The sequence below is a fragment of the Haliotis cracherodii genome, unplaced genomic scaffold (genome assembly GCF_022045235.1).
Source record: "Haliotis cracherodii isolate W230 unplaced genomic scaffold, xgHalCrac1.p SCAF_1, whole genome shotgun sequence".
Classification (NCBI taxonomy): domain Eukaryota; kingdom Metazoa; phylum Mollusca; class Gastropoda; order Lepetellida; family Haliotidae; genus Haliotis; species Haliotis cracherodii.
In genome coordinates, this window is record NW_027266264.1 from 53,733,876 (window position 1) to 53,796,978 (window position 63,103).

General features: G+C 40.6%; 2 protein-coding genes across 2 annotated transcripts; one reads left to right on the forward strand and one right to left on the reverse strand.

Moving 5' to 3' along the window:
* Nucleotides 1–3,160: 3,160 nt before the first annotated feature.
* On the reverse strand, nt 3,161–5,227 carry LOC139456260 (uncharacterized). Its single transcript, XM_071237881.1, has one exon. It carries the CDS (start codon nt 5,225–5,227, stop codon nt 3,161–3,163), a length of 2,067 nt encoding a protein of 688 aa, XP_071093982.1.
* Nucleotides 5,228–7,088: 1,861 nt separating this feature from the next.
* On the forward strand, nt 7,089–54,702 carry LOC139465639 (NT-3 growth factor receptor-like). The gene is made up of 13 exons (XM_071247350.1): nt 7,089–7,587; nt 32,444–32,518; nt 33,621–33,692; nt 34,657–34,725; nt 36,299–36,456; nt 41,982–42,266; nt 43,282–43,584; nt 46,645–46,748; nt 48,634–48,877; nt 49,825–50,131; nt 51,451–51,688; nt 52,447–52,605; nt 54,103–54,702. Exons 1-13 carry the CDS (start codon nt 7,379–7,381, stop codon nt 54,286–54,288), a joined length of 2,409 nt encoding a protein of 802 aa, XP_071103451.1. The 5' UTR covers nt 7,089–7,378; the 3' UTR covers nt 54,289–54,702.
* Nucleotides 54,703–63,103: the final 8,401 nt, after the last annotated feature.

Sequence of the window (63,103 nt, forward strand, 5' to 3'; positions counted from 1 at the left end):
ACGGTTGGTTGAAGATAATTCCTAAATTAAAATAAATTTCCCAGGAAACATTGTAACACTATCCCCTGAATGGTTATTCGTGTGTAATTACATTTGTTAGCAATGTGGATTTGCATCACTCATTCACATCGATTAGGATCCTTGGCATATCAGCAAAATACTCATGCTCGTGATTAATGTTTTCAACCTGCGTCACTTCTTTATCTAGCTGTTATATAACTGAAATACTGTTCCAGGCAGTGTTCAACTCATTTCACTCACTTGTCTACAAGTGTTCAACTGCTACACTGAAATGATATGCAATATGAAGCACATGACACACACCTCGTGAAAATGTCCTTGTAAATAGTGAGTGAGTGAGTATGGTTTTACACCGCTTTTAGCAATATTCCATCAATATCACTGTGGGGGACACAAGAAATGGGCTTCATATGTCTTATGCGGAATCGACCTTGTAAATAGAACTCAGTGTTATTCTAGTTGCTTCTAGTGCCCTTGGTAAATTGAAAAATACCACAAATCATGCTGACATTTGCTGACCTACGAAACAGCAATGTCTAAAGTATATGTGTATTTTTTTTAATTCATTTGTGGGATAGGTTCATTGGTTATAATTATGAGTGAGTGAGTTTGGTTTAACGCCGCTATTAACAGTATTCCAGTTATATCGCGCTGTCAGCTTAATGTGGGAGGAAAACCCCAAGTGATGCAGGTCTCAGACGTTTACCACTTCGGTGAAACCCACGAGCATGGGTATGGTGCTGACAAACCTAGAAACATAATCGGGGCGAACCGGTATAATTATGACAATCTACAAGGAAGCTTATTTATATTGGAACATTCATACAACAAAATGCTATTGTAGCTTACCATAGAAAGTCGATTTTAGAATATAGCTTTTGATGCAAAATTAAAAAAAGCTTTGGCCAAAGGCTAAATGCTGGATAAAGGGAATTATAGTTTAATATAATAACTTATAAAATAACAGTAAATGACGTTCATCTCATTGTGATGCGTCAACGTCGCTCAGGGAACCCTGGATATATAATGTTAATTGCATTCCATGGTTTATGTACCTTTAGGGACCGACAATTAACTCTAAATATGATAGATATGTATGTAATAACGCTTCAGACGGTTGAAAAACAGTCTGACTGTCTGCCACAAAAGGCACATAATATCAAGGTGGTTTTAAACCAATACTGATGCTCATAGTTTATATTTTACAAAAATATGGTGTTGCTGCTGTAGTTAAAAAATATCCAGTCTACATACAAAACAAACATTCGTGACACAGTCCTGTGGCACTGTAATTAAGCGTCAATGCATTGCGAAATTCCAACAAGGGGCTAGAAAATGCCCACAAGGGGCTATATACTAGCGGTAAAAATATTCGGTGCACCTAAAAAATCACATAAAAATACAATTGCAAAGGAGTTTTCAGAATCAAGATTTTAGTATGATTATGACATGTACAGACGTTTTGTCATGATTACCTATGATGACACTGAAATTGCATGTGGATCCAAGTCATTGCAAACATATAATCCCAAGAGTATGGACCCCGTCCAAGTGGAACCGAGTCAATGTAAACTGTCAAACTGTGGAAAGAAGTTTTGTCGTCGACAACTCCTAGAAAATCTCATGCCACGCACGCCGGAATTCCACAAAACGTTGTTGCTAGACATTTTTGTGTTCATCATAACACCATACTTTCACCCTTGGGTCAGTACCAACAGACTGGCAACGCCAGGAACCGACTACGTTCCGAACGTCCACGAATAACGTCACGTCGCCAAGACAATCATATCCCTCGGGTTCACCTGCGAAATCAGTTTCAGACTGCAACTTTGACAGCCCACATCATGTCTGGCATACGTCCGGTTACTGCAAGGACTGTGAATCAATTACGAAAACATGACATCCGACCACAACGTCGAACTGTACGTCCAATTTTCCCTACCATGATCAAGGCAACACCTGAGTTTCCGGTTACAGAACTAGAGGTTAGTCGTTTTCCTAAATGAGTCCAGGTTTCATCTTGGCAGAAGTGATAGCAGTCAACGTGTTTATCGACGTCGGATGGAACCTCGTTCAACGTATTCCATTCTACACCTTGCTTAACGTTCTCCGTTCTCCACCTTGTTCCTCGTCCTCCATTCTCCACCTTGTTCCTCGTCCTCCATTCTCCACCTTGTTCCTCGTCCTCCATTCTCCACCTTGTTCCTCGTCCTCCAGTCTCCGCCTTGTTCCTCGTCCTCCATTCTCCACCTTGTTCCATGTCCTCCATTCTCCATCTTGTTCCTCGTCCTCCATTCTCCACCTTGTTCCTCGTCCTCCATTCTCCACCTTGTTCCATGTCCTCCATTCTCCATCTTGTTCCTCGTCCTCCATTCTCCACCTTGTTCCTCGTCCTCCATTCTCCACCTTGTTCCTCGTCCTCCATTCTCCACCTTGTTCCTCGTCCTCCATTCTCCACCTTGTTCCATGTCCTCCATTCTCCACCTTGTTCCTCGTCCTCCATTCTCCACCTTGTTCCTCGTCCTCCAGTCTCCGCCTTGTTCCTCGTCCTCCATTCTCCACCTTGTTCCACGTCCTCCATTCTCCACCTTGTTCCACGTTCTGCATTCTCCACTTTGTTCAACGACCTCCATTATCCACGTTGATCAACGTCCTCAATTCTCCACGCTGTTCCACGTCCTCCATTCTCCACCTTGTTCCTCGTCCTCCATTCCCCACCTTGTTCCTCGTCCTCCATTCTCCACCTTGTTCCTCGTCCTCCATTCTCCACCTTGTTCCTCGTCCTCCATTCTCCATCTTGTTCCTCGTCCTCCATTCTCCACCTTGTTCCTCGTCCTCCATTCTCCACCTTGTTCCTCGTCCTCCATTCTCCATCTTGTTCCTCGTCCTCCAGTCTCCGCCTTGTTCCACGTCCTCCATTCTCCATCTTGTTCCTCGTCCTCCATTCTCCACCTTGTTCCTCGTCCTCCATTCTCCACCTTGTTCTTCGTCCTCCATTCTCCACCTTGTTCTTCGTCCTCCATTCTCCACCTTGTTCCTGGTCCTCCATTCTCCACCTTGTTCCTCGTCCTCCATTCTCCACCTTGTTCCACGTCCTCCATTCTCCACCTTGTTCCACGTTCTGCATTCTCCACTTTGTTCAACGACCTCCATTATCCACGTTGATCAACGTCCTCAATTCTCCACGCTGTTCCACGTCCACCATTCTCCGCCTTGTTCCTCGTCCTCCATTCTCCACCTTGTTCCTCGTCCTCCATTCTCCATCTTGTTCCTCGTCCTCCATTCTCCACCTTGTTCCACGTCCTCCATTCTCCACCTTGTTTCTCGTCCTCCATTCTCCACCTTGTTCCTCGTCCTCCATTCTCCATCTTGTTCCTCGTCCTCCATTCTCCATCTTGTTCCTCGTCCTCCATTCTCCACCTTGTTCCTCGTCCTCCATTCTCCACCTTGTTCCTCGTCCTCCATTCTCCACCTTGTTCCACGTTCTGCATTCTCCGCCTTGTTCCTCGTCCTCCATTCTCCATCTTGTTCCACGTCCTCCATTCTCCACCTTGTTCCACGTCCTCCATTCTCCACCTTGTTCCACGTCCTCCATTCCCCACCTTGTTCCACGTCCTCCAGTCTCCACCTTGTTCCTCGTCCTCCATTCTCCACCTTGTTCCTCGTCCTCCATTCTCCACCTTGTTCCACGTTCTGCATTCTCCACCTTGTTCCACGTCCTCCATTCTCCACCTTGTTCCACGTCCTCCATTCTCCACCTTGTTCCACGTCCTCCATTCTCCACCTTGTTCCACGTCCTCCATTCTCCACCTTGTTCCACGTTCTGCATTCTCCACCTTGTTCCTCGTCCTCCATTCTCCATCTTGTTCCACGTCCTCCATTCTCCACCTTGTTCCACGTCCTCCATTCTCCACCTTGTTCCACGTCCTCCATTCTCCACCTTGTTCCTCGTCCTCCATTCTCCACCTTGTTCCACGTCCTCCATTCTCCACCTTGTTCCACGTCCTCCATTCTCCATCTTGTTCCTCGTCCTCCATTCTCCATCTTGTTCCACGTCCTCCATTCTCCACCTTGTTCCTCGTCCTCCATTCTCCACCTTGTTCCACGTCCTCCATTCTCCATCTTGTTCCTCGTCCTCCATTCTCCACCTTGTTCCACGTCCTCCATTCTCCACCTTGTTCCTCGTCCTCCATTCTCCATCTTGTTCCTCGTCCTCCATTCTCCACCTTGTTCCACGTCCTCCATTCTCCACCTTGTTCCTCGTCCTCCATTCTCCACCTTGTTCCACGTCCTCCATTCTCCACCTTGTTCCTCGTCCTCCATTCTCCACCTTGTTCCACGTCCTCCATTCTCCACCTTGTTCCTCGTCCTCCATTCTCCACCTTGTTCCACGTCCTCCATTCTCCGCCTTGTTCCTCGTCCTCCATTCTCCACCTTGTTCCTCGTCCTCCATTCTCCACCTTGTTCCACGTCCTCCATTCTCCACCTTGTTCCACGTCCTCCATTCTCCACCTTGTTCCTCGTCCTCCATTCTCCACCTTGTTCCACGTCCTCCATTCTCCACCTTGTTCCTCGTCCTCCATTCTCCACCTTGTTCCACGTCCTCCATTCTCCACCTTGTTCCTCGTCCTCCATTCTCCACCTTGTTCCACGTCCTCCATTCTCCGCCTTGTTCCTCGTCCTCCATTCTCCACCTTGTTCCACGTCCTCCATTCTCCACCTTGTTCCTCGTCCTCCATTCTCCACCTTGTTCCTCGTCCTCCAGTCTCCGCCTTGTTCCTCGTCCTCCATTCTCCATCTTGTTCCTCGTCCTCCATTCTCCACCTTGTTCCTCGTCCTCCATTCTCCACCTTGTTCCACGTCCTCCATTCTCCACCTTGTTCCACGTCCTCCAGTCTCCGCCTTGTTCCTCGTCCTCCATTCTCCACCTTGTTCCTCGTCCTCCAGTCTCCGCCTTGTTCCTCGTCCTCCATTCTCCATCTTGTTCCTCGTCCTCCATTCTCCACCTTGTTCCTCGTCCTCCATTCTCCATCTTGTTCCTCGTCCTCCATTCTCCACCTTGTTCCTCGTCCTCCATTCCCCACCTTGTTCCTCGTCCTCCAGTCTCCGCCTTGTTCCACGTCCTCCATTCTCCACCTTGTTCCTCGTCCTCCATTCTCCACCTTGTTCCACGTTCTGCATTCTCCACTTTTTCAACGACCTCCATTATCCACGTTGATCCACGTCCTCAATTCTCCACGCTGTTCCACGTCCTCCATTCTCCACGTTGTTCAACGTTTTGCATTCTCCGCGTTATTCGACGGTCTTGATTCGGTGGAGGGAGCGTAATGTTGTTGGGAGGCACCACTGTATATCACAGAACCCCTCTTGTGGTTATCGATGGCAATTTGTCCCTTTCCATCGAAACCAAGGACGATACATCACTTTACAGCATGACAATTCCACGCCTTCACGGGTCACGTATGGTCATAGACTTAATTGGACAACCGAACACCCCCCTACCCCCTTGGCCTCATGTTTAACCACATATGTCGCCCATCGAACATGTATTGGATGAAATAGAACGTCGTTTACGCCGACTTCCAAACCAACCGGTGACGTTGGTCCAGTTGCTAAAGGCCATGGTCCAGATCTGGAATGACATCCCCCACAAGCATTACTTGAAAAATTGGTGTCGTTAATGAGGCGACGTTGTCAAGGTTGTATCACCGCTAATGGTTGTCATAGTGGCTTGTGAACTGAGAATTGACCCTACGCCACTTTCAGCCTGCGATTACGTTAACAGAAGACATGTGTTGACACTGCCATGATGAATTCATGTTTCACGAACATCAGTATTTTGTTCCGTTCCCCGTTTCCTTTGTTTATTATTTCCCATTACAGTGATGCTTAGGAACTTTTCTCCGCTTGTATAATTGTATGAGACGTACGCTCACAATATAGTGGTGATTGCATTCCTGACGAAGCTTTGTCTCACACTGAGTGGAGGAACGCCCGAAGTGATGTAAATATCAAACTCGCGAAACCAACGAGCGCGGGTATGGAGCTGACAAGCGAGAATAATAGTAAGAGCGAATCTGGGATTCGAACCCAGATATTATTGAGAATCTGATCAATTAATCAAATGTCCAGACATATTCAAAGAATTGTATGAACGTCGAAATTTGTTATTCCGACAGTATGTATTCCATCATTGATACATTATTTAATTAATCACGTACCAACATTTAAATATATAACAGACAACCTTTGTTGTTATTGGGCTGTCCGTGAAACCATTTCTCTTTACACATCACACCTATTACCTGGTATCACCTACTGTGTTTGTCGCAGGGCAGCAATGCGAGAAGCCAGTCCTTGATGATTGCTAAGGAGCAACCATTCTATTTTCGAGGGGTCAGATCTTTTCTAAAAACAATTTATTCTGTTTTACTGACAAGAAATACATACGAGTCGCAATGAAGGAAAACTATATGTGCATTTTTCTAGCAGGCAGGTCTCCAAAGAATATAGTTCGTTATTTTCTATTTATTTAAAAAAATACAATTGAGCACCTGAAAATTTGGAAAAAAATAATAAACCTCCTGAGCATTAAAATGTAATGCTTATCTCAAACCAAACTCCCGCACACACTAATCTTGTCTGTAAAGTATATACTTAACATATAATTTTCCTTGACTACACATATTTCCGTATGTAAACCGTGAAATGCTACATACATATTTGTATCTTAAACTTATTGAAAAGATTGTAATCAAAGAACAGTGTGTTGTGGAATTATTTCACTTTTTTTCTGCAGTAGGACAGATAATTGTTTATGTAGAATTATGTTGTGACATCAGCGTAAGGACAGTGCCCTCGTGTAACCTTGTTTATCACAACCAGAAGTATTTATAAGCAGTTGTACATTGTACTTCTCCACAGCATATGAGAGCACGCGGACCGATTCTTAGCGGTATTTCGATTGGTCATCAGCTACCGTTTGATTGATCGGAGAAAGACTATAACAAGAGAATTTGCTCCCGATTCAGCGGCTCCGCACCAGATGTGACGAACGAAACTTGGGAACATAAAAGACCCTGGGATATCGAGCTCGTGTCCTTTCATACAAGCAACAGATCGCTGACAGAGTGACGACTTACCCCATCAGCGCTACCACTCGTTACAATTTGCCATGAGCACGTCCACCGCACCGTGAAAGGAGACAACTATCTTCAAAGGTTAAAGATTCTCTTGCGTTGAAGCTGCAATCCCACATATGTGGCGCGCATCTTGGATAGTGTTAATTTTCATAGTATGACTAATGTCATGAGACAATAAGTGGAATAGTGTTGGGTTTTTTTCAAACTACTGTGATATGCTTAACGCTGTGACACAGTGGAGGAGGTTATGGTGCTTTGTGCTGCACGTGCTTGTGAGTTGCTTGCACGTGCATGTGTGTTTGGGGTGCACGACAACCCACTTGAACAATGGAGCGTATAAGCTGACGTGCGTGACGCCCAACTTGAATGTGAATGTCATTCCTTCTGTTCCGGACGTTCAAGTGAGGGGAAATATTACCAAAATGTAAGTAGTATAAGACTATGTTATAGACTGATGCCACCTTTGTCAATTCGTAAATGATACGCAAATTGTTTTCTATTTTCTATGTTATTCGTTGGAAAGGGGAAGTTTCCTTAAATCTAAAGTTTATTTGACAAGAGAATGTTATACGCATTTTAACGTCTTCCCGTATATTGCATAATGTTGTGCTTCCGTTCACCTGATATTTTAGGAACGCATCACATATAGGCCTCTTACTAAGGGTGGGACAATGAATGGGAACTGCACAGTCTTTTCACCTAAAACTGTCCAAACCAGATTTGATTACTTTTTTACGACAATGAATGTTTTGTGGCAGACAATTGATATTTTTTCAACAGTCTAAAGTGTAGGGAACAGAATTTATGGATGTCAACTTCTACATTATGAAGAACACAACGTTTCGGAGAATATACTTACTCCTGAGAGTACCCGATGAAGGAGTAAGCATATACTCCGAAACGTTGTGTTCCTCATAATAAAGAAGTTGACATCCCTAAATTCTGTACCTTATGTGTATCACTTCCACATGCCGTTCAAAGACTTGAGTCTAAAGCGTATCTTATTTTCAAGCAATTTCTGAGACAATTTACTTTTTTAAATAAAAAAATAGGATCTGGAGTCCATGGTTCGCGCAGCGAAGAGTCAGGATGACACAAGGAGATGCACGTTGTTTGTAGGGGCGATGATTGTCCATATGTCCTTATGTTATTGTGCTTACTTCATCCATCCGTCTGGTGTTTGAAACTGCGATCAGCGGATCCTAATGTAAGACAAGGGACGCAACTCTGCGCGGCGAATAGCAGCGAATCGTGTTGCCAAGACCTTAGTGTAATCATGTAGAGTCACAAACACAGATACTTTAAGGTTGTATAGTATAACTGCTTGCACATCTTTTAGGCAGACAGCTCTGCGTGTGAAATCACAGTGCAAATACAGGGTTGAAAACTAGGTTGTATAAATGAGGAATAATGTGTAACGTGTCCTTTTACATTCATGGATTGAATGTAAGAGAATGAAACCTTTCGTTCGGTATACTCTAATAGGACACTGTAGATGCAAACTGAAGGACCTGGCGAGCACAAGAAAGTATACACCTAGTTTGAATGCGACTGAAAATGAAACAAACAAGAAATGGTGATTCGATGGTTATGTATTTGATAAGGGTGTCATGGTTGTGTTTTGGATGTTTAGTTTGTGGTGTTTCGGCGTCTGTTTTCAGCATAGTAACGTTTTGATAACGTTTGTAAGGTGTATACTATTTTTTGCCCGGTAGTTTACTTTTGAAATCAGTAGATGATGATGATGATGATGATGATGATGATGATGATGATTTCATGTGAAACATCATACCCTAAACACATGTTCATACTGTCATTTCCACAAGATTACTGTCCATTTCACTTAATTAAGTCTCGACCTGTTGGCTTAAGTAATTAACTATCCAGGCGAGAGGTGTTTAAGCCTATTTTGAGCAGTTAATATCAGATATTGAAGTACCAGAAGTGCAAGTTCCTCAGGGGGTTGCCAAAAGATAACAGGCTAGGTGAGGTTAAATGGAGTTTAATGCCTTCCGGGCCATCGGTGACCCATGCAAGTCCCGTTAATTCGACATGATTGTTGTGGTATATAGCGCTAAACTCGCTGTGCTGAATTGCCTCCCTCAGATGCCAGGATCCGTTATTTCCTCCGCTGATGATCCTTGGTTTGCCAGCACCTCTCCCGACCTAGTTGGCTCCAAAAAAGAGACGAAAGTCTACTATCTGCATCATTTTGGGGCGCGTTATAACTATAAGAGTGACCAAAGTTTGTAAACCCGTGAAGATTCCGGGGTAGAATAGGTCTTCAGCAACCCATGCTTGCCGGAAAAGGCGACTATGATTGTAGTAAGAGGCGACTAACGGGATCGGGTGGTCCGGCTCGCTGACTGTACATGTCATCTGTCATCGTATCCCAATTGCGTGGATCGATGATCATGATGTCAATCACCGGATTGTCTGGTCCAGACTCAATAATTTACAGACCGCTGTCATATAGCTGGAATATTGCGGCGTTAAACAACAAACAAACAAACAAATCGTAAACACTACTTGTAAACTGAACCGCAAAAGTAACGTCACCCCAAGTAACATTGCATGAAATGTTGTCATTCAAATATCTGGGTAATTTTTGTCAGAGTTTCCAAAATTTAACGTCACCTTGTCCGGAAAAATGAAATTTGATGATAAAAAACAAAACAGATGACAATAACACCGATCGCCCAAACGCATCACGGCAACGGCCATGGTAACCCGATGCACGTGAGTTCCGTGTAAATTGATATGCACATGCGTTCCCCCATTTCTTACCCTATACAAATTCACCTAAATCGGATAACATTCATTCGTTATTGAATTGCTACCACATGCCAAGCTTGACAAGAAATCATTTCAACTAATGTTCGTGTATACGTGCGTCAAAAAAAGGTGATCTTTATCAATAGTTGAGTCACACCCCACTTCATCTATAACAAGTCCGCCTCCGCGATACAGTGAATAGAGCGTCATATTAAAATACGTTTTAAGATGGTACTTGAGTGTACAGGCGTCATGAAAACCCAAAACCCAGAACCCTGAATTATTTTATGTGCACCAGAAGACCCACAGTACCCGAGTACGGGTGGCCCAGTCGTCTAATGCGTCGCGACTCGCTGTGCAGAGTTGCGTCCCTTGGGCACGCCAGAAACCTATGATTGTGGGTTCGAATCTCAGTTCGCGCCCCGATTATGTTTCTAGGTTTGTCAGCACCATACCCGTGCTCGTTCGGTTTCACCGAAGTGGTAAACGTCTGAGACCTGCATCACTTCGGGCTTTCCTCCCCACATTAAGCTGACACGCCGTGATATGACTGGAATAATGTTCAAAGCGGTGTTAAACCTAACTCACTCACTCACTCACTCACTCACTCACTCACTCACTCACTCACTCACAGTACCCGATCATTAAAACCAGCAGACTGTCGTATTTACCCAACACTATGTCTACAAATAGTAAAAAAGTCTTTCTCAACCTGATCGACCACAATGATGTCAAAGCGGCTGCTAAAGTGAATTAAGTGGACACAGTATTTGTTCTGAGTCCCGTTATAACGAGCAGGGAAAGAAGAGGTTGCCGGGGAGACCCAGTGTTTCTGAAATGAATTATGTTCAAACACTTCATTCTTCTGAGCCCCGTTTCACAAAGCAATAGTAGTTTACCATTGACGTACCACGGTCGTAGAGCTAAGATTGCTTCTTGAAAATAAACGCGACAAAGCCATTTCCGTACTCACAAGAAATCACCACTAAAATCTGTGTCCAGTGTACGCTTCCGACTATATCATAAGCATGTGTTTATGAATCACTTTCAAGTACTGATAATACCAGCTGTTCGCAAAAAAGATGAGCGCGTGCTGCCCTACCGGTGGTATCTGACACAAACACATGCAAAGGCAAGTCAATTGTTCACATGAAACAACACGAGAAGTCAAAATATGGAATTGTGTCTGACACCATTTTGAGCACTGGTGTGTCAGATTTTGAAATGTATTCCACATGCCTACCATAAAACATTTTGAAAGCCCTACTCAGCCATCGCGTGTTGTAACCCTAATGTAACAACTTCGAGCAAGAGTCATATGACCCTCTATAAAATCTTCTTTCTTGGAGGCCAAATGTCTTAACCTTACTGCCCTGGGATCAGGGAATCTGCCCTGATTAGACTGAAAAAGAATAGTTTTATTTTGTCACATTGGCTTTTCAAATAAGCAGTCTCGATAGTATTGCACATTCGTCACCACTCGCCCTTTTCCGTAACCTGCAAGAAGACTCGTCCCCCTATCGATGAATGTTGTGTGCGAAAATACGACAAACCAATCAGAATGCGCGTATGATTTCAAGTTCTTCGTCAAAGAATCCCTCAGAAACAATTTTTAATTTAACATACGCCTTACATCTAAAAATATACCCAAGACACAGTTAAATGTGGTCAATCATACTGTAAAATTCCGCATGTCCCGATGTGCTTTAAATTGCATCTAAAATGTATATAATATATGGGGAAATATATGTGAACCATTACGTAACGAGTTGACAATTGTTTTAGGTATGCCTGTTTGCGCTAAGACGGAACCCGGTCGCAAAAATGGCCATGAGAGGGGCACGAGTCGCTATTCGGCTTGTCCCGGAATAACACGAGTTGGTCACGAATGTAGTATCGCAGTAATGACATCAATATCTACAGCATCAATATTTTAGAAAGTTTGTTTATAACGCGTAATCCTACCAATAGAGACACTGTGCATTTCCCATATATTCCGCAAACCTCTTTACACGCGATGATGTGAGTAGGGCGTCATGCCACGTTTAGGTATAGTTCACACATTGTACCTCATGGACAATCCATCCTTACTCTTGGCAACGTTTAACCAATGGCGAGTAAGCAGTTACACAAGCAGCTAGACGATCATTCATATATACGAGGATTTGAACTGCTCTTGACTTATACAGAGAGGAAGAGAGAGGTAACGGGGGATATAGGTACGGAGGTGTGGGGGAGAGAGAGAGAGAGAGAGAGAGAGAGAGAGAGAGAGAAAGAGAGAGAGAGAGATAGAGAGAGAGAGAGAGAGAGAGAGAGAGAGAGAGAGAATGATATCTAGAGCAGACATTAAAAGAAAGGGGGACATTTTATATTTCCTGCCGACGTTAAAGCTTTCAAACATTTAAGTTAATGTCTTCACGAGATATTTTAATATATGAACGTCATAAGCCGTCCATCGGTCTCGAAAGGGACACTGGTTGATGTTCCCTCCACAACTGACATAGAAGATATCAACCCGTGACACCCGAAGGACCGGTGGTCAACGAATTTATCTTGCCGCACACCTATGGCAGGTATGTCTTAAGCATGCATGGTTTGGCCTGAATACGTAAGGATACCACAGTTCGGCATTTATCCATTTAGTTCGTGTTTTCACATCCAAGAGCAGCATGCGTCAGAAGACAGACTTAGGGTTATTCCCCCTGGATCATTCGGGAAATATCGTATATATCCGGAGAATGGCGTCTTATATCATATACAATAAACTACGTTTATAACGAACACGCTTATAACGAACTTACCGATATAACGAACTTATTTTCTAACACCTGCCATTTGTTGTGTATATGCTGTATATATGCTTATAACGAACTACGGTTATTACGAACTAAAATTAGTGGTCCATTTGAGTTCGTTATAACCGTAGTTTACTGTACTTTATGTTCAGTGTATGGAATGTGCTAAATGACAAACACCATGATTCCAAAGCTTTGTATAATTTATGTAATAATGTACCGAGAAAAACATACATTCAACAAAAGCACCTTAAGTATCAGCTCTTTGTACATTCACCTATTACATTAACAATTTATGTCAATGAATGCTTTTGTGGAAAATTACAATTTTTAATTGAAATGGGGGAGGTAAAAAAAGGGTCTAACGTCCCGTATTATTTCACTCATATAGCGAAGTTCCACGCGGTGTGACAGTCTGGTTAATTTGTCCAGTCTCTGTTTAATTCTTTAGGGTTTCATGTCTCCCTCTTGCCAGATCAAAGGCATGTACTCCAACATGATCTTAGTGTCTGCTGGAATATTTCTCCTGTGTTTTCATTAAATCTGACTTTGTCTAGAAAATAAAAAGGTTGCGCCTACAAATAGATAACGTGCATCAAGGAGAGATGAAATGGGGTTTTAAGGTCGCGTTCAAGACTATTTTATTTCGAAATGGCAGTTTCTGTTTCAGAAGAAATATCATCTCTAGTCTGTGTACAGCGTAGTAAGTGTGGTGATTGCGAGATACCGTAGGATTTTAAGTGTTATCATATTGTCATAAAGAGCTGCGTTCTACGAAATCCTTCGAAGCCAAAGCTGTTTTCAAATTCACTTACTGGTTCATTTACAATTAACCTCAATGACTGCTCTTTTGGAAATTTACAGTTTTGAATTGTATAAGCTAAAACGTAAATTGCATAAACGGCCAAAACTGATGGAGTGCATCAGTCAGCATAGGGGATCATTATGCAAAACTCAGATTTTGCAATTGTGGGTTCTGGTGGGGATCTGTTATTAAATTCATGAACAGTGTGCGGAGAGGAGCGTTGTGTCTGTTCCGTGCGATCAATGATTCTCACCAGAACAGGGAGTGGTTGACCATCAAATATATAACATTAACGCCAGAGAATAACCAGTCTAGATTATCCGACGTAACAGATTCTAGTGGGTGTAAATGGAAAAATAGCGGAGAAAACTATATGGATGGATATCTGAAAATCAATGATGACACCGAGTGAAAAGACGAAAAGATTTCATTCTTAGCATACGGGCGACACTGGAGGTTGGACGCAGATTACAACATTTTAAGCCAAGTAATTTCGAGAGTTAATAATTTACATATAAACCTGAAAGAAAAGTCGCACTACTCATACACGGCGTAAAATGAGAAATGATTCTGAAGGCATTCCACTGCAAGGATGTCTGATGAGATTGTTCAATCCCGTTTAATCCTTTCAGACTTCTTATCTCCCTTTTGGCAGATCAAAAACCGCTAATGTATGTCGGTGCTTGTACTAGTCTGGACTAATGACGGTTTTATAGTACTAGCCCACTGAGATGCCATTCGAGCCGACAGTCCTTGTTTTAGGCCCTTAATGTCAAGCGGCAGGCAGGGTAACAACAAACACCATCTTTAAACGTCTTTTGGTATGACGTGGCCGGGAATCGAACCACCGACCTCCCACTCTCCGGACAGACGCTGTGTACCCTAGACTAATAGGGTGGTCTCAAAACCTCGTTAACTCGAAATCCATGAATTCGATAAACCATTTTGATTTCTTGTCCCTGAAAATCCTCTTCAGCACTGTCGTGTAAAACCGGTACGTCACTTACCTGGAATTAATAATAACTCGATATAGTTTTACTGTGATTAAGACTGTAATTAATAAAGACAGGAAGCTACTGATCGGTCAAAATTGGACACAGACTCATTTCTATTTATTCTATCTTTGTTTACTCGCAGAATTATTTCAACACAAATGCAAAATGTTATGAAAGATTTCTTGACAGCATGTAACTTGAAAAATTGAAAAACACTCAAAAAATCTCATTTTCATCTCAACATGAGCTCAGTTTAAATTGTTTAAGAAACACACGGATAGCTGAGTCGCATGCCTCTATAGCGTGAGAACGTATTCAGGACAATTATATTTCCCGCTTGCATATACACACGCGTTTCTTGGTGGAAACTAGTTGTGACTGTGGCTCTATCGATAATTCATAGAAGTTGCTTTGTACAGAACATCGTTAGCTTGAAAAGTTATGTGTGCACTGAAATTGATAGTGTGCGCAGCTCACTAAATAGGACACAAAAAGCAATGGGAATGTTGATTTCGTCGAGTGAGCTTAAAAAAATCGATGACAGCAAGAAAATACTAAACTCTGTGTTTGGGCACCTTGTTATTGATTGGTCTGTTACAGCTTTAACGATGATCCATATAGAAGATCTACAACACAATAAACACGCCATTGAATTGAGATTCTGTGATAAATAGAATTGTATTACGCTATTTCAAAGATAAATTGGCTAACCAACAAAGTAGATGTGAATTTCATCGCTAGCAGCTGTGCTCAAGTTAGCCCGAGTAAAAGAAGTCAATAACCACACAATACAAAATTGACCTGAGCAGGGAGATCACGCTAAGACGTCAATACTATGCAACTTCTTACAAATGTACATATGAATATATCAACAATTGAATTTTCTTCCTAGTAAATATTGCCAGTTAATAAACATATGATACTACGTTTAAGTCATATTACAAGAGCTTACCAAATCATCTATGCAACATACCATTTATGTACCATTTATCCTGAAATAGACCCTGCAGTGTTTGTACGCTGAAGTACATATAAACAGTTAACATTCGCATGTCTTGTTCAATTATTTATTCACAATACTGTTACGAGGTATAATCGATGTTATAACATGCTCGATAATTTCATATGTATGTTGATTTGTTGATGTATATTTCATGTTGATAAATCTATATTGATTCCTAATGAGACAGTGGTGATCCATATACACCCGAGACAGTCATCGTAAGTAGTATGTGTCTCCCGTCTACTTTCTGAAGTTGATGAGGCTCATTATCGATATATTTTATATTTCAAAACGGTGTTATTGTCATTCATGTTAGTCTAAGGTAGAAGAGGAAATTGCTACAAGCATATTCTTTTGAAATTCATGAAAATAACATGAAACAGTAAATTAATTACACACAGGTGTTCTTGAAACAGAGGAACACACATTCTTCCTTGATCATAGCACTCTTCGAGAAGGTTTTATGTTGTATTCCTAAAAAAATATATTTAAAGGCAGGAAATAGCATTCTCTTGTATTCTCCATTTGAGTAGAAAATATCAATATTCTTTATAGTGAAGTGGCTTCACCCTGATCCGGTTAGCACCATGCTCTTAGATTAACAATGCAATACACTGTACTCGTATAAATAGCATCAATACAATCCGATCGAAAATGAGAAAAGTAATTAGCTGATGAAGTGGCAAGATAGAAGTTATAATTCCTGTAATTACCTAAAGATTTCCGATAACAAAGAACATTTTTTCCATTGATTACTTCTTGGAACTATTGTTCCCTTGACCAGCGGCTAACGATCACAAGAAGCACGTCATGCCTTTATACGTCATACGTTAAGCCGGTCGATAAGCACATTGCGGTCAGGCACACAGACACAATATAAGACGAACATAACTTACGAGAAGACTTAGAAAACAACAAGTTAATTACATCAACTATGAAGAGTAAAAAAGGAGAAAGGTTTTAATTACTGGTCGTTTAGCCAACATACAAAGAAATGTTTTCTGGCTATGGTCATGCATATTTAATTTTTTGTATCAATTGGAAGAAAATGCATGATAAGCACGTTTTAGATTGTAGTTAAAAATATATTTTGAATATATTTGTGTTCTTTTTTCTGAAATGCGTGCTTGACATTGATTATTTTCATTATACTGTATATTAGGCTAATTGCAAATTGCAAAACAGGGAACATATGAATAAAAGCGAAAGACGCTTTCCACAATAAGAAACCTCTACTAAAAACGCCCATGACACGCATGTGTTTATAACGCTCTAACAGAATGATATTTTGTTCTTTTGTTTGTTTGTTTGTTCTTTTGTTTGTTTGTTTGTTTGGAGAGTAGAATTAAACCATGTCAAGCCCTTGCTATATCGGAAACGTAGTAGGTTCAGTGCCTTCGAATCGCTTCTGTGGTCCAGGGTTAGAGCGTCTGCCCGGAGAGCGGAAGGTCGGGGGTTCAATCCCCGGCCGCGTCATACCAAAAGCTCGGCATTAAGGGACTTAAACTAGGACTGGTGGGCCCGGAGTCAGTATACTGCGTCTGAGTGGAGTATTCATGTTAAACTGCGGCATGGTATCTCAGTGGGCAAGAACTTTATAATCGGTATTAATCCGGACTAGTACGAGCAGCCACATGTGCATGCACACACACGTCGCTATATCAGTGCAATAACCTTGAATGCGACGTTAAACCCCATTTCACCTCACTTCAACCCCAGTGCCTTCGAATTCAGTCAAACCAAAGTAAAATTACCAAAAGCCTGGCCATTGCATAAAAATCCAATGTGTACGTTTTATGCCAAATTTAGTAGACCCGGTGACGATGGAATATATGCACAGCATAAAGGGATAAAGAACTGAGTATGCCCTCGAAAGTATAGAAATATTTTCCCGCAGTGTTTTTTTCCAAAACAAAGATTGTTCATCTGATGCCCTGAGAAAATGTGTCATCGGTTAAAAGAAAAAAGGCACTGTTTAGCTCTTCATTTCAGAATAAAAAATGTTTTTCTTGAAGTTTTAAAATAAAAAATATTCATTTTCTAACACAACAACCCAAATGTGTGTCATGTGTGTGAGGTGATCATGTGGTATAACGAGTATAACGAGGTGATCTTCCAACCTCTCTATAAGGCGTTGATCACCAAGGTCCCAAAGACGTTCAGTTGTGCTAATAAACCACGAAAACGTTGTCCCCAAAACTCTGCAATAGTTCTAAGATGACTGCACAATACACAACAATCAAACAAATGGGATATTAATCAAGTGTTAATAATCAATGCATGGCTGGCGTCCTATGTGATTAGCGAAAATCAATGCGTCGCGGCGTTTAGATGTAAAGTACTAAATGTACGATGTATTATGTATGAAATAATGAAATAACTGAGTCGAGATAATCGTCACAGGCATCAAATGTTATGGTAACAGCGATCATGGAGATAATGAACACATTAGGTGTTTTTACGAGGCGCGCATCCAGCATAACGGTGATGGCATCCTAAATAACGGTACTAAGGCATTTAAACAAGAAGTAGGCACATCCATCAGCACTATTTGTTGTGCCCCCTTTTTGCTGATCTATTTCTTTATGCATATGAATCGGAATTTCGGAACAAGGTAATTTGGCCAAGAATTTGACTCCAGTGCCCACTTGCACAAAGCGATCTTAGCGCTACGATTATTGTAAGCCTATGTTGAAGTATGGGAGTTACGATCATCTTAGCGCTAAGATCGCTTTGTGCAAGTAGGCCCAGGTATATCGATGATCTGATATCTTTCAATGACCATCAAACAGCCAATTCCCTTCCACTGATTTACTCACCTGAACTAGAAATATAGGAGACCAATGAGACCGCCTCATCTGTTTCATAATTACATCTATGCATAAACATTCAGAGTGACAAAACACTCTCAAAAAGACTGTATGACAAGAGGGGTGACTTCAACTTTCTAATAGTAAACTTTCCCTTTATGTCGAGAAATATTCCTGCAGCTTCAGTCCTTGATTTCTCCATTTCACAAGTTTTGAGGTCCGAGCATGCTCTTTCTACCAAGATTTATAAGCGCGACATACGACTCTTGCTCAGAAGTTGTTTGATCAAGGTTACAACATTCAAGGTCTCAGTAAAGCTTTCAAAAGGTTTTATGGTAGACATGTGGAAGACATTTCGGCGCATCGGTGACAAAAAATATGTCCGATGCAAACCCCGATTTTGAACGTTATTTGGACAAGTGACTTGCCTTTGCATGTGTTTGTGATATGTGCCACTGGTGGGTAGGGTAAGCTTACCTTTTCGCGAACTGGTATCATCACTATTTGGTTGTGATTCATAAACACATGTAGTCGGAATGGTAATATTGACTCTCCGTTTGGCAGAGATTTCTTATGAGTGAGTGAGTTGGGTTTAACGCCGCTTTTAACAGCATTCCAGTTAGATCACCGCGTGTCAGCTTGATGTGGGAGGAAAGCCCCAAGTGATGCAGGTCTCAGACGTTTACCACTTCGGTGAAACCGAACGGGCACGAGTATGGTGCTGACCAACTTAGAAACATAATCGGGGCGAATCGGGACTCGAACCCACAATCATAGGTTTCTGGCGTGCCCAAGGGACGCAACTCTGCACAGCGAGTCGCGGCGCCTCAGACGACTGGGCCACCCGTGCCCCCAGATTTCTTATGAAATGGAAATGGTTTTCTAGCTTTTGATAACACTTAATTAATAACAGCAGGTATACCCCGTTAAGCTCGAAGACTACAGAAAACTTATCGTATAATCAGTATTTCGAGAGTGACCACATAAGACAAAAGTGCAAATGTGGATTATGCTTGGATTTAAAAGTCTGAAAAAAAGTTACAATTTCGTAAAAAACATTGTTCTATGAATGTTCGCCTTTAATGGTGTTCTCTCCATGCATTCCGCTCCTGCTGATCGTACCTTATATGTTATATGTAAGTTCCTTATTAATAGTCGTATTGTATTCAAATTGCTTTATAATAATTAGATATGATCTTTTTTATGCTTTTATTATGTAATACCTTAGATGTATTCCTAATGAGAACACTCGAGATACAGAATAACATTTATTCAACAAAAAAGGTCACTGAGTAAAATATAATCCATTGGAACCTTGGTTGGTCGAGCTCCAATAACTAGACACAGAGTTTAGGACCGTTCTAATTTTGGCGGATGCCTTGATACATTTCTAAATTCATAACTTTGTTTGTTTGTTTGTTTCCTTGAATGTTTGTTATTTGACGCCGCACTCAGCAATATTCCAGCTATATGACGGCGGTCTGTAAATAATCGAGTCTGGACCAGACAATTCAGTGATTGACATCATGAGCATCGATCCACGAAATTGGGATACGATGACATGCATCAACCACGTCAGCGAGCCTGACTACCCGAAGCCGTTAGTCGCCTCTTATGACAAGCATTGTCTCATTTTACGGCAAGCATGGGTTGCTGAAGGCCTATGCTAACTCAGATCTTCACGGGTACTAAATACATAAACAAACATATTTTTTTATTGGTTTAGTTATTTTGTTTTTGCAACCATGAAAAACACAAATAGGTTACACTTCCAATGCATTGATTGTGCATTTTCGTTGAAAAAGTTGATTTTTTAAAAAGTTGCGGGTGCTATCGGTAGAGCAGGCCATGCTTACTCTTTTCGAGAACACCTGGTGTCATCACTGATTTTCAGTGATCCATTCATATAATGTTCACCGCCTTTTGTTCCCTTGACGCCCAATTGACCGGCGGGCAATCGAGACTAATCATTCTCTGTTGACGTCTTATATTTTTGGGTTAAGATGGGTCTAGTGATCGCGGATGAATCCTCATCTACTCAAATACTACATATTCAATGGTAACCGTATTTGGGTGTTCACTGTATGTCAAATTCCATACTTAATAGCCATTCCAGATTTAATGTAACCACGTATGACTTAAGTATCCTTAAAGGGAAGCTAAGTTCCGATCAAATGGCAGTCCGGCAAATTTGTAAGTGAGTAAACACTGTCCATTTTTTCTACCAGGTGAATATCCTAAGTCCACACATTGTCTCAGATTGACTCATGTCACCGAACGCCCAACAATGGATACAAATTTGTACAGCAGAGACCCCTTTTAATATTTGCGGGGTAGAGGAGTCGCCATGTTGGTCATGACAGGGTGTACGAAGCCTATAGTTTGTCGTCATGTTCTAGACTAACATATAGTCTCTGAAATGAACATATCGTACAGAAAAAAACAGTTGTTCAGTTATCTTAAGAAAAATCTAATAAAAAGGGAGCCTAGTGATTCTCTTCATTTTCAGACACTGCAGTAATCTAGACTTGCCAAACATTATAGACTTGCATGGGCTGTAGTTGATATAAATGTATCAGGGTCTGTAAGACAGACTAGTCATGTTCATGCAAGTTCTTAAACGAAAGCGGCATAATTCACACGCTTATATAGAGCTGTCATTGACTTAACGATATCTAAGGACATTACGTCGTATTAAGATGCATGTAAGTTATTGTTAGAAGGTCACGATTGTGTGTACATTAGTATTAATATCAGTCAGTGGTGTGTTATGTTACACAGTTGGCTTTCATTGCTGTTGCAATATGGGTAGATCGTGCCGTTGAAAATACCGTTATTTCGAGAAACTACATGACAGTACCTGAAAAGCGCAACATCTGCAGTCGCCCTGTATGCAACACGAGCAGCACAGCCAAGTCCACAGTGTCGTTGATCTCAGCATCCACGGGGCTGCCGAATCTATGCAGCTGTTATACAGGAAATAGCCCGCTGGTCTGGAACCAGCAACATGGAAATGCTAGCGCTCTGCTTCCGGGAGAGGTCTGTCATGTCGTTATTTACATATTGATAAGATGATAATTCAGGATAAGGTGTTTTATTTTTTATTAGCCGATTCTAATATCAGGAAAGTGGAACAAAATTGAAATCCCAATTTACAGTTTTTTTATTGAAGAAGATTGATTCCGTTAATGAATATAATGCACACACTTTGTTTCCCTTCTTGACTGAGGCGGGGGCACGGGTGGCGGGGTCGTCTCAGGCGCCGCGATTCGCTGTGCAGAGTTGCGTCCCTTGGGCATGCCAGAAACCTATGATTGTGGCTTCGAATCCCGGTACGCCCCTATTATGTTTCTAGGTTTGTCAGTACCGTGCTGGTGGGTTTCATCGAAGTGGTAAACGTCCTGCATCCGAGACCTGCATCACCTGCTGACCTGTGATATAACTGGAATACTGTTAAAAGCGGCGTTAAATCCAACTCACTCACTCACTCACTCACTCACTCTTGACTGAGGCAAGTGATACCTCAAGACCAATGATTGTTTGCTTAACTACTGTCAGTAGCTCCACCGCACTCCAACAGTATGTGGCAATGGTTTTTTTTACGAAATTGTAACTCTTTTCAGACTTTTAAATTCCAACATAATCCCCATTTGCACTTTTGTCTCATATGGTCACTCTCAAAATACCGATAATTCAATAAGTTTTCGTCGTCTTCAATCTTAACTGGGTTTACCGGCTGTTATTAATCAAGTGTTATTAAAGGCGACAAAACCCTTTCCATTTCATAAGAAATCTCACTGTGGGACCCGTAAAGATTCCGGGGTAGAATAGCTCTTCAGCGACCCATGCTTGCCGTAAAAGGCAACTAACGGATCGGGTGGTCAGGGTCGCTGACTTGGGTGATGCATGTCATCGATCCCAATTACGTGGATCAATGCTCATGATATTAATCGCTGGATTGGAATATTGCTGAGTGCGGCGTTAACCAACCAACCAACCAACCAACAGTATGTGGCATTGTTACCATGAGATAAAACACTGATGTTGTAGTTGTAAAAACATGGAGAATTTGGATTTTGTTTCCACCCTACCAACAAAATCAAAAGGGGGGCACGGGTGGCCCAGTCGTCTAAGGCGCCGCGATTCGCTGTGCAGATTTGCGTCCCTTGGGCATGCAGAATCTAATTTCATTTATATTGTTATTTCAACCACCGACAACGGATTTTAGAAATAAAACTAAATATAACTAATAGAAAATGAAATGAACTAAAGGTCTTGAACTTGCAAGCCATTTAAATCTTGAATGCAGTTCATGGTGTGTTGTTGAGAGGCAACGCCAAAGCTGTTTGCGAACAAAACCCTCCTGTCATTCAGAGATTAATGTTTTCGTTTTGGATCCGCTAGTCCTCTGCTATGAGTGTAGAATATCTGCATTATACTTGATTATCAAACTTATCCAAATGAGGAAATAGATTAGTCTAGCTAGCTATTTAGTTTTTTTGTTTTTAATATTTTTTTGTTATTATACATACGAAACCATTTGTTTGTATGTTGTTTAACGCCGCACTCAGCAATATTCCAGCTATATGACGGTGGTCTGTAAATAATTGAGTCTGGACCAGACAGTCCAGTGGTTGACATCATGAGTAATACATGACATGCATCAACCACTCTTGAATCTAACATACGAAATGCGACGAATGTCGACACACTTTTAGTAACGTCACATTGTGAGACATTAAAGGGGCACTGATCTAAAGCAATTCCTCGGGACTGGTTGTTGCCTTTGTCGTTGTTTTTCCCCGTGAGTACCCGGATGATATAACAGAAATCTAGACTTGTTCGCAACCTGTGTTGCGCCACTCATATGAGCATTTGTCACCTTTATTGATGGCATAAGGGCGTATGCTCACACTGATAAAAGAAATGAAAGTTTTGGAAATAATAAGGAAATATAGGTATCTTTGTGGGTAGCATCGGTAATGGTGACGATGTTTTGATAAGTCACTTGCTTGGTAATTGTGCGATTTTCGTTTACACTATTTTGACTGACAACACAAAGTAAATATTTCACCTGAGCATTGCTTATTTTATCGTGTACATATTTGTACAGTCAAAATGTGAAAAACTTTCACTTTTGAAATTTATTAAACGCATAAATATTCAGTTATTTTACAAATGGGCTGAACATATTTCCATTCTGTATTATTATGATAACGAGTTCCAAACATTTTATGTTATATAACATCACCAAGTGACTGAAAATGTTAGGATTAAAAGTACATTAATTTTCTATATTGTTTGGCTTCTATCCTAGCATAATTAATCTATTGTTGACCGTCTTAATAATTTTTAGTCAAACTGTTAAATAGATGGACAGATTTTTCAGTAAACTTGTTAATAGACTGAAATATTTTATAAAATGCCTCAGTGAATCACATTTCACACATTGACTGTAACATAGACACACATCGCACATCGCACATCGAAGAACTTCACAACGAAGTCGTAGAGGAACAAGAATGATTCCGTTCAACGCTACAGAAAACGAATGAAAACAAAATGCAAATATCATAATTATAACCTACCAAAGTTATATGTATGATTTTAGGCTGCTACCACGTTCGAGGAATGTATCCGTGAATATCAACCTAAAGGAACGATATCCCACACATCTGCAGCTGTACAAAGAAACTTGTTCGATGTCACGTGTCTCTGTAACAATCAAATATTTTAAAATATATATGTCGTTTCGGGATATTATAACCCGTGTTCGTTTCTCAACTGATCACTTAGTTTGTTTCGGTTGTTTCACATAGGTTTCAAGTCTCAAGGGTCAGCGGAGAAAGCCCACGTGACAACTATTTTCATAATGTCATGTTTTAATTATTTTGAATGTAGGGACTGTTTGTCATTTTTACTTTCTTAATTTATTGTTGTTCTGTGATATTTTAGATTATAGTGTCTCATAGGCCATATGGCCGGGTGCTTTTTATAATTCTATGAATGTACATTTTGTATTTTATCATATGATATGCACGTGACACTTAAATAAACATTTTCTCTCTCTCTTTTTTCTCTCATTAAAAAAACCCATTGAGTAAATTAACAATGGGCAATCAATCAGCGTATTGTCGGTTAACCCTTTGAACAAAGTATGTTGTTTTGACACCGGCACTTAACGCCATGATATGAGTGTCTTCCCTTTGCTATAGTAAACCTACACATGTAAACACTTACTTTGGTCATATCTATGGTACAAGACAACAGTGATTAATCAACATATTTTCTGTTGATCCTTTGATGGCTAGGAATGATCCGTTGATTTACAAAAAATTAAATCAACTGATTATTCATCCCCTGCTGGGCTGCCACGTGCATATATTACATAACACACATTTCACCTCACTTCAAACCTCGATTTAGATTGAATAATTACTCCAGACACAATAAATGCCGAATGGGAACCTTTATCATGTAATCAGAGTGGTGCTACAACTAATTATGCCTGTAATAAATTCATTAACCGAGCATCAAGTGAATTACGTCAAATACACAAGTGTAGGGTTATACCAGAAAACGTGGATGACAACAAGGGAGTAGTAATCGTATTATCCACGCAATCCAAAACCCGAAAATTCTTCACTGCAGTGATACTTTTTTATTATTATCAGACTATAACAATCAGGGATATTTCCAAATAACGACATCCGATGAGCTTCTGTCTTTCTTTTTGTCTGTTTGTTTAGGCTGAATAAATTAATTAACATGCGCCCTTTGTCGAAATCTTTATAGATAACGAGTAACCAATCAGTGTTCAAAAATGCGTAAAACAAATATTGCCTCTAAGTCTATTTAGCTGCCCTTGCAGACGGTAGCCCAGTCTCTTGTCACGCTCAGGTGCGTTGGCGACCAAATCGACTCACTAGCGGCCAGTGTCAGACAGCCGAGAAGCCAGAGATTAGTGTCCCTTTAAGGTACATTCCAATTTCCAGTCGCCAAGCACTGTATGAATAAGTAATACTTAGAAAGACCACGCGTAATCCGAGTTTCAGTTGCTAATATATTTACGTCACATTGTAAAAAACACGACGCCTTTCGGTTTATTGTCTTAAACATTAACGTCATATTGACCAAAATGTTAACGTAAACTTGATTATCAATAAGACGCAGCCCGGCTTACTGTCTTCAATGCTGACGTTATATTGTAAACCAGCAAGACCCTTTTTGACACACCAAACCAAGCAGGGTTTCACAATTGCTGTCAACTACCAACGCTATTGCCATATTCACCAAAGACCTAAGTACACCGCCTATATTTTAGCCGCTCAGATCACATGACCGCGCAACGAATAACAAAGCAGTTAAGTTTGACCTTCTGCTAACCCAGCTGTACTAATATTTTCACTTTGCAGCAAAACGTCTGAAATCTCTTCAGATATCGTTTTTCATCCCTGTACGATTAGCCCTAGGATGCAATTCGTTTACAGCATGTTCAATCAGTCTGCCTCTTCCATCACCTCTATCACTGTAATCACGCTTTTCCATTTCGCCTTTCATCAGTTCCGTACGGCCATTGTTCTCTAAGGTATCCTTATCGTACAGCAGTGGCTGAATATATACTTTTTTTTCAATTACCATACGTAAGCAAATGCCCAATCTGTATATTTTGCATGACCCTTGTTTCTTCAGTCGTGAAAATATATACCAACGTTCAGTGGAGCCACTTTTCTAATGAACGTTACAGGACGCAACGAACCTGCACTTCCGATTGCACCCGCCTCTTTCTCTATTCGCACACACATGTAAGTGTTTGGTTAGTTACCTGACGCCGCACAGCAGTAGTCATGACATACTACAGCGTCTTGTAAACAATCGAGTCTTGACCAGACAATCCAATGTCATGCTAGCGCGTTTATTGATCTGGTCGAAAGTAAGAACGGTATGTTATATTTAAAAATACGCCATACAAGTGCAAAGATTCTGCTGCATACAAGCTAAGTGAAACACCAAAGAAACTTCTTTTTATGTTGTTGCAACACTGAGTATTGTGCGTGTGTATGTGTGGCGATGCATTTTGGCAGTGAACACGACTGAGAGAACGTATTTCAAGTTTTGGGGACATCAGAGAGCTTGAAATTTGACGTATCTATAACCGACTGTTACGTCATATTGTCACAGTTAGCGGTGTGTCGTCATTATAGTGACGTACCGTGTAGGGGTGTCCATGTTTTGTTGGCTTACCATGTTTGCGACTAAATCATATTGATGTGCAAAGAATCATGTTCAAGCTCATAATGTGCCATTATTTGATTAAAGGCTATTATCGGTGTTTCCTGAACTGAAATTGACAATCCAGTCCAAACAAAGGACTAAACCCATGTCGTGTCTCTCAATATCTTCCTCAACCCCAAGGAGTTCGCGTTTAATATAAACAGGGAAGAAAACAATGTGTTTTCAATTGCACACATGTTACACGAAGATCTTGCCGATGCGCACTTGATTCCAAATTCAATTCAGCGCGTTTAAATCCAGGAGTTTAAAAAAGGGGAGGGGGATCCACTTGTGCCATTTGTAACTTCAGTTGGGGGGTGGGGGGTGTGTGTGTGTGTGTGTGTGTGTGTGTGTGTGTGTGTGTGTGTGTGTGTGGTACGATAAGTAGGATTTATTTTACAGTTACAAAATGGACCCGCTACTGAAATCTACATGTAACCTAGCTCTACATTATAAACACAGAACGTTTATGTAAAGTTATGTATATTTCAACGCTTGAGCATCAATAGGCATTCTTTGCATAAAACGGTCGATAAGTATTTTAACATTTCCTGAACTTTGTTATAACCTTACTAACCCCAAATACAACTAAAACAACACTTCTTTAACAAATACATAAAGCTCCATCGGTTCCACCTCATTCACCAAATTCACTATGACTATGAACTAAACTACGATTCAGTTTGTGTCGTTTAACACGAAGATAACACTACATATTCTGCACCGATCTGAATGCTCGAACTCAATAAAAATGCAGATTTTACATTAACGTTACACACGGACTAAACACTATCATGTGTGCAGAAGTATGGACACCGACATGCAGGATATGGTATGACAAATATTATTGTAATACCCAAACTACAATGTCTGGACCTTGTTTCTTGTTTTCACTGTTTCCACGTCCTATTCCAAGTGCATCTAGAACCCCTTGACACCATCAGACTGGGGCTGTCTCAAGCAATTACCGATGGTGCCATTCAATAATGATTTAAGGTTCCAACACTGTCTTCATCTCTATATAAATTGTATTGTTCATATTCATCCCAGGGATCTGTGACTCGCCACATGGTTCCCGACCGTCTGGCTGCCACAAGCCGGATGAAGTGATACCGACAGTGGCACGTCTGTCAGAACCTTGTAATTATGTCCCAGTTACCGTTGGGAAGAGGGAGGCAGTTGGTATCTAATCCATTTCAATCATTTATCAATGTATCTCATCCCGCAAAGTACGCCTCATGTTTTGCTTTATAAATCATCTATGTAGATCAGCGGATTCGTTCATAGTGTCCAAGAGCGTTGTTGCCCTCGGATGGTAGCTCAGGATGAGACGGAAGAAAGAACTCAGGGGTGAAGGTCTAGAACCCAGCAGCCATTTTTATTGATGATGGCTTGAAATAAGTTGAAAGGGTACAGGTTGATAATAACTTGGCTGAACACACACAGGGACGAGTGGCCAATGTTCCTGGGTGCGAAGACCCGCTCATTCACTTACACACCGTGGGAAGTCTTCTTCATCGTCGACGTAGTCGTTTGTGAGAGGACGGCCATGGCCGTCGCCACGACTAACCGTACAATCCGTCCGCTTCTGTCGATGATGTGGGCCCGTCTCTCTGATTGACCATGTAAGTCAGGTTTTGTATATAGAGGTATTACATGACGTGGTGCAAAGTCAGATACCCACGTACATGAACATACGTCAGATCCGGCGACGTGTTAATTGATGTCTTAAGATATAGCTGGGGATTAAGGGTCCTGCCCTTAGGGGGTTTATGGTTATAGGGGATACGCCGAATGTTTGCTGAATATTAAACAGACAAAGTGGATAGAATGTCGGTATACTTGCGAACATATTGATACAATTAGATATTTTAGATATTTTAGATATTTAAAGTTTGACCGCCTCCTTGGTCTAATGGTAAAGCGTCTGCCCGGAGAGCGGATGGTTAGGGGTTCGATCCCCGGCCGCGTCATACGTTAAAAAATAGTATTTGATGTTGCACTGTCTGGCATTCGGCATTAAGGGGCTAGTATACTGTGTCTGAGTGGGGTATTCGTGTTAAACTGCGGCATCGTATCTCAGAGTGCTAGCACTATAAATCGGCATTAGTCCGGACAAGTACAAGCAGCCACACACATACACGTGCATGCACGTCGCTATATAAGTGCAATAATCTTGGACGCGACGTTAAACCCCATTTCACCTCACCTCTTCCACAGATAAGTTCAGAGCTTCTTTAACGAACTTTAACGAATTTGTTAAGGATTGACACATTATTAGAAGTCGGTAATTTATGAAATTTACAATGTTTGATGAAATATGCCACTTCGGTATGAACTTATTTCTCAACAATACATAGGCCTCGCAATCAAATATGAAGAGGGCTACATCTTCAATGTACCCGTGAAGATCCGGGGTAGGATCTTGTCGTAAAAGGCGACTAACGGGATCGGGTGGTCAGGCTCTGACTTGGTTCATGCATGTCACCGATCCCAATTGTGTGGATCGATGTTCATGATGTCAATCACTGGATTGTCTGGTCCAGACTCGATTATTTACAGACCACCGTCATATAGCTGGAATATTGCTGAGTGCGGCGTTAAACAACCAACCAACCAACATCTTCAATGCTATTAGTATTATTCATAAGAAACCTCTTCTAAAAGCAGAGTCAATGATACGATTCCGACTCTATCATGAATATGTGTTTGTGAATCACTATCAAATAGTAATACCCCAGATACAATATTGCTAGCGGTACCCCCCCCCCCCCCCTTTGATTTGCTCTTTGTGTGTTATTGCGTTACAAGTTTAGGCTTCGTACCTATACTGGGCAACTCCATTCGTCATCACTCGCCCCTTTCCGTAACCTGCAAGAAGACTCGTCCCCCTATCGATGAATGTTATGTGCGAAAATACGACAAACCAATCAGAATGCGCGTATGATTTCAAGTTCTTCGTCAAAGAATCCCTCAGAAATAGTTTTTGATTTTTACATATGTCTTGCATGTAAATATATACCAAAGACACAGTTAAATGTTTTCGATCATACTGTATAATTCCGCACGTCCCAATGTTCTTGAAATTGCATCTGAAATATGTATGATATATGGGGAAAATGTGTGAACCATTACGCAACGAGTTGACAATTGTTTTAGGTATGCCCGTTTGCGCTAAGACGGAACCCGGTCGCAAAAATGGTCACGAGCGGGGCACGAGTCGCTATTCGGCTTGTCCCGGAATAACACGAGTTGGTCACGAATGTGGGCAACTCCACAGCTGGACCGATTCCCAAACTCAATAACATTGAGTCATGATCCTTAACTAATATATTGACAGTGGCCGTGTGTGGGGACGTCGTGGCCTTCATTGTCGACAACATCATCCGTGCACGTGTTCACACGAATGGCATCAATCATTCTGGCTCATCAGTTAATAATCAACCAGCGGGGAAATAGCCAGTATAAAGGAAACTATTGTGTTCCCGTATTCGAGAGAAGCTGAGCCCGAAATGTAACAATAACATCTTTAGCCGCAGAACCGCTGATGCGCAAAAAACAATCTTCACCCACTATTGCAAATCATTTGTATCACACAAAACTTTCGTTGTGTGTAGGATGGTGGGGCGATTATACAAATATTATTGTAGCATTCGTAAACACTTTATACTCTTTAACTCGATGGTGTTCGAATTCCGGGTAAACAAAGCGTGGTGTGTAATTCAGTGTATAGATCGTTTCTCATTGCTGTACCTATAAAGTGACTGTAAGATATGATTGTTTTGTGTATGATCGATATGGTTGTGACATGCATGATGAGGATGAGGATGATGATGATGATGATGACGATCACTATCATCATCATCATTGTTATTATTGTGTTTGTTGTGAGTAAAATGATTTGAAGGTTCTTCAAGCCATGGTTAATAAGGTTTAGCCAAGCATGAACAAGTATATAACGTTTCACCGCAGTTTAGTATGACTGATTTTCACCGAGTGTTCTCAAGACCTTCTGGAGGTCAGAGCTCCCTCTCTTAACTACAATCATAATCTAGTTGCTTGCCGTCTGTAACAAGTAAGGTGTTGTCACACGTGGTCAGTTAGGCAGGAACGTCGTGCTTAAGGAGGTATGTTAAACCAAATTCAGTTAACCTACACATTTGTTATGACCGAATTGGCTATGGCAAATGAGTTGAAAAAGTAGCAAAGAGCTCGCATTAGAATAGTGTGACATCTGTAGGAGGGTGTGCCTGAAGATAATAGAAAACCCACAAAGAACTCAAATTAGAATGTCTTAAAGGCTCTAGGAGTGTATGTTTGTAGATAGTAGAAAACTAACAAAGAACTCAAATTAGAATGTCTTAAAGGCTCTAGGAGTGTATGTTTGTAGAGAGTAGAAATCTAACAAATAACTCAAATTAGAATGTCTTAAAGACTGTAGGAGTGCATGCTTGTAGAAAGTAGAAAACTAAAGAAGAACTCAAATTAGAATGTTTTAAAGACTATGAGTGCATGCTTGTAGATAGTAGAAAACCCACAAAGAACTCAAATTAGAATGTCTTAAAGGCTCTAGGAGTGTATGTTTGTAGACAGTAGAAAACTAAGAAATAACTCAAATTAGAATATCTTAAAGACTGTAGGAGTGCATGCTTGTAGAAAGTAGAAAACTAAAGAAGAACTCAAATTAGAATGTTTTAAAGACTATGAGTGCATGCTTGTAGATAGTAGAAATCTCACAAAGAACTCAAATTAGAATTTCTTAAAGGCTCTAGGAGTGTATGTTAGTAGATAGTAGAAAACTAACAAAGAACTCAAATTAGAATGTTTTAAAGACTATGAGTGCATGCTTGTAGATAGTAGAAAACTAACAAAGAACTCACATGAGAATAGTCTGAAGACTTGGAGGGAATGCTTGTAGATATCATATTAGAATAGACTGAAGACTGTAGAAATGCCTGGGTGTAGATAGCAGAAAACTAACAAAGAACTCACATGAGAATAGTCTGAAGACTGTTGGAGGGAATGCTTGTAGATATCATATTAGAATAGACTGAAGACTGTAGAAATGCCTGGGTGTAGATAGCAGAAAACTAACAAAGAACTCACATAAGAATAGTCTGAAGACTGTTGGAGGGAATGCTTGTAGATATCATATTAGAATAGACTGAAGACTGTAGAAATGCCTGGGTATAGATAGCAGAAAACTAACAAAGAACTCACATGAGAATAGTCTGAAGACTGTTGGAGGGAATGCTTGAAGATATCATATTAGAATAGACTGAAGACTGTAGAAATGCCTGGGTGTAGATAGCAGAAAACTAACAAAGAACTCACATGAGAATAGTCTGAAGACTGTTGGAGGGAATGCTTGTAGATATCATATTAGAATAGACTGAAGACTGTAGAAATGCCTGGGTGTAGATAGCAGAAAACTAACAAAGAACTCACATGAGAATAGTCTGAAGACTGTTGGAGGAAATGCTTGCAGATACATAGCAGAAAACTCACAAAGACCTCACATTCAATGTTAAAAGACTATGAAGTATGAAGAAATGTCCATGATATAATAAACTGTTATATGATATATGCACCAATATATGTTTGACATTTACTGCAGATCTGTGCAAATAACACACTGCTGCATAGGAGGCCCAGCGATATTGTCGATAGCAAGTGACGAATGCCTCAGAGTATGTGCAGGTTCACAATGTCATGGTTCTTTTAAGGATATGTTGTATTGTATACTTCTATTGTACGTGGTATCATGGTGAAAAAATAACAGATCATTCTTCATTCTATAGTATGTTGTCTTCTTATTTGCAGAGAGATTCTCAGCCAGAATAACCTGACAAGAATACGAAAAGACGATCTCAAGCCGTACGAAAGTTTGCAAGAGCTGTACGTAAAGCAATTAGTAGTAGTAGTAGTAGTAGTAGTATTAGTAGTAGTAGTAGTAGTAGTAGTAGTAGTAGTAGGAGGAGGAGGAGGAGGAGGAGTAGCAGTATGTGCAAATCAAAAATGAAATATGCAGCAAAGAGGGTTTAGGTGATCCTGGCACAGTCAGGCTGGTTGGGCTCATCATCAGCCCCCTCTACACGCAGCCCAGACAGCGAATGGGACTTCTCCCAGGTAGCGCTGCCTAGTCAAACCCACCCAGAACTGTCCGGAGAATGTGAAGACTCCCCAACGCTGCAGCCTTCTGGATTACTCAGATTGTCAGAAGGTCTGTATTCCTGGTAGCAAACCAGGGTACTCTCCCAATGTCAGTCAACAGATTGGGAGGTATCAAACCTAAGGCACCGAGAACAATGGGGGGTCGGACAACTTGGTACTTGGGATGCAAGCGTGACATTTCGAAAGCGAGGTCTGCATATTTGCCATGTTTTTTTCTCAATCCTGTCAATCACATTAGTGTCAAAGGGGACAGAACATTCAATGATATAAACGATTTCATTGGATTTATCAAAAAGGACAAGATCAGGTTTGTTGGCCTGGATATTATTATTAGTAGTAGTATTAGTAGTAGTAGTAGTAGTAGTAGTAGTAGTAGTAGTAGTAGTAGTAGTAGTAGTATCATCGTTGTTGTTATTGTTATTATTATTATTATATGTCCTGTTCAAAGTTGTGTCTCTCAAAAGTGCCAGAATCAGATAATTCTGGCTTTTATTCTTCGTTCGTCAGCATCATACCCGTTTTCTTGGATTAATATGACTGATTTTCACTAAGTGTTCTCAAGACCTTCTGGAGGTTAGAGCTCCCTCACTTCAACACAATCATACTGTAGTTGTGCTTGCGTTCAACGTCTAAGACCTTTCCTCTCACATTAAGCTGACACGCCGTGATATAACTGAAATGCTGTTAAAACGGAGTTAAGCTAGCTCGCTACCTCCCTCGATCCCGAACTCATTCACTGAGTGCTGATATAAATCAACGGATTTGTCATCTTAGATGAAGTATACCACTATATATGATAATCAAGTGTTATTAATTTTATTTGCAGAGTTATAAAATACAGTGGTGTTCAGTTTATAGAAGATGGAGCATTCGAAACAAATACACAATTGAATAAAATGTAAGTATTGCAAATGTGATTACATTTCCGATATCTAAATTATGTATGTAGGTATGATTTTGCGTTCACTGGGCAACTCAATCCGGGAATAGTTTGCAGGTATAAAACTGTGGGAAATACGTGACTGTGCATCTAAGATGTTGATACCGCATCAGTTGCATGTTTACCCGTGAAAATCCGGGTTAGAATACGTCTTCAGGAACCCATGCTTGTCGTAAGAGGCGACTAACGGGATCGGATGGTCATTCTCGTTGATTTGGTTGATGTATGTCATCGTGTCCCAATTGCATAGATCGATATTTATGATGTCAGTCACTGGATTGTCTGGTCCAGACTCGATGACTTACATACTGCCGTCATATAGATGGAATATTGCTGAGTGCGGCGTTAAACAACAAACAAACTTATTCATTCATTCTGAGTGAATGTTAAATATAATAAAAATAAACACCAAATATACAAACAGTGGGATTTTTGCAATAAAATTTCAAATATAGTCCTACCCCTGAGAAAAATGTGCCCAAGAAACATTTATTATTTAAACAACCTATAAAACTACTCTTTTAGACAAAACTGGTAACACTGTGAGGTTTCCCTTCTTACATCGTTAAAAAGTAAATCTGTAGTTGTACAATGCACACTGACCCCCTTCCTTTTGCAATTGGAAATTTAGATTAAATCATCTAGATTTTAGAAATACCTATCTAAGAAAAGACAATCTGAAGCCGTACGGAAGTCTGTACGAGATGTATATGTTGCAGATTATTATCATAGAAATAGTTAAATACTCAAATTACAGGCCACCAGACGTCCTTAAGAACTATTCCTTGAAATATGCACTATTCATAGTTGTAATATTAATCTATAACGATGTTCCAAGAAATTGGTCTCCCATATAGAGACATAATGTCGAAACTTTCCTTCGTGTGTTCCTAATCAATACTTTTTAGTCTTCTGTTTTCAGCGACCTTGAACATAATAAACTGGAGACGTTCTCTCGTTTTCTTGTGAGTCACCTGCATATTATTGAACTGTGAGTACAACAATTATTCTTTTTAGTTTTCATATGGGAGTTGCCTTTCTGACAAAGTATGACAATATATTTACATTAGGTTTCACTGTTATAGACAGGTTGTCATAGACGTGTGTTTGTTTGTTTGTTTGTTTGTTTGTTTGTCTGTTTGTTGTTTAACGCTGCGCTCAGCAATATTCCAGCTATATGACGGTGGTCTGTAAATAATCGAGTCTGGAACAGACAATCCTGTGTTGGACATCATGAGCATCGATCCATGCAATTGGGATACAATGACATGCATCAACCAAGTCAGCGAGCCTGACCACCCGATCCCGTTAGTCGCCTCATACGACAAGCATAGTCGCTTTTTACAGCAAGCATGGGTTGCTGAAGTTGTTATAGACGATAGCATTGGCGTTTAAAAAAGGTTTGTATTTAGCATTTGACTCCTGAATTCAATAAAGAAGCTTCAATGTTAAATCACAATGAAACATCAGACAATAGTCTGACAATTTTCTGAGAAGATATTTCTATGAAGAAGCTTGAGACTTGACTCCAAACTTGACGTGGTAATTGGCACAATTACAAACAATATTCATTATAAATTATATATTATTCATGATTAGTAATATGTATCAGAACAGATAGTTTGTATTCTGCTTCCCAAGCCGTTCAGCATTGTGAATCATGGCGTCATGGGTGACATCATTGGAGTATTCGTACTTGTAAATGGATTGCTGCTTAAAACTACCCCGATCTTCCCGGGGGATTTGCTAATGCTGTCGAGTCGTCTTTGAGCGCATATTTCACCTGTAACCTCCGGCTCGCGACGTCGGGCTCCATGTTACGGTGAAAACAAACAGACTTCTCATCATTTTCCATAAGATAGCAAGCTACGTCCGTTCCAAACCCCCCGAGAAGATCCGTCTTAGAAGTGGTCTTCAGGTACCTTTGCTTGTCGTAAGAGGCGAACCGGATCGGCTTTGTCAGGCTCGCTGACTTGTTTGATGCATGTTATCGGTAGATCAATGCTCATGATGTCAATCACTGGATTGTCCAGAGTCGATTATTTACGAAACGCCCCTTTATAGCTGGAATATTGCTGAGTGCGGGTTTAACGACAAACAAACGAACAAAACAAACGACTAAAAGAGGTGTAATAATAATAATAATAATAATAATGATAATACACTTACGTAGCGCCAAAATACAGTAAAGTATGCTCTGCACGCTTGTTGAAAGAGTCTCTCGCAGTTTAGGGGAAAGCCTGACTAAAAAGGAATGTTTTAAACTGTCTCTTAAAAGATGATGGGTTTGGGAATTGTTTTATTTCCAGTGCTGCATGTTTGAATGATCTTTTTCCATAAGTCGTTACAGCTATGTCTCTGGATCGTAGCGAACGCGTTTGAAGGTAATGACTCTGAGAGACAGGTTCTTTGTTATAGCATGGGAAGGCAAGAGAGAGCAGCTTGAAGTTGACCCGTGATGAAATGGGCAAGAAATGGAGTCGTTTTAGAAACTTTCTGTTTTTTGTCATTATTCTGGCTGAAGTATGACAATTTTGTTTGAATCATGTTTAACTTTCCCCCAGGAACCTGAATGAAAACCCTCTGGTGTGCAGTTGCAACATGCAGTGGCTAAAACTAAAACAGAAATCCAAGAACTCCAAGTTTCTGGACAATCAACGAATAATGTGTATACAGGACGGAGTCAAACGCCACGTATCGGAGATGGACATCCCGGATTGTGGTGAGAACCATAGATCATTGAGACATTATACTTTCTCGGCTACTGCGAGAGACAAGGCCTCTCCGATTTCTAGCATCTAATGAATGTAGGGATTAGTCGTGTAGAATTGGGATATTGAATGTGAGGATGAGTCGTGTGTAAATGCCATATTGAATGTCGGTATTAGTGGTTTTATGAATTTGATATTGAATGTACAGGTTAATGATTTTATAAGTAGGATATCGAATGAAGGGTTAGTGGTTTAATAAGCGGGATGTTGAATGTGGGGTTAGTGGTTTTTGATTAGTGGGATATTGCATGTAGGGTTAATGTAGGGTTAGTTGGGGTGTTGAATGTAGGGTTAGTGGTATAATAAGTGGGATGTTGAATGTAGGGTTAGTGGTTTAATAAGTGGGATATTGAATGTAGGGTTAGTGGTTTAATAAGTGGGATGTTGAATGTAGGGTAAGTGGTTTGATAAGTGGGATGTTAAATACAGGGTTAGTGGTTTAATAAGTGGGATGTTGAATGTAAGGGTTAGTGGTTTAATAAGTGGGATATTGAATGTACGGGTTAATGATTTTATAAGTGGGATATTGAATGTAGGGTAAGTGGTTTAATAAGTGGGATGTTGAATGTAGGGTTAGTGGTTTAATAAGTGGGATGTTGAATGTAGGGTAAGTGGTTTGATAAGTGGGATGTTGAATGTAGGGTTAGTGGTTTAATAAGTGGGATGTTGAATGTAGGGTTAGTGGTTTGATAAGTGGGATGTTGAATGTAGGGTAAGTGGTTTGATAAGTGGGATGTTGAATGTAGGGTTAGTGGTTTAATAAGTGGGAAGTTAAATACAGGGTTAGTGGTTTAATAAGTGGGATATTGAATGTAGGGTTAGTGGTTTAATAAGTGGAAAGTTAAATACAGGGTTAGTGGTTTAATAAGTGGGATATTGAATGTAGGGTTAGTGGTTTAATAAGTGGGATGTTGAATGTAGAGTTAGTGGTTAAAATAAGTGGGATGTTGAATGTAGGGTAAGTGGTTTGATAAGTGGGATGTTGAATGTAGGGTTAGTGGTTTAATAAGTGGGAAGTTAAATACAGGGTTAGTGGTTTAATAAGTGGGATATTGAATGTAGGGTTAGTGGTTTAATAAGTGGAAAGTTAAATACAGGGTTAGTGATTTAATAAGTGGGATATTGAATGTAGGGTTAGTGGTTTAATAAGCGGGATGTTGAATGTGGGGTTAGTGGTTTTTGATAAGTGGGATATTGCATGTAGGGTTAATGTAGGGTTAGTGGGGTTGTTGAATGTAGGGTTAGTGTTGTAATAAGTGGGATATTGAATGTACGGGTTAATGATTTTATAAGTGGGATATTGAATGTAGGGTTAGTGGTTTAATAAGTGGGATGTTGAATGAAGGGTTAGTGGTTTAATAAGTGGGATGTTGAATGTAGGGTTAGTGGTTTAATAAGTGGGATGTTGAATGTAGGGTTAGTGGGTTAATAAGTGGGATTTTGCATGTAGGGTTAATGTAGGGTTAGTGGGGGTGTTGAATGTAGGGTTAGTGGTTTAATAAGTGGGATGTTGAATGTAAGGGTTAGTGGTTTAATAAGTGCGATGTTGAATGTAGGGTTAGTGGTTTAATAAGTGGAATATTGAATGTACGGTTTAATGATTTTATAAGTGGGATATTGAATGTAGGGTTAGTGGTTTAATAAGTGGGATGTTGAATGTAGGGTTAGTGGTTTAATAAGTGGGATGTTGAATGTATAGGTTGGTGTGTAGAAATGGGATGTTGAGTGCAGGGATTGGTAGTGAAGTGATGTAGCTTGAATGTGGTAGTGATTGATGGGGTAAACTTGATAGATTGGGTATATGGATTGGTGATGTAAACATGGCAGATTGAATGTAACAGTGATTGGTGGTGTTAACATGGTAGATTGGGTATATGGATAGAGGGGGTAAACATGGCCCATTGGGTATATGGATTGAGGATGTAAACATGGTAGATTGGGTATATGGATTGGATGTGTAAACATAGCAGATTGGGTATATGGATTGGTGGTGTAAACATGGTAGATTGGGTACATGGATTGAGGGTGTAAACATGGTAGATTGGGTACATGGATTTGTTGTGTAAACATAGTAGATTGGGTATGGATTGGTGGTTTAAACATGGCAGACTAGGTATATGGATTGGTGATGTAAACATGGTACATTGGGTATATGGATTGGTGATGTAAACATGGTACATTGGGTATATGGATTGGTGATGTAAACATGGTACATTGGGTATATGGATTGGTGATGTAAACATGGTAGATTGGGTATATGGGATTAGTGATGTAAACATGGTAGATTGGGTATATGGGATTAGTGATGTAAACATGGTAGATTGGGTACATGGATTGGTGATGTAAACATGGTAGATTGGGTATATGGATTAGTGATGTAAACATGGTAGATTGGGTATATGGATTAGTGATGTAAACATGGTAGATTGGGTATATGGATTGGTGATGTAAACATGGCAGATTGGGTACATGGATTGGTGATGTAAACATGGTAGATTGGGTACATGGATTGGTGATGTAAACATGGTAGATTGGGTATATGGATTGGTGGTGTAAACATGGCAGAATGGGTATATCGATTGGCATCTTCCCGAGGCAAGTTTCCACTAGCCTATATCAAAGCCTAATTTCTACCTTTGCCATTTCAAGCCTACTTCTCGATCGCGAGTTATGTCCCTTGTCTTGAAAACGCGACATCCAATCAGATCGTTGTTCTTATTTCGAATGACCGCACAAAGATGACTGCAATAGCAGACGACCTGGTCGATCCGATAACGAAAAGATTTGAGATCTCATCCTGACAGACAAACAAAATGACAAATTACCACAGTAAAGATACTTATCACTAGCGCATTTTGCTCTTACAATAACAGAGGCATGCGGACTAGTGCGACTGCACAGTATCAAGTAACACTCCACTTCGCGGCAAAAGTAGGCTTAAATTGGCAAGGGTGGAAGCTAGACTTTGAAAAAGGCTAGTGGACACGTTTGCCTCGTGAAGATGATGGATTTGTGATGTGGGGGTAATTGAATGTAGGGATCGGTGGATGATACAGGGATTGTTGGTGAAGATTTTGGCAAATTAATTGAGTGTTTGGTGTGTAGAAATAGGAGCTCGAATGCATAGATTGGTGATGAAGAAAGAAAAAGGAGATTGAATATTAATAGAAGGTAGACCACAGTTCAGAAAGATAAATACACTGTCATGGAGAAGTGGAAAGAGTAAATGTCGTGATACCAGGTACGTGTATTGGAATCGGTTTATCATATACCAACTCAAAAGCAGCAGAAATTGGGCTGGCGTTACCTTAATACTAATATGAGTCAGAGTAGGTGTATTCAGCGTCCTTGGTGCAGGCAGTGCCAGTTGATTGATTGTATCTAACTATTTCAGTATCGTGACAGCAAGACGGGTTGGTTCATTAATATTATATGTCGTACATGATAGAGCGCAGCTGTTTCGCCCATCCTGTGTTAACTCATTGGTTCAAACACAAGACAGGTGATTAGTGCGTTGAATTCATAAATATATAAAAAAAAACACCGAAGCATGTTACTGCGTTGCTACACTCCTGCAGGAAAATAGAGGATTGGGCATTTTAGTTACAGTAGTGAGTGAGTGAGTATGGTTTTACGCCGCTTTTAGCAATATTCCAGCAATATCACGGCGGGGGACACCAGAAATTGGCTTCACACATTGTACCCATGTCGGGAATCGAACCCGGGTCTTCGGCGTGACGAGCGAAAGCTTTAACCACTAGGCTACCCGACCGCCCCTTTAGTTACAGTAACCAATATTGATAGATATGCAGACATCACTTCGGCCGGTATATGTTAACACACCAGCATGGAGGGATATTTCATGTTATGTAACCATGTGGAGGGCCATTCTGTTATCTTACTTTCATTCTTATTGTTAGGGATGGGCGGGTAACCTAGTGGTTAAAGCCTTCGCTCGTCACGCCGAAGACCCGGGTTCGATTCCCGACATCGGTACAATGTGTGAAGCCCATTTCTGGTGTCCCCCGCCGTGATATTGCTGGAATATTGCTAAAAGCGGCGTAAAACCAAACTCACTCACTCATTCTTATTGTTCAATGTTGTCCTTGAAATATCACATACATGCTGAAATAATCCATTGGTGTTTATTTTTTTCGAATGCTATTTCTGACGAACATAGCATGAAAAGTATCTTTCAGTGCTGACCCTTTTCGTGTTTTTTTAAAAAACATGATTTTGAAAACATATATTTGCCAGGCTTTTCTTTTCAGAGAATTTCTTTTTGAAGAAGTGACTGAAAACATATCGTGTCTCTAAGAAACGTCCCAGGCCCTTGAATATTAATTTGTCGCTTGTATGTGACATGTAATAGCCTGCTGTACATAGAGATTATTTGCCGAGAAGGTATTTGTGTTGTTGATAGCCTGGACGGGCGGTCGGGTAGCCTAGTGGTTAAAGCGTTCGCTCGTCACGTCGAAGACCAGGGTTCGATTCCAGTGTACAATGTGTAAAGCCCATTACTGGTGACCTCCGTCGTGATATTGCTGGAATATTGCTAAAGGCGGCGTAAACCTGACTCACTAATAGCCTATACAAAAGAAAGTATACCGTGTTTGAGTTTTGTGTAATCGCAAATTCTAAGAGCTGTTGTTAAAATTGATTAAAAGGTTTATTTAAGCATCACTCATTCCTGTAACAGTTTGTGAAAAGTAATCTGTGGCTGGGTAAGTCTGTGTACAAATAGATTGATTCAATAATGACTGGGTTTAGAAATGAATGTGCAATTCATAACACTTAATATGTTTCAAATGTTGTAAATTTATTGATTTTCAAAGATAAGACGTCTAAGATCCACCAGCAGTGGTGTATTATGCAAATGTCGGGGTTTTTTTATTCTTAAAAGTTTGGAATGATTTATTTTAAATAAAGCCGTGTAGAAGTATTCTTTGAGTGCTGAAAAAGTGCAAGTACATTTCATGTTGTGATATAATATCGCTAACTAAGGATATTTTCAATTGACAATCAAACATATGATAAAATCAACAGATAGGTATAGTTTCATTTGTTCCGCAGCTGGCATGATACGAAACACACGAGAGTAATAATCTCTTTATTATGTAATGGCATTCTAAATAAAGTCGAAGTTTAAGACAAGTTTCATCCATTAATGTGTCCTAATTAATATCGTAAAAATACAAAGTCAACTGCCACATGTAATATTTTGTTCCAGATGACTTCTAGGCAGAAATGTTTCTTATCATGAGCACAAGATTATCTTTTGGGGGCGTTTAGCAAGATGACACCTATGTAAAGAGGTTTTTAGAAGTAGTTCCTGATAGATGATTTCTTTTGCAAATTTATCGGATCGTGATACCAAGTTTATCGTATTGTTTTATCCCTTTGTTTACACTGTGCATTATATGATAATACCATGGTCTGTATAAACTATACAAAGTATCACCCACCACCTTTACAGAAACACCACATGTGCACGTCTCGCCCTCCGAAATATCCATTAACGCCTCCCAGGATGCCGTGTTCCACTGCAGAGGAACCGGAAGTCCTAAACCGGATGTCAGATGGGAATTAAAGGATCTCGCTTCCAACTACACTATTAGTACGGTCAAGGACACCGCCAATGAGACGATCAAGGCATTACAGGTGTGGGATGTCAATTCCACTGACCACAACAATCTTCCTCGTTGCATCGTAGAGAATAAAGTCAATAACGTGTCAGCTCAAGTGGAAATACTTGTCAATTGTAAGTTTGCTTGTTTATTTGTTTGTTTGTTTACACCCCACTCCAATACCCCAGCTATATGGCGTCTGTAATTAATCCAGTCTTGACCAGACAATCCACTGATTGATATTGTGAACAACGATCCACATCGTGGTATCAGCCAAGACGCGGAGCGTGCCACCCGATCCATTTGGTCGCCTCGTACGATCAGCATAGCTTGCTGGGGTCAATCCTTACCCGGAATCACCACGGGTGTCAATTGTAAGTGCAACCAAGTACCTTGTTGGCTTCAACAAGAGGTGAGGTGAGGTGAAATTGGGTTTAACGTCGCGTCCAAGATTATTGCACTTATATAGCGATGTACATGCACATGTGTGTGTGTGTGTGTGTGGCTGCTTGTACTAGTCCGGACTGATGCCGATTTATAGTGCTAACCCACTGAGATACCATGCCGCAGTTTAACATGAATACCCCACTCAGACACAGTATACTGACTCCGAGCCGACCAGTCCTTGTTTTAGCCCCTTAATGCCGAGCGCCAGACAAGGTAACAACAAGTACCATCTTTCAACGTCTTTTGGTATGACGCGGCCGGGGATCGAACCCCTGACCTTCCGCTCCTCGGGCGGACGCTTTACCACTAGACCACGGAGGCGGTCGGCTTCAACAAGAAGGCACTCGTGGCCCAGTCGTTTGAGGCGCCAGAAGTAAGCGTCCCTTAGGCGTTAAAGATTTTGAGTTCGAATCCAAGCTCGTCCCGATTATGTTTCTAAGTTTGTCAGCACCAGATTCGTGCATGGGTTTCATCAGAGTGGTTAACATCTCAGTCCTGCATCGCTTCGGTCTTTCCTCCAACATATTAACCTGAAATACTGGCGGATAATCGAGACTGGTTATTCTCTGGAGTTGACATTTTCTATATTAAATGGATGAAGCGTACGTTTGGTGGCTCAAAGCGTTATATGGAAGTTGGAATATAGATATGAATAGTGTAAAACACTCTCACTAATTCACACACCATATTCATCCATTCCAGCTGCTCCACGACTAAACATTACGAAAGTGAATATGACCATCAACGAAGCAACGGACGAGAAACTGAAATATGATGTCCACGGCTGGCCGGAGCCCTCCATTCAGTGGTTGTTCAATAATAAAGCTCTAAACAGAAAGGGGATAACTGGCTCTAACTTTACAACACGTCCTGGCTTGGTGCGGGGCTCTCTGGAATTTGATGCAGCGAATTACAACTACGCCGGAACATACACTATCGTCGTCAACAATACGTATGGTAAAGATCAGAAAAACATCTTCATCTCAGGACATCAAAATCAAATACGTAAGTTATTTTAACACGTAGAACGTTTCAGTTATCTAGAATGACAATGTGTTTATGTGTCATCAACGTGTATGGGTGTATGTGTCATTGAAGTATCTGTGTTCATGTGTTAAGGAAGGATATGTGTTTATGTGTTTATGTGTAATGACGGTATGTTTATGGCGTATGATGACGGTGTGTTTGTGACGTATAATGATGGTGCGTTTGTGACGAATAATGACGGTGTGTTTGTGTCGTATAATGACGGTGTGTTTGTGATGTCACGTTGTCCTTCCTTTCTTTGTTGTTTAACGCCGCACTCAGCAATATTCCAGCTATAGTTCGGCGGTCTCTACATAATCGAGTCTGGACCAGACAATCCAGTAATTCACATTCTACATTTATGCCTGTTATTCTTCAAAAGGTTCAAGGCCTGAAGCCCAGTACCATTCATGGTCTAGACGTTGCAATTAGTGCAGATTGGAATTGTAGACATTCTCTCAATGTAATAAGGATAATCAACAACTGCTAGACTGGTCGGAATAGTAAAACATGAGTGTGTAGCTTGGGGTGATGCCCTAAATGAAATTACCCTATATCTGTTCCTTTTAACATTTAGAGTTCAGTGGTTCTGAGATGGTGCATACGGCCTTATGTAGTCGTGCGATAACTTGTAACCAGAAATTCAAACACAGGAGTTCCTAATAATATGTTGCCTGTGATATTCTGAAACCAGTTATTGTTTTGTATCCAAATCAATTACCAAGGTTTTTTCCCCTTTGACTGTTAAAACCTAAGGCAAAATTTCGAATATTTTCTGGAACAGTTTTTCCCAACAAATGTAACATTATACTGCCCTATAAAACCGGATGTCACACCCATCGATGTATGACCGCATGTCTTAGTTCCACAACATATCCATGACCTCACTACACACGCCCATCACACCACTCAAGACTTTGGTTATGCTGTTCTGAAACTAATGTAGCCTGTTCCAGCCATACCTCGACATTTCCTGCAAATGGGCAATAGGCTGGGAGGTAACAGTCCATGTAAATATATTCATAAAGTTGGTTTTTTTCATATTTTTGGAAGGGTGATTACAAGTAAATCATAGAAAAGTCAGAAGATGTTAGTAGAACTATTTAATTATGGTAGAACCAGTAGATGATAGTAGAGCCAGTATGTAATAGTATGATCAGTAGGTTATAGTAGATTTTAGTAGAATCAGTAGATCATAGAAGTATCAGTCGAACATAGTAGAATCAGTTGTGATAGTAGAATCAGTTGATAATAGCAGATTCAATTGATAACTGTAGAATTAGTTGATAATAGCAGAATCAGTTGATAATAGCAGAATCAGTTGATAATAGCAGAATCAGTTGATATTAACAGAATCAGTTAATAATAGCAGAATCAGTTCATAAAAGCAGAGGGCACTCGGGTAGCCTAGTGGTTAAAGCCTTCGCTCGTCACGCCGAAGACCCGGGTTCGATTCCAGACATGGATACAATGTGTGAAGCCAGTTTCTGGTGTCCCCCGCCGTGATATTGCTGGAATATTGCTAAAAGCGGCGTAAAACCATACTCACTCCACTCATAATAGCAGAATCAGTAGATAATAGCAGAATCAGTTGTGATAATAGAATCAGTTGACAATAGTAGAATTAGTTGATAATAGTTGAATCAGTTGAAAATAGCAGGATCAGTTGTTAATAGCAGATTATCAGTTGATATTAGCAGAATCAGTTCATAATAGCGGAATCAGTTCTTAATAGCAGAATCAGTTGATAATAGTAGAATCGGTTGTGATAGTAGAATCAGTTGACGATTGCAGAATTAGTTTATAATAGCAGAATCAGTTGATAATAGCAGAATAAGTTGATAACAGAAGAATCAGATCATAATCGAATCAGTTGACACCAGTAGAATCGGTGGAACATAGTACATTTTAGTAGAACCAAGAGACAATAGTAGAATCAGTAGATCAGTAGAATTACTTGATAGTAGTAGAATCAGTAACAAATAATATATTACAGTACAACCAGAAGATCATAGTAGAATCAATAGACCATGGTAGAATTAATTGATAATTGTAGAATCAGTACATACATGCAGTAGTAGAATCAGTAGACCATAGTAGAATCAGTAGCTCACAGTAGATTATAGTAGAACCAGTAGACAATAGTAGAATCTGTAGAACATAGGATCAGTAGATCATAGTTCAACAAGTAGATTAGCCATTGGGCTGTCTGTCGCTTCTTGTCCTATAGTATCAGTAATCTGTCCGCTTCTAGTCCTATAGTATCAGTAATCTGTCTGTCCGCTTCTTGTCCTATAGTATCAGTAATCTGTCTGTCCGCTTCTTGTCCTATAGTATCAGTAATCTGTCTGTCCGCGTCTTGTCCTATAGTATCTGTAATCTTCTAGTGCAAGTGCATTATTCAAAGAGTACTAAACTGGCAGCATTGGTTACTATATAAAAATAGCCTCAGAAAAAATTGTGACAATGGCAAGTGTACTTTTCTTCTTTTCCCCTTTTGTATTTAAAACGTTACCTTTTACAACTCTTATGGTGATTTGTTTCAAATATAAACTCTATCTATTTCTATCTTTTTAAAGTTTGTTAAAAAAATATTTTGTGTGTGAAAGAGTTATCAAATATACTTTGGACAAATATTGTAATTGATTAACAGCAAGCGACGTTTTTATGTTTTTCAGAAAAACAAACTTTTAGGTATTTAATCTTCAGTTTTGTTTTCCGATTTTATTAACGATGCAGATGATGCTTATGGAATTTGGCGCTTTATGTCATATGTAATGTTCATGCACAACAAAGGATATTGTTTGGGTTTTCTCCTTCCTAATTGTGGAGGAGTGGGGAGACCACAGGTGGCCCAGTCGCCTAAGGCGCCGCAGTTCGCTATGCAGAGTAGCGTCTCTTGGCCACGCCAGCAAGTTGTGATCGTGGGCTCCAATCCCGGCACGCCATGATATAACTGGAACACTGTTGAAAGCGGCGTTTAATCCAACTCACTCACTCACTCCTAATTATGGTTATATTTTTCTTTAAAAATTGCAGGGCGCCTTGAGAGGCCACGCCTTTTTCCCAACGGACCTCCTTTCCCGCCCCTAGCGACAACCACCACACAGCCGAAGGTGAAGAATGCGGACGACTTTAAAATAGTAAGAAGCGATGCCATATTGAATGTATTGACTCCGGAGTCACTAAGTCACTAAGTTTAAGTTTAAGGACCCATGAAGATCCGGGTTAGAATAGGTCTTCAGCAACCTATATGTGCCGAGAGAGGCGACTGCGCTTATCGTAAGAGATCGGTTGGTCAGGCTCGCTGACTTGGTTGATGCATGTCAGCGTATCCCAATTGTGTAGATCGATGCTCATGATTTCAATCACTGGCGTATAACAACTGACAAACAAACACACTCATTAATTCATTCTGAGTGTATGACGAATAAAAATAACCAATAGAATACTAATATACAACAAATACAAACAAACAAACAGCGGTTTTTTTTAACAAAAATATAAAAAAATATAGAAGTTTAAGATTTCATATTACTTGTAGAGTACCTAATTGCATGCATAATTTGTGGTATTGGCGGTTGGTGTACACTTCAAATGCCCCTACCCCCTGAACATTCAAATCAATAGATATGGCCCATCCCACTTTCAAAGCTTGAAAACAACAATAGTAATTTGACAGACGTACATATTATGCCAAACTGGAAAGGGCCTATTGCCATTTCTAGTTTTTACTTTGACTTAAATAAATACCTAAATAAGTAAAACATACTCTCAATAGGTATGCATGTTCAATGTTGCCATTCATATCTAAGACAATTCAGCCTCTCTAGCAGTCATTCTGGATCCAAGTGTCAGACTCAAACAAGCCTGTTGTGTTGAAAAGCTTGGTCGCGTACACAATAGGACACCCTCACTTCCTGGCAAGGTCTTTGATGGTCCCCTTGCTTCCTGTAGATAGCTCGGTTTTCATTTTCCTTGATCCGTCCCTGTCTCAAATGTTGTCCAACATCTGCAGTATGATAGGAAAGGTGTTGCTCGATTTTCCCCATAATTACTGTAAATTTCTTGACATTAGTTTATGCTGCCAAACAGTTCATTCATGACCTTCAGATCATCCTGAACGTGAACTGTTCCTTCTTTGCATAAAGACTTGGAAGTATGCTGACAGGATGTGCTGTTGTCGCTCACACAACGGCATATCCTTCTCATGATTCAACCCGGCTGCACGCCCTCTTGAGACCAGCCATCTGTCTTTCTTGGGACCTGCGACATTTCCCAACAGCCTCTCATACCTAGGCATCCACCCTTACGTCATTATGACATGACTCGGACAGTTTTTATGATGAGGTTGTTGATGTAACAAGCAGCTACGACAGTGATGTAAAAAAGGGATAGAGTGATACTGTCAAAACATTACACGTTGTGGACGAGGTGCAAGTCGTCATGTTCTCGAACATAGCTAACTGGACATGTATGGCAGTGTTTTGGTGTGTGTATCCTAGCCATAGATTAGGAACAATCCCCGAGTGCTTCATAAGCTGTGTGAATGGGTTGTTATAATTCCTATTCGAGGAAAATTTTAATTATATCATGGCATGTGAGTGTATGTGGGAAAAGCCCAAGGCGACGTTCGTCTGGATGTGTTCTGCAAAAAAACAGATTCAGGACTAAGGGACGCAACTCTGCACAACCAATTGCGGCACTTTGATTAGAATGGGCAACCCCCAGTCACCGGCAATGGATTTATAGAAAAACAACAGAATAATCCTGATAATTTAGTATCTGTCAGCTAAAGGCGGGGAGTTTTTTTATTCGAATCGATTGGTGTTCATCAATCGTCCCTTTTTGGACAAAACAACGCAGTTCCATATTGAAATTGTCATTCATGTCACGAATGTGGGCGAGTGGTGACGAATGGTTTACGAACTTCGAGTTCCAAAGATTTGCCAGTACTGTTTCTGTTGAATGGATGCTGCCATGCCTACGATAATGTAATAATTGATAACATGACAATTCCTCCCCCAGACAGTCATCGTGACGGCATCTGCAACGGCCATCATCCTGGCGTTCACCATCACACTCGTCGTGTGTGTTCGTCGGCACCGCAGAAAGGTCAACCGTCAGACGACCTTCCAAAACCGGAACAAGGGAGTCATCGGACCGAAGGTCACCAAGGGCGGACTCCTTCTGGAAGCTGCGCCTCTCAACAGTCTTCATTTGATAGAAAACCCTAATTACATGCAGAAAACTGCCTACAGGAATAATTCGAGTAGGTATCTATAATGTTTAGACAGAAAAGAGATAACAGCTTTAACTGTAGATCTATGCCTGGTGGACCAACATCAGATGACATGATTTGGTTTGCAATTTCATTTCCATGCGGGACTGAGTGAGTGAGTGAGTTGGGTTTAACGCCGCTTTTAACATTATTCCAGTTATATCACGGCGTGTGGGAGGAAAGCCCGAAGTGATGCAGGTCTAAGACGTTTACCACTTCGGTGAAACCCACGAGCACGGGTATGGTGCTGACAAACCTAGAAACATAATTGGGGCGAACCGGGATTCGAACCCACAATCATAGGTTTCTGGCGTGCCCAAGGGACGCAACTCTGCACAGTGAATCGCGGCGCCTTAGACGACTGAGCAACCCGTGCCCCCTGCGGGACTGAGTGTTAACATGTGTTCAATTTCCATCAATAAATCGTTCGTTTGAACATATATCATAATTGATTTAGTGAAATTAGTACATTATATTCTTGACATATATTTGTATCACAACATCGTTTTAAATTTAGCACGAATTCGTATGTCATGACATCTATGAGTTGATTTTGGTACAATGAAATACAGAATGAATAGTATGACATCTCACGGAGCACTGCTCCATGGTTTATAAATGAATATCTTTTCACGTAAAAAAGACCTGTGACAATATTAAATATATTCTTGTATTATACACATAGTATTAATCTAAAATATGGTTTATAAGATATTCATACCATTCCTTCTTTATAGATAACACCGTATCACAACTGATGTGACAGTATCGTGATGTTCTGTTACTGATGATGAGCATTTACTCGTCACGTTGAAGGTCATGTTTGATATCACAGATGGGTACATGTCAATGTGTGAAGCCCATTTCTGGAATATTACTGAAATTGGCGTAAAACCAGACTCACTCACTCACTAACAGGGTCACATTTAACATTTCAGCACTGAGAACCATCCGACCAGAAACAATCTGTTTTTTGCGAGAACTCGGGGAAGGTGCGTTTGGGCGCGTTTACCTTGGAACCTGCACAGGGCTTGTTGAAGAAGGGGAAGTAACTCTAATTGCAATCAAGACACTCAAAGACGCGACAAGTGAATCGGTGATGAAGGACTTTGACAGGGAAGCAGAGCTTCTGGCTAACCTCCAACATGACAATATTGTGACATTTTATGGTGTTTCTCAAAATAATGAGAATTATATGATGATATTCGAGTTCATGTCCAATGGAGATTTAAATAACTATTTAAGGTAAGGAACATTTTTAGGTGGTGCTTTTTTATTATTTGGCACACACGGCTATAGTAAATTACCTCCTACTATAACAAGAATTATCCTTACAGCTTTAGAACAATGCCTTACTTGAAAACCGTCCCCAATTCCTCAATTATACCCGACGCATCCGACAAAATGTGTTTGTGTGAAAGGGCCTTCTCCTGTATGTCGTTTCAAAAGAATATTATAATAGTGTTAACCTTACGAAGGAGAAATACAACTAGCCGTTGCATAGAGTATATCAGTTTAACCCAGATTTTAGTGAGTGAGATTTAACGCTGCTTCTACAAAAATTGCAATACAAAATAAATGTTTAAGGAAAACCCAACGTTAGGCAGCTCATAGATCATTACCATCTCCTAGATCATTCCGAAAATATTTTGTTAGGGTTAGTCGAATTTAAAACAAAACCATACATACAAAACAATTTTTTTATTATTTTATCACACTTACCGGTGGGTCAGAATACAATTTGCCTTTGAAAATTGTTTTAAAACTGCTTGACACTGTTGTACTGAATTTCAGTGTGTATTGAATGTATCAGAGAATTTAATGTTTGTTTTTTCATGTATATAGTACTACCAGTTTAACTGTTTAATTTGCAGTGACTATGCTTGTCGTAAGAGGCGACTAACGTGATCGGATGGTCAGGCTCGCTGACTTGGTTGATGCTTGTCACCGTATCCCAATTGTGTGGATTGATACTCATGATGTCAATCACTGGATTGTCTGGTCCAGACTCGATTATTTACAGACCGCCGTCATTGGAATTTTGCTGTGAGCGGCGTAAAACAACACACAAGTCACAACAATTTGCAAGACAATTACATGTCATTTACAGTTTAGCAGTTTTTGCTGTGGTCGGAGAAACCATAAACATTATATAAATGTTAACTTAGGCCTGACATTTGCCTGTGTTCCCCCCATCAATAAATGAGTATCCGGTACGAGAAGGTAATGCGGAATCGTGTAACTGTTTCTAGTATAGGTTATATATACTCCCCAGGGAGTAGAGAATGCAAATTTCCGATGAACGGGTTTATACTTGTGCCCTGAATAATGTAACATGTGTTGTGTGGAATCAGTTCTATACAGATGTACATGTTAATAATAGTCATGGTAGTAATATACATGGTAATAATAGTAATAATAGTAGTAGTAGTAGTAGTAGTAGTAAAATGTACATATTATCTTAGATCTATTATTATTATTATCATTATTATTATTATCATTATTATCATTATCATTATCATTATTATTGTTGATTTTCGTTGTTTCTATTCTCCGTGACACAGGTCCCATGGCCCGGATTCGTCAGTCATCTGTAAGGGAACCCCGCAGAACGATACGCTCACCATCACTCAACTTCTACACATCTCCAACCAGATCGCCACTGGCATGGACTACCTGGCGTCCCAGCACTTTGTGCACCGCGACATGGCCACCCGGAACTGTCTGGTCGATGACAAGCTCATAGTGAAGATTGGGGATTTCGGCATGTCACGGGATGTTTACAGCACGGACTACTACAGGGTAGGTTGTTTCCTAGTAACAGGGTGGATAGTAGTCACCCACCTTTGGAACCCCCAAGGACCGAATAGTACGCTTTATGCCATGAAATGTTTACTTGGTATACAAATGCCAATATTTCAATGTTGAAATGTAATTTCCGTCTTTGTTCTTGCAGGTGTGACAAATAAAAAACATGTTTAGCCCGAAGCTTATGAGCACGCATGGTCATGTATTCTATGTGAAAGTCCTAGTCTAAATTGCTTGTACCAGCTGTGTACACTGATATGACTCAAGAGTTCTTAAATTGGATGTAAAGACTAAGTGGTATGCTGAATGCTTATGAGCAGGATGGCATCTCAGACAGCGGACACATCATAACTGACCGACCGTTTGATATTCCTGGGTCAGGGGATCTTTTTACAATGAAATAGTTGGAATAGAAAGTGAACAGAACGTCAGGAGCGGAAGGTCGGTGGTTCGATCACTGGCCGCGTCATACCAGAAGACGTTGAAAGATGGTCGTTATGGCACCCTGCATAGCATGGGGATCGGCATTAAGGGGCTAAAACAAGGACTGGTCTGATTGGGATCTTCATGTTAAACTGAAGCACAGTACCTCAGTGGGCTAGCACTATAAAACCGACGCAAGTCCAGACCAGTACAAGTATCCTAACACACACGTACATGTAAGTTGCTATATAAATGCAATAATCTTGAACGAAACGGTAAACTTCATTCCACCTCACCTCATCATCACCCAATGTATCACTCTGTTCCAGGTCGGGGGCACCGCCATGTTGCCGGTCCGATGGATGCCTCCCGAAAGTCTGCTGTACCGAACCTTCACAGTGGAATCCGATGTGTGGAGTTTCGGCATCGTTATGTGGGAGATCTTCACATACGGGAAACAGCCTTACTACGAACTGTCCAATATAGAGGTACGGTATGACAGGCTACATTATGTCGGAGTAAATGCTACATAAATATTCTTATGTTACCGAATGTGCATGTTCGTTGCATCACATCCCCGTGTGGATTCTGGGTTATAATAACTTTCGATCAAGCTATGCTTGTCGTACAAGGCGACTTCTTGGATCGGTATGTCGGGCTGATTCTGTGCGACCGCAGCCAAACCTCCTGGAACGTCGCTTATGACATCAATCACTACATGGAACGTCGCTTATGACATCAATCACTGCATGTCGCTTATGACATCAATCACTGCATGGAACGTCGCTTATGACATCAATCACTGCATGTCGCTTCTGACACCTATCACTGCATGAACGTCGCTTAATTATGACATCAATCTCGCATGTCGCTTATGACACCAATCACTGCATGGAACGTCGCTTATGACACCAATCACGGCATGTCGCTTATCAAGCTCCTTCCCAGCGCGTGACACCTTCGTTACACTCTCGGTAACCCCAAATGTAGTAACGTTTATACTTTTGTTTTTGTCTTTGTGAATGCAATCACAGTTAATTTTGAAAAGGTTTACAGCTGACCATACTTCCCAGATATATTTACCTTTTTGTTTGTTGATCAGATTGGTTGGAGATTACAGACGAACAGAAAGTCAACCAACTTCCCCCTTACATTATAACTACAGTCAAGTCTCGTTAATTCGACATCGTTGGTTGCAGATGATTGTGTAGGATTAACGAGTGTGTCGGATTAACGAAATTAAGTGATTTGTGATCGAAAATCGGACGTCTTCACGATATATAATAACCGTGTGTACCGTGTAATAAAATCATTAAAAACGAAATATTTATATTGTATGTCAATTACATGTAGATAGTTGTAATGAAACAGAAATTCAAGTTAACAAACAAAGAACAACATTTAGCAGCGGTATGAGTATTCGGGGTCACGGCAGTCGTCACTTGGTTGTAAAAATAACGGTCAGTCGGCTGCGAGTTCAACTCCAAACATGGTTGTAGCCACCTATCACAGTGGGGAGTTTTGACTGGTGGCAGCGATACAGAGAAATCCGCGAATGAGCTATCGCAGTGAGGAGCTTGGTCGCTTATGCCACCAACCACTGCATGTCGCTTATGACACCAATCACTGCATGGAACATTGCTTATGATATAACTCATGATCACTGCAAGGAATGGTGCATGGAACGTCGCTTATGACACCAACCAGGGCATGGAGCATTGCTCTTGATGTCAATCACTGTGTTGGGCAGGATAGGCTAATCTTTTCAAGAACACCTGGTATCATCACTAATTGACAGTGTTTCATAGACATGCTTACGGGATAGCCGGTGTCGTACAATGGACGACTTCTTTTGATATTTGTGTGTTTTTGTGGCTTTTCTCATCGTGATACCAAACGCAGATTTGATTATTTACAGTACTTCATATAACTTGAATATTGCTGAGTGCATTCTCACTTTTAACATGACTGGTATTCTATTGAAGGTCATACAGTGCATCCAGAACGGGCACCTGATTGACTGCCCTCAGATATGCCCGGATGACGTCTACAAGATGATGCTGGGGTGTTGGAAGAGGCAGCCGACGGAGAGACTGACAATGAAGGAAATCCACAAACGCCTGGACAGTCTGTGTCTGAAAGAACCGACCTATCTCGACCTGATTGCATGAGCAACACGGAAGGGAGGGATTCTTAATACATGGTCGACAATGTTTTAAACGGGTGTACATCCCCTACAGGAGAAAAGCCTGATTCAAATGAATCTTACAAGGATATATGAATCACATGGATTACAACCATACATGGTTCAAATGAATCTTACCAGGATCTGTGAATCACATAAATTATAACCCTATATGATCTCAAATGAATCATACCAGGATCTGTGAATCACATGATTTACAACCATATGTGATTAAAATGGATCCATCACCAATACCTGATTCACAGAAAACAAGAAATCGGTAAGTCACTTGTCTCATGAAACATGACTCTGGGATGAAGTAAGGACTGAGTTATATTATCTTCAGGATGCAGAAGCGAGCTTTTGGCGATATCTGTGTAGAAAGCGTGTCCATAAGAGTGAGAAGAAGATGTGACACTGGAAGTCCTCATCTTTAGCATCATCCTCGGAATTCAGGGTATGTTTATTCGAGGCGAGAAACGCGGAACATACACGCTTGGACTTCGAGGGGGCTGCTGGAAATGTTGGTCATCTTGTCATGGTGATTTCAGAGGCAGTGTCGGCACGGCAGTGTCAGCTCGACAATGTCATCAATGTCTCTCTGCCAGCCAAAAGACGTGTGTGTGATTGACAATGAGGGCATCTGAAGCAATCGACAAGACATTAGCTGTGTTACTATAACATACGATTTGTTGTGTTGTGTTGAGATGGACCACGGGAATTCATATTTGTACAAAAAATGTCAATAATGTTCATCAGTGGATGGACCGACGTGATTGCTCAACAGCACATACTCAGAGGGCAGAATATGGACAGAATATACGACGAAACGATTGTCTTTCAAGTTAATGGGGCTTATTGGGTTTACAGTGATCTGCTTCAACTGAGTTTCTGAACAAGATGCATCTGATATGCTCTTTTTTATTTATCGACTGAGATTAAGATAATCCTACATTATGACACTCAGGAATTTTTGTTAACTTTCTTCAGCAGTAAACCAAAACGGAAAACTATATAGCCTTTGCTTCACTATCATAATAACTGGGTTGCAGAAGTGACGTCACCTCTCTTATCACTAGCTCCGCACTCGATATAGAAATCAACAGCCAATCACATGTAATGACTCTTAATTGTTCGGGTTCCAATAAGTTGTCATATGATTGGACTGATATGTTGGCATCGTGTCACTCGAAATAAATGAAACGATGCTGTGTAAGCGAATTGGTGCAGGGTATTTATCATAACGGGATGAGGATTAATAACCTGGATAATCGAAGATGCATGCTTCCTTCAGTATGATTATGTGGATATTGATTGGACGTGCAACGCAGAACGCAACAGAATAGGTTCATACCGTAAACCATTAACAGCAACGCGATCACCGAAAATCAGTTTTAAGGGAACTCCATGTTTTGAGATGAGTCGAATTACTTGGCTTACCCCATAGGGCCATTCTATTCTATAACCGTATATATAGAAACCCCGTTAATCAGGCGATAACTATTGGGGCAGGTATCTCTTATAACAGAACCTTCTTAACCCGGACAGAAAGCTTCTCGGGCAGATTTCACTTGGAACAGTGTCTGTGTAAATAACTCTTATTCGTCATGTCAGTAACCAAATAGTATGAGTTGATGTATTTATGTAGCTATGCGAAGGTGTATGCGGAGAAAGCAATTATTTCACACAAAGCAATTGTGATCCAAAGATATATTAAATTCTAATCTAGCAGGGCTCGATTTAGCTGTGAAGAACATGCACCATTGCAACCTATGATTGAAAAATGCAACCTCATATTTTTGTCTACGTGAACCAAGTGCGTGTAAAATAAAATCAAGTTTGTGTTCACACAAAATCGATGTTTGAACACACTCAATAGCTCTAAAGTTTATTTACAATACTAAATCACTAACCTCCGTGTTATGTGCAATTTGTTATGATTTCTTATGTTTGACGTAATCAAACTGTGGGTGCTTCAAGATCTGCACATGTTCCTATTACGTTTTACAGCAATACGTCATTACTTTATGTGACACTGGCTGCAGACCGGCCGGCTAATGTTTCAACTTCGATCAACTTGTGTGACCCGGGGGCAACCTGGCTTTATATTTGCAACTTGGTTGTCATGCATCTGGTTCAAGTTAAATCAAGTTCCTTATATCGAGCCCTGGCAATATATGCATCGAGGCAACTTGTGATAAAGATTATTATGTTTGCAATTATATCTTTTGATCAATCTAATTAAAATCAGATCTTAGATCTCGCTATCGTTAAACAAAGATCTGAGGACATCCCATTACGGGTTACGTCACAACGACCTTTCATCCGACCAATCAAAGCGTCGCTTACCAGATTATGAAAGTGACAGTCGGAATGTGTTTTCTAATCACGCAACCTCGAAAACGTTGACACGGTGTATACCGAACGACAGTTACGGCCCGTACGACTGATTCCGTCAAATTTCGTCTATCTCTCGCTTACGTACGATAAATATTTGAACGGAGGAGGCGTTGCACAGTACGTGGGAAGCACTGCCATACTATCTCAACCATATATTAGACCTTTCGGACTGTTCGTTTGTTCAGTTTTCAAAATTTTAATCCAGAACTGTGTCAACATATTTTTCAAGCGTAGTCTGAGATGGAGTCGCCAGGTTGAAACGAGTGCCGTAAAGCTTGAGAAAGCTGCTTTCTAATTGGCTGATATTGACTTCTTGTTAGTCACTTCAGTGGTCGGTCAAAGTTCGCGGAAGGTCGTAATGGGACGTCATCAGATCTTTGTTTAGCTTTTCTCATCTGATTTTAATAAGATTGATCTTTTGATATTTCCTGAATAAAATACCATGCATGGGGTATATTACAAAGCATTCCGATATGACACTAGATCATAAGGCCTTTTAGTGAAAACCATGCATATTCATGGATCAAACCACTCTCCGGGGCCAATGGTTTGGACCATGAATATGCATAAATTTCGGTAAAAAGTCCTGTGACTGGACCGTGAAATTTGGTCAAGTTTATGAGTTATTAAATTATTTCGATACAGCATTACTTGCCTATCCTGTACGCATTTTGCCAATAAAATTAACATATTTCAAAATTAGTTGGTCCCTTTCCACAAAAAAATGTTTGCACTAAGACGACAGCGACTCCATTCCGTATCATGGCAGTCGTAGTGCGAAGATCGCTTTGGGGAACAACACCAGAACGTGGAGTGTGAACACTCGGTGACTGATTGATAAGAGAAGTGTTCTATTTGTACCTTGTTGGAATGTACATATATGCCTTGTATAGTTTGAAAGGGGGAAGTATGTGTACCTTATTGTCAAAGACTGACGAGGCCTTACCGCACGGCATTTCCACACCATATAGCCATGTATCTGTACATAGTGAATTATAGCGATTACATAGTTTCTCCAAAGACATTACATGATGTTTTATCATGACAGGACATTGTGCCAAAATGACAGCAGTTATAATATGCTGATATTGACCATACTTGAGTACGAATAGCCGGATAAATTAATGTATTTGTTGGTACGTTGTATTTTATACTAGTAACATATAACTAATGTTTTAATTACATTAAACAAGAAAACATACAAAATGCAACAACACAAAAGGAAATATTGTTAAAAGGGGGTTTTCAAATGAGTTTCCATGAAGGTTTTTTTTGCATTTGGAAAATATCATCGAAAAAAACAGATCTCGGTCTACGTTTATATAATTTTGTAAATTCAGTGACTATTAATAAAAAGGCATTGCTTAATTCCAGTCGAGCTGTATTTGTGCTTCGAAATAACATTCTATAAAAACGTGTATTTATTTTGTTCATTTCGTTATTTCAATATTGGGGGATTGCGTTGCTCGCTGTCAATGTCATGTCGTCATGCTGGTATTAGAGCCATGGGCAGGTCTTTCATTGACTTATATATGTCGGCCAACCACACCCTCTAATAAGTCAAATACACACCCAAAAGCACCAGATATAACGCAGCTTTGAACAGTATTTCAGTTTTATATTTTTAAGAAAGATAAAGTGAACATTATGAAAAGGGGATTCAGATTTCAACGGGTTTTTTTAAGGATCATCAAACTTACCTGTTTTTTGTTTTAATCATTGGACATAATTTCAGTAATATACCACATGATGTCAGCTGAAGTTTAGAATGACGCTGGTCGTCCGGATACCATTTTTGTGAATTCCACGGGTGCTGGTTAAAGGTTCATAATTGGAGCGAGCCTGGGACTGCCAAGGTGCACGATTCTTCACTGTGTGTTGAGGTGCCTTTGACCCTAGGTCGTCCATGCCTCCTCCACGCCTCATGTATAATAGGCATCGAAATAAACTGTTATTCTTTTAATCCCAGGAATTCACAAGGACATGTTCCCACTCCTACCAAAGATCCTATCCAATTATGATATTAGTGCCAATAATAAAATACCCAATTTGTATACAGAACGAAGCTCCATCGTGAATGCTTCACGGGTTTGTATACACGTTGCTCCATCACCCGTAATTATATCGACCACATTGCAGTACCATTTTCAGTCAACTAATGAAACATAGCCGTCAAAAACTCGCGAAAGTCAAATGAGCCCTACTCCGTACTCTCATTTCGTGCGAACCCTACCATGAAGCCATGTGCAGAGCCGACAGCTGCAAGGATTATGGCACGTGATGCAGCGAGGTAGAAGTTTGTGTGATGTAGTCTAAGCGCTCATTAGTCTAAGCACTATTGACGATGGGAATTCCCACAATACCAACCTCCTGACAGGCAGTTACAGACATTGACTCCGCGTGATGCCTTTTTGCATCAAACATACTTTGATTAACCCCACTGGATGCAAACTATCCAAAAACGATAAAATATATCACGATTACATATTTTAATAATCTATAATCCAATATGCCATTGACTGTATTGGGATCGCTAGTAGCAACCTTCTTATATATTTTTTGTTTCTTTAGAACCATGCGATCTCCGGTGGGGTGGGATATCGCTGACCATACAAAAAATACGACGTTTGGTTCCCCTGCAGTGACGTACCAATTGTTTAAACTAAATTTTATTTTATGTGCAAAGTTATTTTGTCTGGGGGGTTTTCACTGGGTGTATTATGTTTTTCGAAAATATCCCCAGCACCTTGTAGAATGAATACCGGTTAATGCTTTTACTAGATTGCTTACTGCAACTGCGTGACTTGACGTCGCGAGAACCGTGGGAAGTAATGGGCCTTTCAGGCAGCTAATGCTGTGTTACATTTGATTGTTCTTGAAATCCATGTTGTGTTTTGCAGAAATATGTCAAACAGGTTGTTAGAATAAAGTCATTGTTATAATGTGGTGTTCGTGTTATATTCTACAATGACTGGTTGGCCAAGTGGTTGGCGCGTCCGCCAGCTTGGCAACTAATACAGTTCTACGCATTATCTCACACGTGGTTTGAAGACACCAACGTTTCCTGCTAGGATTTCTCAGGTTAATAATATAATAATGGTGATATTGAAAGACGAATAATCGAGATATTTACACGTTTGAAACAAACTGACCGAGTTCTGGGCGAATACTGTTGGTATTGCTTGAAGCACACAAAAACCACTTACGTTTTATGAGGGTTTATCACTATAACGCACAAAAATCACTAAATCACCGACTTCAACGACGGGAACCTTCTGATGAAGTCTTACTTTTAATGACGGATGGATGACAGACACGTCGAGAAGTTTAATATTATGTGTTTTCCGGAAATGGAGATTCCGGTTAGAGTGAGTGAGTGAGTTTGTTTTAACGCCGCTTTTAACAGTATTCCAGTTATATCGCGGCGTGTCAGCTTAATGTGGGAGGAAAGCCCGAAGTGATGCAGGTCTAAGACGTTTACCACTTCGTTGAAACCCACGAGCACGGGCATGGTGCTGACAAACCTAGAAACATAATTGGGGCGAACCGGGATTCGAACCCACAATCATAGATTTCTGGCGTGTCCAAGGGACGCAACTCTGCACAGCAAATCGCGGCGCTTTAGACGACTGGGCCACCCGTGCCCCCGATTCTGCTGGTCGAAGATGTCGATCGGGGGGGGGGGGGGGGGGGGGGGAGGGTAGGCTCGGAGACTTGGTTGACCGCGTCATCGTACCCCGTTGACGTGGATCGTTCTTCACAACATAGATCATTGCGGCGTTAAACCTAAAGGTCACGAGACCATCCTTCCTAAACTTCTACCTTTTAATCCATATTCGTGCCTATATAAGGTAACAAGGCAATTTTTATTCCACACAATCCTTAATTCTTTGCTAGGTGTTGTGCTGAGAAAAAAAGGATAAAACTCTCTTTGCTCATCCATTATCGGCGGACAGCACAAGAAATCGGAATACAACATTGTTTCATACAGACAAGACTTTAGAGTGTATGAACACATGTAATAGCGAAGTTCACTGTGTCTGATCTTCGATCAAGTATCTCAAATATAATAATTATTAAAGCACTGTCGGAAATGCTAGAAAAATGTTTTTCTGTATTCCCAAAATATACTTTTACAGGTAAAATGATGATAAACTTAGAAAATATTCGTGTGTTGTCATCCATGTATGAAACGGCCTATAACCTGAGGTAATTACCGAACACCCGCCCCAAAGTGATGACCTCACACCGACCCGTGCATTCTCACCGGTGCAAATGTCACAGAGTTAGGGGTGGTCTCAAAATAGTGCCGTTTGTGCTCAATTGATTTTGATGTTGTTGTTGTTTAACGCCGCACTCAGCAATATTCCAGCGGTCTGTAAATATTCGAGTCTGGAACAGACAATCCAGTGATTAATATCATGAGCATCGATCCACGCCATTGGGATTGATGGCATGCATCAACCAGCATTTATCTCCGCTGATGACGTATGTGAATCTCTACTTTTGAATGGCGTGTTAAGTCATAGCCAAGATAGGCACAACAAGGTTGAGCTCACAATGTCTGATAAGCGTACGTTAGACAACGTGGCCATGTTGTGCCGCCAGCACGTATGTCTTTTACTTTACTGGTTTCTTATTCAGACGAATTTTTTCCATGAGTTGAACTATCGTTTCATATGGTCTGAAGTCAACGATGTCATATATTCCTGTATGGTCGCCTTCAGACGACTCATGGTTGGGGCGACAGTCTCTGATTCCTGGACGTTATATTAACCGGCATTATCCATGACAATGACACTGACGTTGTTTAACATGGACAATAGCTGAAGTTCCATCCAGTCTATGAACACATCACCTCCTAGAACCTCCTTATGAAAATCACCGGTTTTCCTCTTGGCCTCGGAAACTAGCACACATTCATCGATTAGCCCCATATTATGACTTGCGCCGTGAAAACAATGACACAATTACCTTTATCGGATGGTACCATGGGTATATTTTTTGTCCAATTGCCGATAGCCACATGTAGTCAGTGTAATGATTCAAGGTAAATTATCTGGATACCCTGACTGTGATAGTTATGAATGGTCCGGAGATAATGTGACCTCATGGACAGGATGGAATATTTTCCCGGAAGACTGCTCGGTCATCGCCATGCGCAGTGTATCGAAATCTCATCTCTTGGTGAGCAAGTTAGTGTAGTTCGGGAAACATTAATTGTATCTTTAATTTCCTCCCAAATTCTGCTACAAGTAAGGTTTGCCTTCTGCGCACAAAGCGTGTACACTATACGCCTAATCACCCTATATCAAAGCTGCCCAATACCCTTTTACTTCCCAGTTTGTTTTTTGAGACCACTCCATATACCTATTTTGTTATATTTATCATACCGTAGACTTGATGGTATGAATTGAAAACCCCATAGTTAATTCACCCTATCTAAATTAATAAATGGTTTCCCTCTATCTCTCTTCAGCGTAAAGAACGTGTATACATTTCCCAGCACAGCCTCCATGTCGTGTACAATGGCTATGGCTATGCAAGTGTTAAATGTAACTTGTTTCATGGGAGCAGTGTTAACAAAACAAACGCAGCGTCAAACCGCTGGTAGGTCGATCGATAGTTACTCGATATTTCTATAACAGTAGTCTGTGAAAAATAATATACTTTTGCAACAGTCAAAAAGCAATTTTCTAGCATTTCCGACAGTACTTTAGAATTAGAATTTTGTTGGTTCATATAGAAGTGTTTGTTTATTGTTTAACGCCACACTCAGCAATAGTTCGGCTATATGACGGCGGTCTGTAAATAATCGAGTCTGGACCAGACAATCCAGTGATTGACTTCATGAGCATTGATCCACGCTATTGGGATCGATGACAGGCATCAATAAAGTCAGCGAGCCTGACCACCCGATCCCGTTAGTCGCCTCATACGACAAACACAGTCGACTTGTACGGCAAGCATGGGTTGCTAAAGACCTTTTCTACCCCGGATCTTCACGGGTGTCATATAGTAGTGAATATAAACTATAAAAAAAGAGCCTTATAAAGCCTTAAGAAATAGGGCAGAGGTTATGTCCTCAGAAACAAAAATGATTAAATGTGAAATTAATACGCACAAGATGTCCCTTCATATTTCAGTCTTGATAAGTACTTTTACTTCAGCACATGCACAAAGTAACATAACACTGATCAATTAGTTTCTGAGAAAGCTTGTCTCTATTTCACGCAGTATGCACAAAGTTGAAAAGCACGGAGCAAGGCCCATAACTTTGTCCAAGATTATTGCACTTATATAGCGACGTGCATGTACGTGTGTGTGTTTGTCTGGCTGCTTGTACTAATCCGGACTGATGCCGATTTATAGTGCTAGCTCACTGAGATACCATGCCGCAG

Excerpts from the sequence above, each read along its gene's own strand:
- LOC139456260 (XM_071237881.1), bottom strand. The coding sequence starts at position 5,227 with ATGGAGGTCGTTGAAAAAGTGGAGAATGCAGAACGTGGAACAAGGTGG.
- LOC139465639 (XM_071247350.1), top strand. The coding sequence starts at position 7,379 with ATGCTTAACGCTGTGACACAGTGGAGGAGGTTATGGTGCTTTGTGCTG. Across the intron at positions 7,588-32,443 it reads AGGGGAAATATTACCAAAAT|AGAGATTCTCAGCCAGAATA; the intron begins GTAAGTAGTATA and ends TCTTATTTGCAG. Across the intron at positions 43,585-46,644 it reads AGGACATCAAAATCAAATAC|GGCGCCTTGAGAGGCCACGC; the intron begins GTAAGTTATTTT and ends TAAAAATTGCAG.